This window comes from Salvelinus namaycush, chromosome 7, assembly GCF_016432855.1.
Source record: "Salvelinus namaycush isolate Seneca chromosome 7, SaNama_1.0, whole genome shotgun sequence".
Classification (NCBI taxonomy): Eukaryota; Metazoa; Chordata; class Actinopteri; order Salmoniformes; family Salmonidae; genus Salvelinus; species Salvelinus namaycush.
This window is the reverse complement of record NC_052313.1, coordinates 7,470,775-7,542,863: the sequence shown is the minus strand read 5'-3', so window position 1 is coordinate 7,542,863 and position 72,089 is coordinate 7,470,775. Positions and strand designations below refer to the sequence as shown.

Sequence of the window (72,089 nt, the reverse complement as noted above, 5' to 3'; positions counted from 1 at the left end):
ATCGAGCACACAGCTATGAACAAACACTAGCACTAGAATGGCCTTACTGAAGAGCTCAGTGACTTTCAACATCGCACCGTCAAAGGATGCCACCTTTCCAACAAGTCAGTTCGTCAAATTGCTGCCCTGCTAGAGCTTCCCCGGTCATCTGTAAGTGATGTTATTGTGAAGTGGAAACGTCTAGGAGCAACAACAGTTCAGCTGCGAAGTGGTAGGTCACACAAGCTCACAGAACGGGACTGCCGAGTGCTGAAGCACGTAGCGCGTAAAAATCGTCTGTTCTCGGTTGCAACACTCACTACCGAGTTCCAAACTGCCTCTGGAAGCAACGTCAGCACAATAACTGTTTGTCGGGAGCTTCATCAAATGGGTTTCCATGGCCGAGCAGCCTCACACAAGCCTAAGATCACCATGCGCAATGCCAAGCGTTGGCTGGAGTGGTGTAAAGCTCGCTGCCATTGGACTCTGGAGCAGTGGAAACGCGTTCTCTGGAATGATGAATCACGCTTCACCATCTGGCAGACCAATGGCGAAATCTAGGTTTGGCGGATGCCAGGAGAACGCTATCTGCCTGAATGCATAGTGCCAACTGTAAAGTTTGATGGAGGAGGAATAATGGTCTGGGGCTGTTTTTTCATGGTTCAGGCCCCTTAGTTCCAGTGGAGGGAAATCTTAACACAACAGCATACAATGACATTATAGACGATTCTGTGCTTCCAACTTTGTGGCAACAGTTTGGGGAAGGCACAAAAGTGAGGTCCATACAGAAATGGTTTGTCGAGATTGGTGTGGAACAACTTGACTGGCCTGCACAGATCCTTGACTTCAACCCCATCGAACACCGATTAGCCAGACCCAATCGCCCAACATCAGTGCCCGACCTCACTAAAGCTCGTGGCTGAATGGAAGCAAGTCCCCGCAGAAATTCTTAAACATCTAGTGGAAAGCCTTCCCAGAATAGTACAAACAAGAACCGGTTCTAACCAGTTCTCACAGCGTTCGTGTCGACGATAGGGGAGTGATAAGATCTTTAGAGTCTAAACAAACAGAACAAGAATTTAGCCTGGTTGCTAACGAGACAATAACAAATCACTCCTTTCTGCGGTGTATGAAGAGGTTACTGGACATCAGAGGAAATTACCAGTAAATAGCACTATTCAACTCAAGAATTTCATAGCATTTTAGGCTAACGAAACCATTTTACCCCCACACTACCTTACAAAGCTTGAAATCAAGATAAGCATTGTTCATCAAATAAGGGGAGAAGACCTGCACGAAGGCTATGGCTGAATTTCACAAGATCTAAGTTGGATTTAAAGTTTTTTGGAAGGTTTTAGTAACTTGGATTTAATTTAAGAAACCAGAGTTGAAAGCAAACATTCAGCCTTGTAGGTATGCTTTGGGATAATTGTCCTGTGCCACAGGCTTACCATTGCAACAGAACAACTCGCACATTGTCTTTCATTTTCTTTGCCACGTATATATTTCCCCTTTTGTATATTATATACTGAACAAAAACATAAACGCAACATGCAACAATTTCAAAGATTTGACTAAATTACAGTTTATATGAGGAAATCAGACAATTGAAAAAAATTCATTAGGCCCTAATCTATGGATTTCACGACTGGGAAACTCTGCGGTTGTGATGCCTGTGGCACCTACTGCCAAAATCTCTAAAATGACGTTGGAGGTGGCTTATGGTAGAGAAATTAACATTAAATTATCTGGCAACAGCTCTGGTGGACATTCCTGTAGTCAGCATGCCAATTGCACGCTCTCTCAACTTGAGACATCTGTGGCATTGTGTTGTGTGACAAAACTGCACATTTTAGAGTTGCCTTTTATTGTCCTCTGCACAAGGTGCACCTGTGTATCTTGATCATGCTGTTTAATCAGCTTCTTGATATGGCACACCTGCCAGGTGCATGGATTATCTTGTCAAAGTAGAAATGCTCACTAACTGGGATGTAAACAAATTTGTGAGATATAAGGTTTTTGTGCCAATGGAACATTTCTTGGATCAAGTATTTCAGTTTATGAAACATGGCACCAGCACTTTACATGTTGGGTTTATATTTTTGTTCAATATAGTAATTCCATAGAATTTATCATTTTTTCAAAACATGTTTTTGGCAGGATTATACGACCTTAAAGGACTATATATAGACTATACTACCTTACAGGATGATATAGTATACTGTACATAGACTGTCCTACCTCACAAGACCATACTACCTTAAGGACTATACACTATATATAGACTATACCACCTTAAAGGAGTATACTGCATTACAGGCCTATATACTATATATGGCCTATACTACATTATAGGAATATATACTATATATAGACTATACTACCTTCCAGGACTATATACTATATGTAGACTATACTAACTTGCAGGACTATTAATATACGTAGACTATACTATCTTACAGGACTATATACTATATATTTAGACTATACTACCTATTAGGACTATTAACTATATATAGACTGTACTACCTTACAGAACAATACCACCTTACAGGACTATATATTATACATACTACCTTACAGGACTATATATAAACTATACTTCATTACAGGTCTATACTACTTTACAGGACTATATACTATATATAGACCATACTACCTCCCATGATTATACTAATTACAGGACTATATAGAGACTATACTACCTCACAGGATGATATACTAAAGATAGACTATACTTCCTTACAGGACTATGTACTATATATAGACTTACAAACAGGACAATACTACCTTACAGGATTATATACTATTGTTGGAATCGGCTAAACTTTGATCATTGAGGTAGTAAATGGATGATAGGAAATGACTATGTTAGAAGTTAATGGTACTCTGAAGAAAGACAGAAGGCTTTGGAATGTGTTTGATGGAGGAGAGGAGAGCGATGTGTTGATATAGGGAAGACAGATGGATATACAGTATGTGGATCAGGAGGTGAGGGGTGAGGTCAGTTCCCCTTAAGGGAGTAATCAGGGTTAGTATTTGGTTACCTTCTTTCCTGTGGAGCCATAAACTGTAAGGAGGAGGAGTGTCTTAAGTAGGATGTATATAACTGTGATGTCTGAAATGTTTTGCTGTCTGATTACAGCTGTACAGAACCTTTGGGGAATGATTAAACTTGGTTAAAGCTTCTCTAGTGTCCGTGAGTTATTTACTCTGAAAAATAAGAACCTACCACTATATATAGATTATACTACCTTACAGACTTATACTACCTTCCAGGACCATGCCATCCTACAGGGCTATGTACTATATGTAGACAATACTGCCTTACAGGACTATACTACTTTACAGCACCATATTACCTTACAGGACTATATACGATATATAAACGATGCTACCTTACAGGACCATTCTACCTTACTGGACTCTATACTATATATAGACTATACTACCCTACAGGACTATATGCTATCTTACAGGACTGCACTGCCTTAAAGTTCTATATACTATATATAGACTATATATAGATTAAACTACCTTACATGACCATATATAGACTATATTACCATACAGGACTATAAAATAAACACAGACTATACTTACAGGACCACACTTTCTTACAGGACTATATACTATACAAATAATATACTACCAATCAGGACTATAATACATTACAGGACTATATACTATATATAGACTATACTACCTTACAGGATTATATACTATATACAGTTGAAGTCGGGAAGTTTACATACACCTTTGCCAAATACATTTAAACTCAGTTTTTCACAATTCCTGACATTTAATCCAAGTAAAAATTCCCTGTCTTAGGACAGGTAGGATAAACACTTTATTTTAAGAATGTGAAATGTCAGAATATTAGTAGAGAGAATGATTTATTTCAGCTTTTATTTATTTCATCACATTCCCAGTGGGTCAGAAGTTTACATACACTCAATTAGTATTTGGTAGCATTACCTTTAAATTGTAGCCTTACACAAACTTCCCACAACAAGTTGGGTGAATTTTGGCCCATTCCTCCTGACAGAGCTGGCGTAACTGAGTCAGGTTTGTAGGCCTTCTTGCTCGCACACGCTTTTTCAGTTCTCCCCACAAATTTTCTATAGGATTGAGGTCAGGGCTTTGTGATGGCTGCTCCAATACCTTGACTTTGTTGTCCTTAAGCCATTTTGCCACAACTTTGGAAGTATGCTTGGGGTCGTTGTCCATTTGGAAGACCCATTTGCGACCAAGCTTTAACTTCCCGACTGATGTCTTGAGATGTTGCTTCAATATATCCACATAATTTTTCTCCCTCATGATGCCACCTATTTTGTGAAGTGTACCAGTCCCTCCTGCAGCAAAGCACCCCCACAACATGATGCTGCCACCCCCGTGCTCCAAACATAATGATGGTCATTATAGACAAACAGTTCTATTTTTCTTTCATCAGACCAGAGGACATTTCTCCAAAAAGTACAATCTTTGTCCCCATGTGCAGTTGCAAACCGTAGTCTGGCTTTTTTTATGGCGGTTTTGGAGCAGTGGCTTCTTCCTTGCTGAGTGGCCTTTCAGGTTATGTCGACATCGGACTAGTTTTATTGTGGATATAGATAGTTTTGTACCTGTTTCCTCCAGCATCTTCACAAGGTCCTTTGCTGTTGTTCTGGGATTGATTTGCACTTTTCGCACCAAAGTACGTTCATCTCTAGGAGACAGAACGCGTCTCCTTCCTGAGCGGTATGACGGCTGCGTGGTCCCATGGTGTTTATACTTGTGTACTATTGTTTGTACAGATGAACGTGATACCTTCAGGCGTTTGGAAATTGCTCACAAGGATGAACCAGACTTGTAGAGGTCTACAATTTTGTTTCTGAGGTCTTGGCTGATTTCTTTTGATTTCCCCATGATGTCAAGCAAAGAGGCACTGAGTTTGAAGGTCGCCTTGAAATACATCCACAGATACACCTCCAATTGACTTAAATGATGTCAATTAGCCTATCAGAAGCTTCTAAAGTCATGACATAATTTTATGGAATTTTCCAAGCTGTTTAAAGGCACAGTCAACTTAGTGTATGTAAACTTCTGACTCACTGGAATTGTAATACAGTGAATTATAAGAGATATAATCTGTCTGTAAACAATTGTTGGAAAAATGACTTGTGTCATGCACAAAGTAGATGTCCTAACTGACTTGCCAAAACTATAGTTTGTTAACATGAAATTTGTGGAGTGGTTGAAAAGAGTTTTAATGACTCCAACCTAAGTGTATGTAAACTTCCGACTTCAACTGTATATACTACACTACCTGTCATGACGTTGCCCTGTTGGTGAGGTTTATGACCCCCATAAATACCTTTCCCCCTTTCCTCTCTCTCTACTCTACAGAGTGACTCTTGGAAAGCCCTTTGTTAACATAGAGAGAGTCTGGTAACATCAAAAGGTGGGAACCATATTTCGGTAATCCAACCAGCTGAAAATAGGCGTTGGTACTTAAAGAAATAGGATGTCAGATCAGTTGTCGTCAGACATTATTACTGATGATAGGATGACATAAACTGTATATTGGAAAGTCTACACATTCTAGTTATCAGATTCACATGGAATTGTTGTGCAATTTAAATGTTTAATTATGAAACTATTTGTGAAAAGATTAAATGTAATTTTAGCTTCTAAATGAGAGAATTGTTTCCATAAGGTAAACTCTGTTCACTCAGTGGCCCCGCCCAAGTGAACAGACATTGGTTGTGAACTATGAAACACGCCCTTCTCTCCCCTACTACATAAGCCCCTTTACGAAAATTTAACATTTGTGTTCCCGAGGACGTGAGGACTGCTGTCCATACGTTAAAATGGCGAATATCAACTACAGAACTAAGACAATAACCTAATGAAATTAGCATCGTGTTCCCGAGGACGTGATGACTGCTGTCCATACGTTAAAAGGGCTAATGTCAACTGCAGAACTAAGACAATAACCTAACGAAATTAGCATACGTTAAAAAGGGCGAATTTCAACGTGGAGGTGACGATCGACATGCTGGAGCGGTGAATTTTGACTATACCAGCCCAAATATAGCATGAGCGTATAGTATAGCAACTTGGTATGAACTTTGATCTCTTATTCACTAAAGAAGTGATACCTCCTAGCCGTTGAGTTAGCAGCAGCAGCTGTAAACGTGGGCTAGGAAAGGACGTACAAAGTTTTTGTTCTACAACACGACAACGGTACTACAACGTATCCACTCTACCACCATACATTCTTCAGAGGACAAGAGATCCCTGCTGGGCAACCCGGCCTTCCATCTACGACCAACCTGTTGAAGCGCAGCTCAGAGTAATTATTTCCTGCATTTTCCTTTTCCAAATGGGCAGTTATTTAGAATGCATAAGATTCTGTATTTACGATAACATAGCTGCTTCGGGCCCGATAGAGACCCAAACCTTTTGCTCCTGTCTTCCCGCACTTTCATTTCACCCAACCCCCTTTCTTTGTGTAAGCAGCCGTCATATCTGTTCCGTCCGCTAGGGACTATGAGGCTATGAGCCTTTATGACATCATTTGTAATCGGTGTATGATCCATCCTGTGTATATGTAATTCTGTGTGATTATTCAGGTATTTAGTAAATAAATAATTAAACCACATTTTTTTATTGCTGATTGAACTTGTTAGCCAGGGTTCATGAAGACTCTCCAAGAATTCTATGACTTTCAGATGAGACCGAATAAGGTGACGATTAATAATTGACTGCTATTGATTTAAAAGATTACCAGGTCTTTAAGAGTTTATTCGGAAGATAACAGCTCTATAAACATTATTTTGTGGTGCCCTGACTTTCTAGTTAATTACATTTACATGATTAGTTTAATCAGGTAATATTAATTACAGAGAAATTATTTTATAAAATAGCATGTCATATCACTTAATCTGGCATAGCAAAGACACGACATACCTTACAGGTCTATACTACCTTGAGGACTATATACTACCTTACAGGACTATATACTATATATTTGTGTTTGTATTTATTATTGATCCCCATTAGCTGCTGCCAAGGCAGCTACTCTTCCTGGGGTCCAGCAAAATGAAGGCAGTTTATACAATTTTATAAACATAACAATACATTCACAGATTTCACAACACACTGTGTGCCCTCAGGTCCCTACTCCACCCCTACCACATATCTACAGTACTTAATCAATGTCTATGTATAATGCATATCTTATCGTGTGTGTGTGTGTGTGTGTGTGTGTGTATATGCATGTGTCTGTGCCAATGTTTGTGTTGCTTCACAGTCCCCGCTGTTCCATAAGGTGTTTTTTAAATCAAATTTTACTGCTTGCTTCAGTTACTTGATGTGGAATAGAGTTCCATGTAGTCATGGCTCTATGTAGTACTGTGTGCCTCCCATATTCTGTTCTGGACTTGGGGACTGTGAAGAGACCTCTTGTGGCATATCTTGTGGGCTATGCATGGGTGTCCGAGCTGTGTGCCAGTAGTTTAGACAGACAGCTCGGTGCATTCAACATGTCATTAACTCTCATAAATAAAAGTAGTGATGAAGTGAATCTCTCCTTCACTTTGAGCCAAGAGAGATTGACATGCATATTATTAATATTAGCTCTCTGTGTACATCCAAGTACAAGCCGTGCTGCCCTGTTCTGAGCCAATTGCAATTTTCCTAAGTCCTTTTTTGTGGCACCTGACCACACAACTGAATAGTAGTCAAGGTGCGACAAAACTCGGGCCTGTAGGACCTGCCTTGTTGACAGTGTTGTTAAGAAGGCCGGTCATCGCTTTATTATGGACAGACTTCTCCCCATCTTAGCTACTACTGCATCAATATGTTTTGACCATGACAGTTTACAGTCTAGGGTTACTCCAAGCAGTTTAGTCTTCTCAACTTGCTCAATTTCCACATGATTTATTACAAGATTTAGTTGAGGTTTAGGGTTTAGTGAGTTTTGTTCCAAATACAGTGCTTTTAGTTATAGAAATATTTAGGGCAAACTTATTCCTTGTCACCCACTCTGAAACTAACTGCAGCTCTTTGTTGAGTGTTGCAGTCATTTCAGTTGCTGTAGTAGCTGACGTGTATAGTGTTGAGTCATCCGCATACATAGACACTCTGGCTTTACTCAAAGTTAGTGGCATGTTGTTAGTAAAGATTGAATAAAAGCAAGGGGCCTAAACAGCTACCATGGGGAATTCCTGATTCTACCTGGATTATGTTCGAGAGGCTTCCATTAAAGAACACCCTCTGTGTTCTGTTAGACAAGTAACTCTTTATCCACATTATAGCAGGGGGTGTAAAGCCATAACACATGTTTTTCCAGCAGCAGACTATGCTCGATAATGTCAAAAGCTGCACTGAAGTCTAACAAGACAGCCCCCAATCATTTTATCATCAATTTCTCTCAGCCAATCATCAGTCATTTGTGAAAGTGCTTGTTGAGTGTCCTTCCCTATAAGCGTGCTGAAAATCTGTTCTGTAGTTTACTGTGAAATAGCAATGCATCTGATCAAACACCATTTTTTTACTACCTTACAATACTATATACTACATATAGACTATATTACCTCACAGGACTATACTACCTTACAGAACTATATATAGACTATGCTACGTTGCATGACTACATACTATATATAGACTATACTACCTTACAGGACTATATACTATATATCAATCAATCAAATGTACTTATAAAGCCCTTTTTACATCAGCCGATGTCACAAAGTCCTGTACAGAAACCCACCCTAAAACCCCAAACAGCAAGCAATGCAGGTGTAGAAGACCGGAGGTTAGGAAAAACTCCCTAGAAAGGCCAAAACCTAGGAAGAAACCTAGAGAGGAACCAGGCTATGAGGGGTGGCCAGTCCTCTTCTGGCTGTGCCGGATGGAGATTATAACAGAACATGGCCAAGATGTTCAAATGTTCATAGATGACCAGCAGGGTCAGATAATAATAATCACAGTAGTTGTAGAGGGTGCAACAGGTCAGCACCTCAGGAGTAAATGTCAGTTGGCTTTTCATAGCCGATCATTCAGAGTTAGAGACAGCAGGTGCGGTAGAGAGAGAGTCCAAAACAGCAGGTCCGGGACAAGGTAGCACGTCCAGTGAACAGGTCAGGGTTCTATAGCCGCAGGCAGAACAGTTGAAACTGGAGCAGCAGCATGACCAGGTGGACTGGGGACAGCAAGGAGTCATCAGGCCAGGTAGTCCTGAGGCATGGTCCTAGGGCTCAGGTCCTCCAAGAGAAGAGAGAGAAAAAGAGAGCGAGAAAGGGAAAGAGAGAAAAAGAGAGAGAGAGAATTAGAGGGAGCATACTTAAATTCACACAGGACACCGGATAAGACCGGAGAAATACTCCAGATATAACAGACTGACCCTAGCCCCCCGACACATAATGTATTGCAGCATAAATACTGGAGGCTGAGACAGGAGGGGTCGGGAAACACTGTGGCCCTGTCCGACGATACCCCCAGACAGGGCCAACCAGGCAGGATATAACCCCACCCACTAGAGGGATATCTTCAACCACCAACCTACTACCCTGAGACAAGGCCGAGTATAGCCCATGAAGGTCTCCCCCACGGCACAAACCCGAGGGGGGTACCAACTCGGACAGGAAGATCACGTCAGTGACTCAGCCCCCGTAATAGGGTTAGAGACAGAGAATCCCAGTGGAGAGAGAGGAACAGGCCAGGCAGAAACAGCATGGGCCGTTCGTCACTCCAGTGCCTTTCCGTTCACCTTCACACCCCTGGGCCAGACTACCCTCAATCATAGGACCTACTCTACTGAAGAGATTCCTCAATAAAGACTTAACGGCCGAGACCAAGTCTGCGTCTCTCACATGGATAGGCAGACCATTCCATAAAAATGGAGCTCTATAGGAGAAAGCCCTGCCTCCAGCTGTTTGCTTAGAAATTCTAGGGACATTAAGGAGGCCTGCATCTTGTGACCATAGCGTACTTGTAGGTATGTATGGCAGGACCAAATCGGAAAGATAGGTAGGAGCAAGCCCATGCAATGCTTTGTAGGTTAACAGTAAAACCTTGAAATCAGCCCTAGCCTAAACAGGAAGCCAGTGTAGAGAGGCTAGCACTGGAGTAATATGATCAAATTTTTGGGGTTCTATTCAAGATTCTAGCAGCCGTGTTTAGCACTAACTGAAGTTTATTTAGTGCTTTATCCTGGTAGCCGGAAAGTAGAGCATTGCAGTATTGTAATCTAAAAGTGACAAAAGCATGGATACATTTTTCTGCATCATTTTTGGAAAGAAAGTTTCTGATTTTTGCAATGTTTTGAAGATGGAAAAATCTGTCCTTGAAATATTCTTGATATGTGTTACGTTCGTCTTGTGGTGATTGAACGGACCAAGGCGCAGCGGGTGATGAATACATACTGAATTTATTTAACAGACGAAACACTGACAAAACACTAGAACAAACTACAAAACAATAAACGAAGGCAACAGACCTGAAACAAACGAACTTACATATAGACGAAGAACGCACGAACAGGAACAGACTACCTAAAACGAACGAACAAACGAAACAGTCCCATGTGGTATACACAGACACAGGAACAATCACCCACAAACAAACAGTGAGAACAACCTACCTTAATATGGCTCTCAATCAGAGGAAACGTCACACACCTGCCTCTAATTGAGAACCATACCAGGCAAACCATTAACCCAACATAGAAAACACATAACATAGACTACCCACCCCAACTCACGCCCTGACCAATTAAACACATACCAAACAACAGAAAACAGGTCAGGAACGTGACAATATGTTCGTCAAAAGAGAGATCAGGGTCCAGAGTAACGCTGATGTCCTTCACAGTTTTATTTGAGATGACTGTACAACCATCAAGATTAATTGTCAGATCCAACAGAAGATCTCTTTGTTTCTTGGGACCTAGAATTAGCATCTCTGTTTTGTCCGAGTTTAAAAGTAGAACATTTGCCGCCATCCACTTCCTTATGTCTTAAACACAGGCTTCCAGTGAGGGCAATTTTGGGGCTTCCCCGTGTTTCATCGAAATGTACAGCTGTGTCGTCCGCATAGCATTGAAAGATAACATTATGTTTCCAAATGACATCACCAAGAGGTAAAATATTTAGTGAAAACAATAGTGGTCCTAAAACGGAACCTTGAGGAACACTGAAATGTACAGTTGATTTGTCAGAAGACCAACCATCCACAGTGACAAACTGATATCTTTCCAACAGATAAGATCTACACCAGGCCAGAACTTTTCAGTGTAGACCAATTTTGGTTTCTAATCTCTCCAAAAGAATGTGGTGATCGATGGTATCAAAAGCAGCACTAAGGTCTAGGAGCACGAGGACAGATGCAGAGCCTCGGTCTGACGCCATTAAAAGGTAATTTACCACCTTCACGAGTGCAGTCTCAGTGCTATGATGGGGTCTAAAACCAGACTGAAGCATTTCGTAAACATTGTTTGTCTTCAGGAAGGCAGTGAGTTGCTGCGCAACAGCTTTTCAATTTGTTTTGACAGGAATTTGAGATTCGATATGTATATACTTTCTGGGTCAAGGTTTGGCTTTTTCAAGAGAGGCTTTATTAATGTCACTTTTAGTGAGTTTGGTACACATCCGGTGGATAGGGAGCCTTATATTATGTTCAACATAGGAGGGCCAAGCACAGGAAGCAGCTCTTTCAGTAGTTTAGTTGGAGTAGGGTCCAGTATGCAGCTTGATTGTTTAAAGGCCATGACTATTTTCATCAATGTGTCAAGAGATATAGTATTAAAAACTTGAGTGTCTCCCTTGATCCTAGGTTCTGGCAGTGTTGTGCAGACACAGGAGAACTGAGCTTTGGAGAAATACACAGATTTAAGGGAGTCTGTAATTTGCTTTCTAATGATCATGATCTTTTCGTCAAAGAAGTTTGTGAATTTATCACTGCTGAAGTGAAAGCCATCCTCTCTTGGGGAATGCTGCTTTTTAGTTAGCTTTGCGACAGTATAAAAATTACATTTTGGATTGTTCTTATTCTCCTCAATTAAGTTGGAAAAATAGGATGATCGAGCAGCAGTGAGGGCTCTTCGATACTGCACGGTACTGTCTTTTCAAGTTAGTTGGAAGACTTCCAGTTTGGTGTAGCGCCAGTTCCGTTCCAATTTTCTGGAAGCTTGCTTCAGGGCTTGGGTATTTTCTGTATACCAGGGAGCTAGTTTCTTATGGCAAATGTTTTTTGTTTTTAGGGGTGCGACTGCATCTAGGGTATTACGCAAGGTTACATTGAGTTCCTTAGTTAGGTGGTTAACCGATTTTTGTACTCTGACGTTCTTGGGCAGGTGGAGGGAGTCTGGAAGGGCATCTAGGAATCTTTGGGTTGTCCGAGAATTTATAGCACGGCTTTTGATGATCCTTGGTTGGGGTCTGAGCAGATTATTTGTTGCGATTGCAAACATAATAAAATGGTGGTCCGATAGTCCAGGATTATGATGAAAAACATTAAGATCCACAATATTTATTCCACCAGACAAAACTAGGTCCACAGTATGACTGTGGCAGTGAGTAGGTCCGGAGACATGTTGAGATGACATGAGACATGTTGGACAAAACCCACTGAGTCGATAATGGCTCCGAAAGCTTTTTGGAGTGGGTCTGTGGACTTTTCCATGTGAATATTAAAGTCACCAAAAATTTGAATATTATCTGCCATGACTACAAGGTCCGATAGGAATTCAGGGAACTCAGTGAGGAACGCTGTATATGGCCCAGGAGGCCTGTAAACAGAATTTATACAAATTGATTGAGTAGGCTACATAGATTTCATGACTAGCTGCTCAAAAGACGAAATACATTTTTTTTTTGTAAATTTAAATTTGTAAATGTTAAATTCGTAAATGTTAGCAACACCTCCGCCTTTGCGGGATGCACAGGTGATATGGTCACTAGTGTAACCAGGAGGAGATGCCTCATTTAACACAGTAAATCAGGCTTAAGCCATGTTTCAGTCTGGCCAATCACATCAAGATTATGATCAGTGATTGACTATAACTGCCTTGGAAGTGAGGGATCTAACATTAAGTAGCCCTATTTTAAGATGTGAGATATCATATTCTCTTTCAAGAATGAAAGGAATAGAGGAGGTTTTTATTCCAGTGAGATTGCTAAAGTGAACACCGTCATGTTTAGTTTTGCCCAACCTAGATGGCACAGTCAACCTGAGACACAGACAAGGTCTCAATGGGGATAGCTGAGCTGACTACACTGACTACGGTAGTGGCAGACTCCAGTAAGCTGGCAGGGTGGCAAACAGACTATACAACCTTACAGCACTATATATAGACTATACTATCTTACAGGACTATCCAACCTTACATGACTATATACTATATATATAGAATATACTACCTTTACAGGGCTATACCACCTTACATGACTATATACTATATATATAGAATATACTACCTTTACAGGGCTATACCACCTTACATGACTATATACTATATATATAGAATATACTACCTTTACAGGGCTATACCACCTTACATGACTATATACTATATATATAGAATATACTACCTTTACAGGGCTATACCACCTTACAGGACTATATACAGACTATAATACCTTACAGGACTATATATACACTATACTACATTATAGGTATATACTAACTTTCAGGACTATATAATATACATAGACTATACTACCTTTACAGGGCTACACTACCTTACAGGACTATAAACTATATGTAGAATATACTACCTAACAGGACTATATATAAACTATACAACCCTACAGAACTATATACTATATATATAGACTACACTACTTTACAAGGCTATTTATAAACAGTACTACATTACAGGTCTACACTACCTTACAGGACTATATAATATACATATATATATCACTTGAATTCTAATCACCTGTTCACATTTCTGTAGGTCATTATCACACACTATTTAGTTCAGTTCGGCTGCATCCAGTTTATTTTCTGCATAGATTACCGATCATTTTTATTGCTTTTAAATCTTTTAATGAATGTTTATCTTATTAACACTTTATTTTAGCTAGCTATTTGTAGCTATCAAGTAAACACTTACCATCAAGAGTCGCTTCCCTCTTCCTCTGATTCCGGACGCACTAGAACAAGTTGGACAGGCTACCATCTACTCCAAACTGGACCTACGTAGTGCATACAAGCTGGTCCGTATCCGAAGTGGGGATGAGTGGAAGATGGAGTTCATCACCGCTAGGGGTCACTACCAATACCTGGTTATGCCCTATGGTCTCACCAATGCTCCCACAGTCTTCCAGTCCTTCATGAAGGAAGTTTTCCAGGACATGATCAACCAGTTCCTCATCGTGTACATTGACGATATCTTGATCTACTCTCACTCCCTTGCAGAACACGTATAGCATGTGCAACAGGTCCTCCAACGAGTACAGGACCACCATCTTTATTTCAAGGCCGAGAAGAGCGCCTTTCACGTTACTACGGTAACCTTCTTAGGGTTCGTGCTGACACCAGGAGGGGTCAACATGGACGAAGGCAAAGTCACGGCCGTGCTTAACTGGCCCAAACCTACCACTGTAAAGGAACTACAACATTTCCTAGGATTCTCTAACTACTACCGCCAGTTCATTCGAAACTGCAGCAGCACAACCGCTCCCCTCTCAGCTCTCACCAATCAAAAAACCCGTACCCTCCAATGGACCGACACCACCCTTACTGAGACCTTGAAACACCTCTGCACCCATCCTTAGGCAGCCAGATCCTACCCTTCCTTTTGTTCTGGAGGTGGATGCATCAGAGGTCAGCGTGGGAGTGGTTCTCTCCCAGCGGGTCGGGACACAAACCAAATTACACTCATGTGGCTGCTTTTCCAAGAAACTGTCACCCGCTGAGAGGAACTATGATGTCGGGAACCGAGAGCTCCTCACCATTAAGCTGGCAATCGAAGAGTGGCGCCAATAGTTAGAGGGAGGTCATCACCCATTCCTTGTCCTTACTGACCACCACAATTTGGAGTACTTAAGAAGTGCTAAGAGGCTCAACCCCAGACTTGCTCGCGGGGCACTCTTCTTCACCCTCTTCAACTTCACTGTCACCTTTCTGCCCGGCAAGAAAAATGTGAAGGCTGATTCCTTATTCCGTCTATTTGACACCCCTTCCTCTAACCCAGCACCCGAGCCCATCCTGCCTCCGTCTTGTGTCGTGGGAACCATACAGTGGGAAATCCAAGCAGCCGTCCTACACCACGACACAGCACCTCCCAACACCCCTGCAGGCAAGACCTACGTTCCTGTGTCCGTCAGACCCCAACTAATGCATTGGTGCCATACCTCGCTGAGTTCTGGCCATCCAGGATTCACCGGGACCACGGAGCTACTGACCCGCAAATTCTGGTGGCCATCCCGAACAGCAGACATCCAAGATTATATTCTTTCCTGTCCCGTCTGTGTTTGGGCAAAGAGCCTTCGCCAACTACCTACCGGTAAGCTCAAGCCTTTACCTACACCACACAGACCATGGTCCCACATTGCCATGGATTTCCTCACTGGCTTCACGACTATTTTAGTTGTAGTGGACCGGTTAACCAAGATGTGCCGACTCATCCCCCTTCCGCATTTACCTAATGCCATGGAAATGGCCGAGTGCATGTTCCAACAGGTGTGTTTCGTCTGTATGGGATCCCGGAAGACATAGTTTCGGAGACCCCAGTTTGTCTCCAGGGTGTGGCGAGCATTCTGCGACCGACTGGGGGTCTCCATCAGCTTATCGTCCGGATACCATCCCCAAAACCAACGGGCAGACGGAATGCCTGAATCAGGAAATAGGGAAGTACCTTCGCCAACACTGCATCCACCAACCACAAGAGTGGAGTTGTAATCTAGCCTGGGCCGAATACACACATAACTCCCTGGTGCATTCCTTACTCCATCTCACTCCTTTTCAGTGTGTCCTCGGATACCAACCCCCCGTGTTCCCATGGGAGACAGAACTGTGCCTGCCGTCGATGAGTGGTTTCAAAGAAGCAAGCAGGTTTTTCAAGCTTCCCTCTCCCCGAAACGGTTCACTGACCGGTGTCGCCGACCTACTCCACTCTTCCACCCTGGGTAATGTGTGTGGCTTTCTACCCGGGACATCCGGCTTCGTGACCCCTGCAAAAAGTTCAGTCCTCGGTTCATTGGTCCCTTCAAAATAACACACCGGCTGCGTGGTCCCATGGTGTTTATACTTGCGTACTATTGTTTTTACAGATGAACGCGGTACCTTCAGGCGTTTGAAATTGCTCCCAAGGATGAACCAGACTTGTGGAGGTCTACAGTTTTTTTTTTAGGTCTTGGCTGATTTCTTTTGATATTTCCATGACGTTAAGCAACGAGGCACTGAGTTTGAAGGTAGGCCTTGAAATACACCCGCAGATGTTTTCAGAAGCAAGGACATAATTTTATGTTAGTTGCCGGGCTAGGGTGAGCATCCAGCCAGGGCGGGTTGTGCCAGCTCTGCTCTCCAGACCTCCAGTGCGCCTCCTCGGCACCGTATATCCTGCGCCGGCTCTACGCACAGTGTCTCCGGTGCGCTCTCACAGACCAGTGCGTCCTGTGCCAACGCCCCGCAGTTGCCGGGCTAGGGTGAGCATCCAGCCAGGACGGGTTGTGCCAGCTCTGCTCTCCAGACCTCCAGTGCATCTCCACAGTCCAGTGATGATCCATGGCACAAAGCCTCCAGTGATGATCCATGGCACGAAGCCTCCAGCGGTGATCCATGGCACGAAGCCTCCAGCGATGATCCATGGCACGAAGCCTCCAGCGACGGTCTCCAGTCCGGAGCCTCCAGCGACGGTCTCCAGTCCGGAGCCTCCAGCGACGGTCTCCAGTCCGGAGCCTCCAGCGACGGTCCCCAGTCCGGGGCCCGCAACGAGGGTCCCCAATCCGGGGCCGGCAACGAGGGTCCCCAGTCCAGTCCGGGGCCGCAACGAGGGTCTCCAGTCCGGGGCCGGCAACGAGGGTCCCCAGTCCGGGGCCCGCGACGAGGGTCCCTAGTCCGGGGCCGGTGACGAGGGTCCCCAGTCCGGGGTCGGCGACGAGGGTCCCCACACCAGAGGCGCCACCAAAGTGGGGTGAGCCAGAGGTGGAGCGGGGTCTACGTCCAGCACCAGGGCCGCCACCGCGAATAGATGCCCACCCAGACCCTCCCCTATAGGTTCAGGTTTTGCGGCCGGAGTCCGCACCTTTGGGGGGGGGGGGGGGGGGGGTACTGTCACGCCCTGACCTTAGAGAGCCTTTTTATGTCTCTATTTGGTTTGGTCAGGGTGTGATTTGGGATGGGCATTCTATGTTCTGATTTCTATGTTTTTGTATTTCTATGTGTTGGCTGGGTATGGTTCTCAATCAGGGACAGCTGTCTATCGTTGTCTCTGATTGGGAATCATACTTAGGCAGCCTTTTTCCCTTTTGTCATTGTGGGTAGTTATCTTTGTTAGTGGCACTATAGCCCTGTAAGCTTCACGGTTGTTTATTCGTTTGTTGTTTTGTTGGCGACATTTACTACAATAAAAGGAAAATGTACGCTCACAACACTGCACTTTGGTCCACTTCTTTCGACAGCCGTGACAGCTTGCTTGGTGGTGCCCCTTGTGGTGTTGAAGACTCTGGGGCCTTTCAGAACAGGTGTATATATACTGAGTTCATGTGACACTTAAATAAAGTCCACCTGTGTGCAATCTAACTAATTATGTGACTTTTGAAGGTAATTGGTTGCACGAGATCTTATTTAGGGGCTTCATAGCGAAGGGGGTGAATACATATGCACGCACCTCTTTTCCGTTTATTTATTTTGGAATATTTTTTAAAAAGTCATTTTTTTCATTTCACTAATTTCTGTATATCCATTACATGAACTCCAAATAAAAATCTATTTAAATTACATTATTTTAATTCCAGGTTGTAAAGCAACAAAATTGAAAAAATGCCAAGGGGGATGGATACTTTTGCAAGGCACTGTATCTATATAAGGTCCCACAGTTGATAGTGCATGTCAAAGCAAAAACCAAGCCATGGGGTCGAAGGAATTGTCTGTCTGAGACAGGATTGTGTCAAGGCACAGATCTGAGGAAGCTTACCAAAAAATGTCTGCAGCATTGAAGGTCCCCAAGAACACGGTGGCCTCCATCATTCTTAAATGGAGGAAGTTTGGAACCACCAAGACTCTTCCTAGAGCTGGCCGCCCGGCCAAACTGAGTAATCGGGGGAGAAGGGTCTTGGTCAGGGAGATGACCAAGAACCCGATGGTTACTCTAACAGAGCTCCAGAGTTCCTCTGTGGAGATGAGAGAACCTTCCAGAAGGACAACCATTTCTGCAGCACTCCACCAATCAGGCCTTTATGGTAGAGTGGCCAGACGAAAGCCACACCTCAGTAAAAGGCACATGACAGCCCGCTTGGAGTTTGCAAAAAGACACCTAAAGACTCCCAGATCATGATAAACAAGATTCTCTGGTCTGATGAAACCAAGATTGAACTCTTTGGCCTGAATGCCAAGTGTCAAGTGTGAAGGAAACCTGGCACCATCCATACGGTGAAGCATGGTGGTGGCAGACTCATGCTGTGGGGATGTTTTTCCAGTGGCAGGGACTGGGAGACTAGCCAGGATCAAGGCGAAGAAAACCTGCTCCAGAGCGCTCAGGACCTCGACTGGGGCGAAGGTTCACCTTCCATAGGATAACGACCCAAAGCACACAGCCAAGACAACGCAGGAGTGGCTTTGGGACAAGTCTCAATGTCCTTGAGTGGCCCAGCCAGAGCCCCAACTTGAACCTGATCGAACATCTCTGGAGAGACCTGAAAATAGCTGTGCAGCAACGCTCCCCATCCAACCTGACAGAGCTTGAGAGGATCTGCAGAGAAGAATGGGAGAAACTCCCCAAATAAAGGTGTGCCAAGCTTGTAGCGTCATAGCCAAGAAGACTCGAGCCTGTAATCGCTGCAAATGCTGTTTCAACAAAGTACTGAATATTGGGTCTAAATACTTATGTAAATGTGATATTTCAGTTAAAAAATAATTATACATTTGCAAAAATGTCTACAAACTTGTTTTTGCTTTGTCATTATTGGGTATTTTAGATTAGATTGATGAGGGGGAAAAAAACGATGTATTACATTTTAGAATAAGGCTGTAACTGTAGGAGCGAAACTCATGCCAATGATTGTATTTCCAATATTCGGACTGACCACTTTGAAGTGTTGAGACAGAAAAACATATATAACGAATAAGACATATGTGAGCAAAATATCTGCTGAGCTCAGATAAATGGACAGAGCTAGATAAACATAGTTGACCATTAGACTACAGTAAAAACATAATGTCAGCAGAAAAGACATATGGAATTCATCACCAGACATGTAGAAATTGCATGTCAGCAGGAAAGGTACGTATATGAAGCTGAAAACCAAACACGTACAAACAGGATGTCAGCAGAAAATGTAACAAAGAAACCATGGTTGTACTGATCTAGGATCATCGGAAAATAACTAATACTGGAATCATATGTATGCAATAAATTTATGCTTTTTTGTATCACAACCAGGACCCCACCACCAGACTGGAAGATAATGGTGGCGCAAGGCCAAGGGGAGTTACTCATATACATACAAGGGAGTGACTATATAATATGTTATGTAAAGAAGGAAAACTAGACAGAGCTCTGTGATGGGAAGGGGGGTTGTTCCATGGAATTGCTTGGCTCTGTTACTTTGTAATGAAGTCTAATTGAATTTACAAGTTCCGGTATCTGTGAAATATTTTGAGTCAATATTCCACAATATAAACTAACAAAATGTGGAAAAAGTCAAAGGGTCTGAATACTTTCCGAAGGCACTGTATATAGACTATACTACCTTACAGGACATTTACTATACACTTTCTTTTTACAGTAACTGTATACATTTTACAGTAATATCTCTTTCATACACATACCAAAATCCCACTAATTTACCATGCCTGCATTTTTATACCAGCTTTTAGTTTTTCTAACCAGGTTTCCTGCTAACATTTTTATGCGAGTAAAGTACATGTTGGATAAAAAAATGTCAAGACAGGCTTGATGGAAACAACTAATTTGTCGGTAAACTTTCCAAATGTCGACAATACAAAATACTCTAGACAAGATGGGATCGTTGTTTGTCAAATTAATTATGCGGGAAAATGGCAGTGGAAACTCTTATGTGCAAATATTGATATAATAACCATCATATGAAAGTAAACGGAGTCACGTGATGACATGGTGTGTGGTCCTCCTCCTACGACTCAGAAAAACATGTAGTTTATTAGGCTACAGATGAAATAAGTTATGATGAACTTTACAGGGTGGTGAAAGTGTACGGTGATGAGCTTGATGTTCCTTTACAATAAATATCGAGGGTCTTATTCTGGTGACATGATGATCGATGCTTGGCTGCCGTTCGACAAACAAAACTGATCTGGCTCTTTTGTCAATAAGAATCTCATCATGTAGGCACTGTATCTGCGATAGAGCGTACATGCCAATACCTGAGTGGGTACATTCGTTATATAACTCAACACGTTTAGTGACAAAACCAGCAGTAGAGTTGAAAATGCAATGGATTTTTTTTTAACTTGTATGTTTTATTCTGTACATGGTAATTTAACTACAAAAGTAAATTGTATGTGCACTCCATCCTAACGCACAGACTTTTATCAGCAACAAGTCAATTTAATGGAAACATGTCTGGTGGGAAAATGTGCATATTTTTTTAACGTGCATTTTAGAATATTCACGTCTGTCGCCAGTTGAATGGAAACCTAGCTTATGAAAGGTGTAGAGAGCATGGAAAATAAAAACCACCTAAAGACCTAGTCATGGTTCCTGCATTTTCACAGACCCTGTAAACAAAATACAGGAATGAATCTGTGTGAATGTTTCTCTTTGCTTTTTTGCAGGTAAATGAATTAACACTTCATTGTTTAACCGCTCCCTAATTTGAAATGCAAACAGCCCCCATGGTTTAAAAACACTCTCCACCCCTCTGATTTTGCCAGTTACCCACTGATATGTATAACGGGGTATACCTGCAAGAAAGTGGTAAATAAATGCTTGGTGCGGTTAGCTCGGCCGCATCTTTCGTCTCATTTCAGGTCTCCGTGTCTTTCAGCCAGGGACATGTAGCACTCCTTCAGGCTGTCCACAAACACCTTCAGTTCATACTGTCTCCGTCTCCTTTTCATGGCCTTTGTGCTCCTGCATCTCTCCTTTCTCTCTCGTCCCTGCTGTTTCCCACCGTCCAACCTCTCCCCTCCCTCCGTGGTCCCTCTGTTCTCCTCCGTCCTCTCTTTCTCCTCCACCGTTTCTCCTCCTGGCTTCTTCTTCTTTCTCCTCTGATGCTGATGGGTTGTGTGCTGTTCTTGTGAACTCCTCTGGGCGTTGAGAAACCAGAACATTGACAACACAATAATAATATGGTCAATCAATATGAATGATCAGGAATAATACAGTGATTAGATGTAAGAAGAGAATCTCAACATGCATAAGAAAGACATTCTGTAAGTGTAGTTGGTTTAATGGTTGGTAACGTTAGTTCTACTAATGAATGGATCTCACCTGTTTTCTAGGACAGTAGCGGCCCAGTGAGCACAGGATTTCTCTCTTGAGCCTCTCTAGCTTAAAGAGCCTAATGAGTCTGGTATGTCTACACATCATGTTGTAAATAAACTGGCTCTCCTACAAAAACAATGTGACCAGAGCAATGATTTAGATGGAAGGAAGTCAAGAGTAGATTTTTCGAAGAAACGGTGGATTGTTCAGAATATTGTAAATACTCACGTTATCCTTCTCACATTCAGGCATTTCCTCTCTGCAGCTTTTATTAGACACTTTTAATTCAGTGATGTTGTTCTCCTAGGAGTGAGAGCAGAGATCTCAGTTTAACACAGTTTAAAATCCATAAACTCTATTGATATCTCAATGGCAACATGAAAACGCATTGTCCATCGTGTTACTTACAAGGTTCTGAAGGAGCAGGGAGATGACAGACTCGTAGTCCTCAGCGATCTCTCTCATAGTCCGGTTGCTGTCACAAGACAACACCAGAGGTAGCAGCATGAGAGAAAAGACAGAGGTGCCAAGAAGATGCTGTGTGTGTGTGTGTGGGTGTGAGAGAGAGAGAGACATACAGAGAGAGAGAGAGAGAGAGAGAGGGAGACAAAGAGAGAGAGAGACAGAGAGACAGAAAGGTGTACAAAAATCAGTCTTGTAGCATTATTCACACCAGTTAAAATAAGACGTTTTTGTCTTGATCTATTCATACTTTACCGATCCAGGTGAGTGCCATTGAGTTCTTTTTTTTTTTTTTTACAAGGGATCTCTGGTCTGGCAGTAGCCTAGCCTACTGTGGGACTACAGACGGATGGTCACATGTTTTCTGAATTCATGTTTTCTGAATTATAAAAAAAATATGCCAAAACACCTTTGTTTGCTTACACAAAAGCCTAGACTAGAGCATAATAATGCTAGGCTATTTTGTCAGGACTGCTTTCAACAATATCAGCGTTCTCTGGAAAATAATGAACTCTGTGGAATGTGTGTTCCACGACGAACTAGCGGAGTGGAACTGACCTTCCACAGTGTTAAAATTATTTTCCAGAGAATGTATAGAGCCATGAGTTGATTATCCCTTTTATACCATGGCTATAATTTAACACATTTGCCACAAAAAAATGTGTTCATTTGCCAGTTTACATTTTTCAACATCCACTGAAGTAGCTAGCAAGTTTACTAGATAGCTACAGTAGTTGCAGTTGGTAACCAAACAGACTTGCTAGTTAAGCTAACCAAACAGTCCTAGCTTGCTATTATGAAAATCGAATTCAACAATACTAATACTGTTTTCAAATCGACTTCTGCTTTCAAAATCTGCTCAAACAAAACATGTAAAAATTAACTAAAGCCATTGAATTATACCGTGCAAATATACCGTGATTTTATAGGAAATTATACAATCGGTTGGTCTAATCCTGAATGCTGATTGGTTAAAACCGCATTCCAGCCGGTGTCTATTCCACAAGTTACCACCGGCTAAATCTATGACGCTAAAATGCCTATTTACTCTGTTCCATCTGACTGCGCAATCCCCTGTCTCATCAGCCCATTTAGTTTTTAACAGTGGAGATTTGTATAAACCTTGTTGTCTGTCTCTCTGACATTTGCAATATTGTTTTAATATTCAAATTCGATCTCCAGCTGTTGCATAGTAATGAACGTGTCGGGAGTCAGGATGAGACAGACAGGCAGGCAGCTTTTCTCAGCCCGTCAAAATCATCAATCGGCATCATTTTTTTCGGAGGCTGCAGTCTTTCCAGCTTCAGTTTGAAGTGATTGTGTTAGCTGTGTTGTTGGCTAGCTCCTCTGAACAACACTGTCCTGACAAGAGAGCACATGTTCTATGCCAGGTGAAATCTCACATCATTAGCTCATTGTTATGGATGTATCCAAATAAATATCACTAGAAAACAGTTTAAACAAACGCAAATGCAGATACTTTGTTGTTATTCTGGCTGCACTGTTAGACATGACTGTAAATTAGCCATAGTTGGCTAGCTAGGCAGCAAAGGATAAGAACGTTGCCAGCCAGTCTGGCAATAGAGCATTTAGAACGAACAACTGGATTGTATCCATAGAAACAGATTAAATTGACAACAACTGGGTCGCGTCTCTGGCAACCGAACCAATAGAACGAACGACGAGCCGGCATGGGTAGTAACCCTAGATTTGTGTCAGGGACTATATCTTGTGGAAGGATGAAATAGTATGAATAAATTAATCAAAATAAAGTTTTTACTGAAAATATGTAAATCATTTACATTTGAGTAATTTAGCAGAAGCTCTTATCCATATGGCCAATATACCAAGGCCAAGGGCTGGTCTTATGCACGACGCAACGCAGAGCCTGGTATATTGGCCATATAGTATCATAAACCCCCGAGGTGCCTTATTGCTATTATAAAGTGGTAACCAACGTAATTAGAGCAGTAAAAATAAATGTTTTGTCATACCCGTGGTATATGTCAGCCAACCAGCATTGATTATATTATGGTGTTTATAATTCTGTACCTCATAACTGAACTTTGGCTAGATATGCAGTCGTCTATTGTTTCTAACCTACCATTTGTATGTAGGCTACTTGGTTCATATTCACAAAAAGGTGCCACTCCCACCACATTTACAAAAGTTGTCATAAATTGTAGTGATTCTCACTGAAACCCCTTCTGTACATTCTTAGCTATAAGGCTAAAATTCCCCGGGCTTGTTTCTCTATCAATCTCCCTGCATGGCTGGCAGACAGCAAGACATGACCTTTAAAGGCCCAGTGCAGTCAAAAAAGGGAATTACCTGTGTTTTATATATATATGTGTTTTATATGTGTTTTATATAAATATTCCTGTGTCCACATGAGGTTGGAACAATACTGTGAAATTGTGAAAATTATGATAATGCCCTTTTAGTGTAAGAGCTGTTTGAAAAGACCTGAAATGTCAGCCTGTTTGGTGGGATGGAGTTTTGGCCTGCCTGATGACATCACCAGGTGATCAATTACTTAATAGACCAATAAGAAAGAGTTCCAAATAGGGCTGGGCGATATGGCCTTACAATCATCAAAAAATTTTACACGGGCGATTCACAATATATAGATTTTGTTTCAATGTTTTCTCTAAATAAGCTTTTTTTGCACGATTAAAAAAGGTCAATACACTGCATGTAAAATTATACCTAACCTGACTATAAGCCTTCCACAACCATAAGGTAAAATAATTAAATTATCAAAATAGTTTAACCTGCTTTTTTGAATGAATCACTGATCTGGCTTTCAAGTCTGTCTATGAAAAATCTATGTTTGATAACAATTTAACCAGAACGATGCACAACGCACATCCACTAAAAACAATGACCAACTTCTTGTAGCAGGTGTTATAGAAAATGAACACAGGTCTCAAACAATCTCTCAATGTGCTAGTGAGTAGCCAGCTTATCTTTAAATATAAAGTCTAGTCAACTTGGATCTATTCTGAATAAAAATATAAAAATGCATTATGCAACAATTTAAAAGATTTTACTGAGTTACATTTCATATAAGGAAATCAGTCAATTGAAATAAATTCATTAGGCCTGATTCTATGAATTTCACATGACAGGGAATACAGATATGCATCTGTTGGTCACAGATACCTCAGAAAAAAAGGTAGTGGCGTGGATCAGAAAACCAGTCAGTATCTGGTGTGACCACCATTTGCCTCATGCAGCGCAACACATCTCCTTCATATAGTTGATCAGGCTGTTGATTGTGGCCTGTGGAATGTTGTCCCACTCCTCATCAATGGCTGTGTGAATTTGCTGGATATTGGCTGGAACTGGAACACGCTGTCATACACATCGATCCAGAGTACCCCAAACATGCTCAATGGGTGACATGTCTGGTGAGTATACAGGCCATGGAAGAAGTGCGACATGTTCAGCTTCCAGGAACTGTGTACAGATATTTGTGACATGGGGCCGTACATTATCATGCTGAAACATGAGATGATGGAGGAAGATGAATGGCACGACAATGGGCCTCAGGATCTCGTCCCGGTTTCTCTGACCATTTAAATTGCCATCGATGAAATGCAATTGTGTTCATTGTCTGTAGCTTACGCCTGCCCATACCATAACCCCACTGCCACCATGGGGCACTGTTTTCACAACGTTGACATCAGCAAACCGCTCACCCACACGACGCCATACACGTGGTCGATTGGCTATGTGGCCGATTGGACATACTGCCAAATTCTCTGAAGTGACTTTGGAGGTGGCTTATTGTAGAGAAATGAACATTAAATTCTCTGGCAACATCTCTGGTGGACATTCCTGCAGTCAGCATGCCAGTTGCACACTCCCTCAAAACTTGAAACTTGAATCTGTGGCATTGTGTTGTGTGACAAAACTGCACATTTTAGAGTGGCCTTTAATTTTCCCAAGATGCTTATTTCACAGAATGAGAACAAGTTGCAAATTCCTGACATAAGTGAGTCTTTGTATGCTCATTGCACATTTCTAAATCACAGACTAGACATCTGGCACATGACAGTCTGTGGCTAAAATGCTGCTAGCGGTACCGCAGTGCCGCGCGCGACAGAAACTGAGCCTTAATCTTCCACAATCATCTTCATTAATACTCTTGTTTTTGTACGGTCTGCCCTGTTCTACATTTTGGGAGTTGAGATATAAAAAGGGTATTGCTAGAAAGGTTGTGTTCTCATCTATTATAGTAACATTTTGTCTAAATATTTACACCTACCATATGACCGATTCTGTAGAACCAAACCTTAAATGCAAATAGCGAGTTCCAACTGCTTGTTGTCTGTCAGAGAGGAAGAAGCTATCTTTCGCTGTTGTTGTTGTGTGTGAGTGGGAAGGTGCACAGGGCACACAGTACAGAAGGAGGAGGGGCTTGGTGTCTGTGGAGTGGGAAGGTGCACAGGGCACACAGTACAGAAGGGGGAGGGGCTTGGTGTCTGTGGAGTGGGAAGGTGCACAGGGCACACAGTACAGAAGGAGGAGGGGCTTGGTGTCTGTGGAGTGGGAAGGTGCACAGGGCACACAGTACAGAAGGAGGAGGGGCTTGGTGTCTGTGGAGTGGGAAGGTGCACAGGGCACACAGTACAGAAGGAGGAGGGGCTTGGTGTCTGTGGAGTGGGAAGGTGCACAGGGCACACAGTACAGAAGGAGGAGGGGCTTGGTGTCTGTGTGAGTGGGAAGGTGCACAGGGCACACAGTACAGAAGGAGGAGGGGCTTGGTGTCTGTGGAGTGGGAAGGTGCACATGGCACACAGTAGAGAAGGAGGAGGGGCTTGGTGTCTGTGGAGTGGGAAGGTGCACATGGCACACAGTAGAGAAGGAGGAGGGGCTTGGTGTCTGTGGAGTGGGAAGGTGCACAGGGCACACAGTACAGAAGGAGGAGGGGCTTGGTGTCTGTGGAGTGGGAAGATGCACAGGGCACACAGTAGAGAAGGAGGAGGGGCTTGGTGTCTGTGGAGTGGGAAGGTGCACACAGTACAGAAGGAGGAGGGGCTTGGTGTCTGTGGAGTGGGAAGATGCACAGGGCACACAGCACAGAAGGAGGAGGGGCTTGGTTTCTGTGTGAGTGGGAAGGTGCACAGGGCACACAGTACAGAAGGAGGAGGGGCTTGGTGTCTGTGGAGTGGGAAGGTGCACAGTGCACACAGTACAGAAGGAGGAGGGGCTTGGTGTCTGTGGAGTGGGAAGGTGCACAGGGCACACAGTACAGAAGGAGGAGGGGCTTGGTGTCTGTGGAGTGGGAAGGTGCACAGTGCACACAGTACAGAAGGAGGAGGGGCTTGGTGTTTGTGGAGTGGGAAGGTGCACAGGGCACACAGTACAGGAGGAGGGGCTTGGTGTCTGTGGAGTGGGAAGGTGCACAGGGCACACAGTACAGAAGGAGGAGGGGCTTGGTGTCTGTGGAGTGGGAAGGTGCACACAGTACAGAAGGAGGAGGGGCTTGGTGTCTGTGGAGTGGGAAGGTGCACCGTGCACACAGCACAGGAGGAGGAGGGGCTTGGTGTCTGTGGAGTGGGAAGGTGCACATGGCACACAGTAGAGAAGGAGGAGGGGCTTGGTGTATGTGGAGTGGGAAGGTACACAGTGCACACAGTACAGAAGGAGGAGGGGCTTGGTGTCTGTGGAGTGGGAAGGTGCACATGGCACACAGTAGAGAAGGAGGAGGGGCTTGGTGTCTGTGGAGTGGGAAGGTGCACAGGGCACACAGTACAGAAGGAGGAGGGGCTTGGTGTCTGTGGAGTGGGAAGGTGCACAGGGCACACAGTACAGAAGGAGGAGGGGCTTGGTGTCTGTGGAGTGGGAAGGTGCACAGTGCACACAGTACAGAAGGAGGAGGGGCTTGGTGTCTGTGGAGTGGGAAGGTGTGCAGGGCACACAGTACAGAAGGAGGAGGGGCTTGGTGTCTGTGGAGTGGGAAGGTGCACAGGGCACACAGTACAGAAGGAGGAGGGGCTTGGTGTCTGTGGAGTGGGAAGGTGCACAGGGCACACAGTACAGAAGGAGCAAAGGAGACAAGACGAAGAACAACAAAAAACGCTAATAAAAAATAAAAAACCTGCGATAAAGGCATTTGGAACATCGTGCTAAAATATTAATTTGAATTAATTAGATATCGCCCAGCCCTAGTTCCAAACCGCTCTGCCAATAACAGCAATGGTTTTCAGTTTCCCACTTCTAGCTTGAGAAATTGCTCTTAGCTAAGAAGTAATTTTTGTTCTGTTTTGACCATTTTACAATTACAGTAAGGCACATTCTTGTTACCCAGAAATAATTTGATATTGAGATAAAAACAGCTGCATTGGACCTTTAACTGACTCCAATAGCTTTCACTCTCCATCCTGTGGATTACAGAAAGCACTGCAGTAGCCTTGTGGACTCGCTAACTAGGGGCGAGATAATGTCCCAATTATCTCCATCCTCCAAATGTGTGCACTTGTTCCCTTCACTTCTCTGATTTGAAAGGAAATGACTGGTATAAGAAATATGGTGGAAACTCCCACTATCCCATGCCTCCGATCCACCAGTGCTTCTCGATTTGTGGAAAGTAGGCTAGTGCACAAGGGTAGACCTACACTTCAGGCTAAAGGAGATATTTTTGGGAGGCACACAGTTTCCATCCGCTAGCACCTCCCCTGTCAGATAAGCATAGCAACGGGAAGTACGGGTGCTGAGGTGTTGCTCAGAAATAAATAAATAACAAATCCCCACCAAAATAGTGCACCAGGTCTATATTACTCCTGTATGAGCGGAGAAAAATACATTTTGGCTTGCCTGTTTTGCATTTGATTTCGGCATTAATACGCATCACATATCAGTTTGCAAACAATGTTAAAACAAATTGAGTTAATAAAACCGCATACAAACATGGTCTCTTTTTTGCAGCTCCAAAATGCAGGTGTTTCAGCTCAGTGCTTTCTGTGGTGGTGGGTCAGCAAGCGGAAAATGTGGAGCGTAGGGGTTGGTAATGTTTTCTAGCTGCGCCGTGATTGGCTCAGTGTTTTGCCACTTACGGGGACACTACGTTACCGCCAAGTTTAAGGGTAGAGCTCGAAAATTCAAGCTCATTGCGTGCTGCCATAAAGTTACATTAGAAGTGCCCATCCAAGAAGACTCAAGGTCATTGGCCACAGATAAAATTATGTCAAATCACATCTACTGTAGCTTTGATTGGACTACTTTCAAATTCTTAGCTAACAGTCATCATCATGAATCAAGTTGACAATCTACTGGCAAATCCTTTTTAATCCTTGTCATATGAAGACAAAAATAATGAAGAGAAATTTTAGATAAAACATATCGGTGCTCATTGGCCATTGGACATAAACATTACACAACAAGTTGGAAATCGCAAATTCAACAATGAGTGGATTGGAAGGAATAATTGGCTAACTGCAAGCATTGCAAAGCAATCACTAACCTGCTATTCAGTGGAGTGGCTGTGTGGTCCCAAGTCTGGGATTAAGGGTCTCTTTTCCAAGCATAATTATAATGATAAACGTTCAACATTGGCCATGCTGATTTGTGCCACGCTCAAAACAACTTAACTCGGAACTGCGAAATCTGACTTCATTGAGTTCAAGACAACTGGGAATTGGGGAAGTAATATGTTTTGAACGGTCATCCAACTCGGAATTGTACATCTGGAACTCGGGCTTCTTTCTAGAGCTATGACCTGAAGATCACTGATGTCATCATGATTCGACCTTGTTTTTTCCCGAGCTCCCAGTTGTCTTGAAAGCACCATAAATCCAAAGAAGGATGTGGCCCAGAAGTTAATTGACAGCATGCCAGGGCAGATTGCAGAGGTCTTGAAAAAGAAGGGTCAACACTGCAAATATTGACTCTTTGCATCAACTTCATGTAATTGTCAATAAAAGCCTTTGACACTTATGAAATGCTTGTAATTATACTTCAGTATTCCATAGTAACATTTGACAAAAATATCTAAAGACACTGAAGCAGCAAACTTTGTGGAAACTAATATTTGTGTCATTCTCAAAACTTTTGGCCACAATGTGATATATATATATATATATATATATATATATATATATGTATACAGTGGGGAGAACAAGTATTTGATAACCTGCAAAATCGGCAGTGTTTCCTACTTACAAAGCATGTAGAGGTCTGTAATTTTTATCATAGGTACACTTCAACTGTGAGAGACGGAATCTAAAAAAAAAAAAATTAATCCAGAAAATCACATTGTATGATTTTTTTTTGTATGTACAGTTGAAGTCGGAAGTTTACATTCACCTTAGCCAAATACATTTAAACTCAATTTTTCACAATTCCTTTAATCCTCGTAAAAATTCCCTGTTTTAGGCCAGTTAGGATCACCACTTTATTTTAAGAATGTGAAATGTCAGAATAATAGTAGAGAGAAATATTTCAGCTTTTTATTTTTTCATCACATTCCCAGTGGGTCAGAAGTTTACATACACTCAATTAGTATTTGGTAGCATTGCCTTTAAATTGTTACCTCCCTCATGATGCCATCTACTTTGTAAAGTGCACCAGTCTCTCCTGCAGCAAAGCACCCCCACAACATGATGCTGTCACCCCCGTGCTTCACGGTTGGGATGGTGTTCTTCGGCTTGCAAGCATCCCCCTTTTTCAAACATAATGATGGTCATTATGGCCAAACAGTTCTATTTTTGTTTCATCAGACCAGAGGACATTTCTTCCAAAAGTTCGATCTTTGTCCCCATGTGCAGTTGCAAACCGTAGTCTGGCTTTTTTTATGGCTGTTTTGGAGCAGTGGCTTCTTCCTTGCTGAGCAGCCGTTCAGGTTATGTCAATATAGGACTCGTTTTACTGTGGATATAGAAACTTTTGTACCTGTTTCCTCCAGCATCTTCACAAGGTCCTTTGCTGTTGTTCTGGGATTGATTTGCACTTTTCGCACCAAAGTACGTTCATCTCTAGAAGACAGAACGCGTCTCCTTCCTGAGCGGTATGACGGCTGTATGGTCCCATGGTGTTCATACTTGCATACTATTGCTTGTACAGATGAATGTGGCAGCTTCAGGCGTTTGGAACTTCCTCCCAAGGATGAAACATGTGCTCAGTGTGAACCTGCTTTCATCTGTGAAGAGCACAGGGCGCCAGTGGCGAATTTGGCAATCTTGGTGTTCTCTGGCAAATGCCAAACGTCCTGCACGGTGTTGGGCTGTAAGCACAACCCCCACCTATGGACGTCGGGCCCTCATACCACCCTCATGGAGTCTGTTTCTGACCGTTTGAGCAGACACATGCACATTTGTGGCCTGCTGGAGGTCATTTTGCAGGGCTCTGGCAGTGCTCCTCCTTGCACAAAGGCGGAGGTAGCGGTCCTGCTGCTGGGTTGTTGCCCTCCTACGGCCTCCTCCACGTCTCCTGATGTACTGGCCTGTCTCCTGGTAACGCCTCCATGCTCTGGACACTACGCTGACAGACACAGCAAACCTTCTTGCCACAGCTCGCATTGATGTGCCATCCTGGATGAGCTGCACTACCTGAGCCACTTGTGTGGGTTGTAGACTTCGTTTCATGCTACCACTAGAGTGAAAGCACCGCCAGCATTCCAAAGTGACCAAAACATCAGCCAGGAAGTATAGGAACTGAGAAGTGGTCTGTGGTCACCACCTGCAGAACCACTCCTTTATTGGGGGATGTCTTGCTAATTGCCTATAATTTCCACCTTTTGTCTATTCCTTTTGCACAACAGCATGTGAAATTTATTGTCAATCAGTGTTGCTTCCTAAGTGGACAGTTTGATTTCACAGAAGTGTGATTGACTTGGAGTTACATTGTGTTGTTTAAGTGTTCCCTTTATTTTTTTGAGCAGTGTATATACACACAGTACCAGTCAAAGGTTTGGACACCTATTCATTGCAGGGTCATTCTTTATTTTTACTATTTTATACATTGTAGAATAATAGTGAAGACATCAAAACTATGAAATAACACATGGAATCATGTAGTAAACAAAAAAGTGTTAAACAAATCTAAATATATTTTATATATATCTGAGATTCTTCAAAGTAGCCACCCTTTTTGAAGGGGTGTCCACATACTTTTGTATATTCTTTCATTAAAAAAAAAAAAGATATAGACTGATAGCTTTGATTTGACACCCACTTTACCATGCTTCTATGAACTTCACTTGTTGGTGTTCATGGGTCCTTTTACATGGAAATGTCCCTCACAAGCTAGATTTCTATCTCCAGAGACCACCAAAGAAAAAGATTGGATCTTTTTTTCCCCCACAGTATTAACTCTTTTCCTTTCCAGCACAAACTGAATAGATTCAATCAGAATGTCAAAGACCATGTTTACATACATGCCAATATCCTGTTATTATTCGGGATACTAAACATCATATCCCATTTACAATAACCCGAAAAAGCTTGTATACCGGTAATGAGAAACCCAGATAAGATGCATGGTATATACTGATCTTAGATGGGATACAGTAGCATGTAAATATCTTATCCCGTTTACTGTTGTTTTTACGGTCTGTGCAGGCTCAGTTTCGCGTATCATGGGTGTTGTGTGATGATGTTTTCATCTGACTGTCAAACAAATCACTTCAAAAAGTAGACTACCTGAGCAGTGTAATCCACCATAATAATTCCACAATAATTTATTTTGCTGATACGCCGTACTGGACCGTATAGCCTACTTGCTATTTTCACCCCTAATTTAGACAACTTTCTGCTTAATATTTCCGACATTTGGGAGGCCATTGTTTGTCAACTATAGTTAGATATATGCAGCCTCTCTTCTGTCATAACTTGTTGCCCCAGAAGACTAAATAAAGTAGTGCTCACCAGAAAAGGGGTGATAGAATGAATGCATTATTTTACTAGGCAAGTCAGTTAAGAACAAATTCCTATTTACAATGACAGCTACCGGGGAACTGCCTTGTTCAAGGGCAGACGAAAGATTTTTACCTTGTCAGCTCAGGGACTTGATCTGCCAACCTTTCTCTTACTGGCCCAACGCTCTAACCACTAGGCTACCTGACACCCCATTAGTAGTTCTAGTTAACACTAGTTATAGTTAACACATCTAGTTAACACTTTTAAATGTGTCTATTTCTTTTAGGGACGAGGGAGAAAAATGTATAAGTCACACAGTCCTTATTTTAAGTGTTTCTAAAATCCCCCATGCAAAAAATTAATGGTGGAAAAACGATTGGAAACATTTCCGTTTGACCGCTAGGTTTTATGGGTATTATGACTCATACTGTGGGACTCTATTGCCGTTTGACCGCTGTGGGGCTCTATTTGGGACCAAATATTAAACTTTTGATTACTTTAAAACACTAAGTGAATTTGTCCAAATACGTATGATATGACACCTTCAAATGGGGAAGGAGATACAGTGCTTTCATTTCTAAACGGTAAAACAGATACCTTCGAATAAAATGTGACATTCTGTACTAAACTATAGCTTCCTATAAAACACATTTGCTCTCAAATCCAAAATGCTGGAGTAGGCTATATCATCAAATTAAACGTTTTCGCTTCACTGTCCAAGTAAAAACAGATGGGAACGTATAAAATGTTTACATGGCGCGCGCATTACAGTACCATTCCTACTCCCGTCTCCCAATCCACGCGCGCCAAGCCCCAAACGCGATGTGAGTGCGTCGCTGACGCTGCGCGTGATATCACCGGAAACACCAATGCAGTCGACCTACCTGTAGCTTTGGTCCGCTCATACTCCAGCCAAGTGATAAACACGCGCGACAACACTTGACGAGAGAATCGACACTGGGAGTTTTACTTGTCAAACTCTCCTGAAATCCGCCCATTGGGACGTCCCACACTGGGGGGAGACTGGGGCAAAGTAAGGGGAGTCGATTGCAACACCTGCAACTTCTCCAATCAGAAACAAGCTAGAGTGAAGAAACCAGCATATTTGCATGAAAAATGAGTCAAATATCTCGCTATTTCCAAGTTTTTCTTATACTCTCCTGAGGCTAACGTCCAACAATTTAAAGTAGTATAATTTTGTATCACTATATGTTGGCTAAACCTTGACCTGATAGACATACGTCAATGATGTTGTCCCTTGGAAGGAACATGAGGTTTTGTCATGAGTTTCAGGCAATTTTGTATGTGTGGGTATGAGAGGGGGCATGCAGGTCTGTGTCTGTGACAGTGGAATGGCCTATTTAATTAATTAGTCATCCATCAGAGCTTGATGGCTGGGAACTGGTGCATCCTGGGAAACAGAACGTCAACGGGGTAACCATGACAACCATTGCTTGACTTGGGGCAGGAGCTCACAAGGGAGTTGCCTGGAAACCCAACATTGAATTGCACAGAATTCTACATCAGGCAGAAATGAGTTTGAATAAGGAAAGTTTCCTCGCACAACCTCTACAAGCCAGAATGTTGAATACAATAACATTTTACTGTACTTTACCAGTTGTTCATGCGGTTGGTCCTTTTGGCAGTAGACAATATATTCACAGGAAAGTATTACATCAACTTTTCAATGCGCTGGTAGTGCGTTCAAATTTATATCAACGACATAGCACCTAAATATTAACTGGTCCACCACCTAAAATGAGTACCAACATGTATTTCAGTCCAAGTGAAGCACTGATGACAACAGTCATCACATTCCAGGCTGAGGTTCCAGCATGATAACTCTTGTCCACATTTGTAGGAGTTGACATTGGCAAGGCAGATCTAATTTCATGCAATGCACCCGTTTCCTTATTAAAGTGTGCGGTATGTTGAATCTTAGGGGTGAGTCATGTAGCCTTGCTCCATTCCCTGAGCCAATAATAACAAGTTAAAGGACCTTTCTCTGGGAACTAGTACGTTACTGCCTTTCATCATAACTGTGTGTTTATCTATCACCCTGTTCAGTAAAAATCACTGCCCTTTTTCAGTAGGCGAAAGCAATATGGTGGAAAACTGACTTGGGGTCATGGTCAATTTCAATTGAAGGTAGTCAATTCAGGACTTTAATTTTAAAATGAATACGTTCTCAATCAGATGAAAACGAGAAGCTATTTATGTCAAAATTTCATTATTTCATCATCACTTCCTGAATGAACTGCCTTCAACCCCCTCAAACAGGGTTGGGGTCAATTCAGTCCATGGTATGGAAAGAAATTACATAAAAATAACAAACGGAGGGCTTGATAATCAATTGATTAGTTGAACGTGTTTGTGCTGGGCTGGAACAAAAATGTGCATCTCTTGGGAACAGAAACACTTTTCAGTCCCTGAATTGGTATGCCAATAATTTGTTGGTCACCCCTGCTACCAGATTCTCATGTCAGTGGTCATCCTCAAAAGGGAAGGAAGGCAATTGTTTGAGAGTAATCAGACATCGATCCACTTTCCCTGATGTGACAAGTCGGTGTGTAACTTAAAAGGGATTTGAAACAACTGTTGCCTTTGAGAGGATGTGGGTGTGGTGGACTACGCCTCAAATACAGCCGACAAGTTGGATAATTTCTGAGACTGAAGTCAGAATGAGGGAACCCTTGCCAGAGCTGCCGGTATGTGCATGGCAACACAACGATACATTTAGTCATTGACAGATATACCGCTCTTGTGAGTGAGATGCTTCACACATGATAAGTGTCTTAGTCCTACAGAGTAGAGGGGGATGAGGTGAGGATGTTGAGTCAAAAGCATGTCTCTAATCAGTTGGAAATGTGAGAGGTGTGTTTAAACTGTGTGTGTGAGGAGATTTCCTCATACTTCATCACCCCTCCACAGCTCCAGGAAGTCTAGAGCTAAAGTAAAGTTCCCTCCCTTCGTTTGAAACATGCCAGCATATATACACAAGCGCAGTGGTGGATTTAGGTATAGGCGACATGGGCAGACATGGGCAGCCGCCCTCTTGCCGAGGGCGGCACGGGACGCCCGCACAAAAAAAGAATAATGATAATAATACAAAAATACATTCGGAATGGTGACATTTGCGCGATCGGTTTTCTATCGCTCATTTGCATGTCACGTCCATGATATCATGTCACCGTGTGGGACTGTGGGTCAATTAACCTTGTCGGAGTGGGCGCCCTGATTCTAGTTTGTGAGCTAGGCAGGCTACTGCCTGGGAAGGTCTCCCACTCAGAAGTACGAGATGGGGAGGAGGACGGGGGTAGGTTGACCTCAGGTCTCCCCACTGGAAGCCAGAGGTAGGGGGAGCTGGGGAACCTATCAAATAGTTGTGCAATTTAGTTTGTGTGTTTCTTGTTTGAAATGCAATAGTGTACTAATCAGGGTCTCTTCTTTATAAGTGTGTTATTCTATTTGTGTATTTGTGTGATATAGGATTTGTGCCATTTAGTTTTATTTGTGTGTTTTTTGTTAGCAATAGGGTAATAGTGTAATAATTTGCTTATCTTTATATTTGTGTTTATATACTACAATTTGTTTCTATTTGTCTTTGTTACTTCTTTTTGATATTTACGAGTGGGGGTGCAAGCTAGAACCGCCACTGTACACACACACACACACACACACACACACACACACACACACACACACACACACACACACACACACACACACACACACACACACACACACACACACACACACACACTGGTTGCATTGATTTCATCATCAGATAGTTTACTGTAACATGGTATTCATTTAGATTGATATTGATCTGACTACCTATTTACCATGTCATTTCTGGTGTGTAGTGGACTGTGAAATACAGGTCTTTTTTAATCACATTGGTACTATTTTCACAAGTATGTGATGAAATTTCGAAACTACAAACTTGTATCACTTGTAACGCAGCTGGTCTTACATTCAAAACCTTTTATTGTGCGTTCATTTTGTTTGTTTGTAGACATCAGTTCACCACACAACCATTTCAACCAAAACACGATGATGAACATGATGAAATCTTCTCAATTTAGCTATTTTAAATAGCTAGCAGTTAATCAATTGGGCAAAAATATTTGGTATTACGTTACTGCATTGGTCAATGCAGTTTTAGTACTGCAGGTTAGGGTTAGGTTAGGGTTAGTAGCAGGTTAGGGTTAGGTTAGGATTCGGAGCTAGTTAGTTGAAATGTTACTGATAGTCGCGTCTACATGGGTGGACTATCCAAATAAAGTGTTTCCAAGTTTTGTACTAAGAGTTGTGAAAATGTACCACATACATGCAGCAAAGTGTAAAACAAATCTGTAAAGCGGACTGTCGCCTGAAGATAAGGAATTTCCATAGATTTCAGATTCAGAGTGTTTAATAGTCACATGTACAGGGTTGCAGGTGTGATTGCAGGGTACAGTGTTTAATAGTCACATGTACAGGGTTGGAGGTGTGATTGCAGGGTACAGTGTTTAGTAGTCACATGTACAGGGTTGGAGGTGTGATTGCAGGGTACAGTGTTTAGTAGTCACATGTACAGGGTTGCAGGTGTGATTGCAGGGTACAGTGTTTAGTAGTCACATGTACAGGGTTGCAGGTGTGATTGCAGGGTACAGTGTTTAGTAGTCACATGTACAGGGTTGCAGGTGTGAATGCAGGGTACAGTGAAAATCTTAGGCTTTGAGCTCCAACATGCAGGACTGAAAGTGAAATAGTGAAAGTGAAATAAAATAAAAAACAACAATATAAAGATAACTATATACAGTTGAAGTCGGAAGTTTACATAAACCTTAGCCAAATACATTTAAACTCAGTTTTTCACAATTCCTGACATTTAATCCGAGTAAAAGTTCTCTGTCTTAGGTCAGTTAGGATCACCACTTTATTTTAAGAATGTGAAATGTCAGAATAATAGTAGAGAGAATGATTGATTTCAGCTTTTATTTCTTTCATCACATTCCCAGTGGGTCAGAAGTTTACATGGTAGCATTGCCTTTAAATGGTTTAATTTGAGTCAAACGTTTCGGATAGCCTTTCACAAGCTTCCCACAATAAGTTGGGTGAATTTTGGCCCAATCCTCCTGACAGAGCTGGTGTAACGGAGTCAGGTTTGTAGGCCTCCTTCCTCGAACACAATTTTTCAGTTCTGCCCACAAATGTTCCATAGGATTGAGGTCAGGGCTTTGTGATGGCCACTCCAATACCTTGACTTTGTTGTCCATAAGCCATTTTGCCACAACTTTGGAAGCATGCTTGGGGTCATTGTCAATTTGGCTGACCCATTTGCTACCAAGCTTTAACTTCCTGACTGATGTGTTGAGATGTTGCTTCAATATATCGACAATTTTCCTCCCTCATGATGCCATCTATTTTGTGAAGTGCACCAGTCCCTTCTGCAGCAAAGCACCCCACAACATGATGCTGCCACCCCCCTGCTTCACGGTTGGGATGGTGTTCTTCGACTTGCAGGCCTCCCCCTTTTTCCTCCAAACATAACGATGGTCATTATGGCCAAACAGTTCTATTTTTGTTTCATCAGACCAGAGGACATTTCTCCAAAAAGTATGATCTTTATCCCCACGTGCAGTTGCAAACCGTAGTCTGGCTTTTTTATGGCGGTTTTGTAGCAGTGGCTTCTTCCTTGCTGAGCGGCCTTTCAGGTTATGTCGATATAGTACTCGTTTTACTGTGGATAAAGATACTTTTGTACCTGTTTCCTCCAGCATCTTCACAAGGTCCTTTGCTGTTGTTCTGGGATTGATTTGCACTTTTCGCACCAAAGTACGTTCATCTCTAGGAGACAGAACGCGTCTCCTTCCTGAGCGGTATGACGGCTGCGTGGTCCCATGGTGTTTATACCTGCGTACTATTGTTTGTACAGATGAACGTGGTACCTTCAGGCATTTGAAAATTGCTCCCAAGGATGAACCAGACTTGTGGAAGTCTACAATTTTTTTTCTGAGGTCTTGGCTGATTTCTTTTGATTTTCCCATGATGTCAAGCAAAGAGGCACTGAGTTTGAAGGTAGGCCTTGAAATACATCCACAGGTACACCTCCAATTGACTCAAATTATGTCAATTAGCCTATCAGAAGCTTCTAAAGCCATGACATAATTTTCTGGAATTTTCAAGCTGTTTAAAGGCACAGTCAACTTAGTGTATATAAACTTCTGACCCACTGGCATTGTGATGCAGTGAATTATAAGTGAAATAATCTGTCTGTAAACAATTGTTGGAAAAATTACTTGTGTCATGCACTAAGTAGATGTCCTAACCGACTTGCCAAAACTATAGTTTGTTAACAAGAAATTTGTGGAGTGGTTGAAAAACAAGTTTTAATGACTCCAACCTAAGTGTATGTACACTTCCGACTTCAACTGTATATCATAACAACTGTAGCAGTGATGAATTAATAAATGTCCATTGGGTTGGAGGCAGAGTTAAGACTGAGGGGGAGGGTAATTGAAGCGGGGAGAACAGAGCATGGCTTGGGCGGCTGGGGTCCCTGATTATCTTCTTGGCCTTCCTGTATGGCAGGCAGTGTGCACCAAATGGTGCGTTCGGCTGCACATAGCACCCTGAAGAGCCTTGTGGTCCGTGGCAGTGGAGTTCCCGTAACATGTTGTGTTGCAGCCCGACAGTATGCTCTCGATGGTGCTCCTGTAGAACACTGAGGGCCCTCGGGGACAGGACACATTAATTCAGCATCCTGAGGTTGAAGAGTTGCTGTCATGGGTTCTTCGCTACAGTGTCCATGTGGTTAGAACATTTCAGCTTCTCTGAGATGTGTATACCACAGCCTCGTTGATGAGGAAGGGGGCGTGTCCAGCCTGGTTCCTCCTGAAGTCGACAATCAGCTCCTTTGTTTTGCTAACGTTGAGGGAGAGGTTATTTACCTGGCAGCACGCCGTCAGAGTGCCTACCTCCTCCATGTAGGCTGTCTCATCGTTGTTGGTAATCAGTCCTACTACTGTCGTGTCGTCAGCGAACTTGATGATGCAGCTGAAACTGTATGAGGCCACGCAGTTGTGGGTATACAGGGAGTACAGGAGGGGACTGAGGACGCACCCTTGTGGACCGTGTTGAGGATCAGTGTCGAGGCGGTAATGTTGTCTACCTTCATCACCTGGTGGCGGCCCGTCAGGAAGTCCAGGACCCAGTTGCATAGGGAGGAGTTCAGACGCAGGGCTGTGAGCTTTGTGAAGATCTTATAGGGCACTATGGTATTGAAGGTCGTGCTGTAGTCGATTAACAGCATCCTCACCTATGCATTACTTTCGTCCAGGTGGGTAAGGCAGTGTTCAGTGTGATGGCAATTAAGAGTTTGTGCCACTTGTCCTATTCAATTTGATATTTATACTAGACCTGGGTAAGGTGAACGGGGTCAAATATGTAAAATACTTTCACGTTTGGGACTATTCCATTGGTTTCATCGTACTGAGCAAACTAAGTCAAGAGCAGCTCAAGGATTTGAAAGTATTTCACCGATGCAGTGAATTTTCAGGTTCAAATGCACCACCTACTGGCCATTTACACACACACACACACACACACACACACACACACACACACACACACACACACACACACACACACACACACACACACACACACACACACACACACACACACACACACACACACACACACACACACACACACACACACACACACACACACACTGTCTCTGCCCCATTACAGAGAATTATAGTGACAGTTGACCCCAGAGAGATTAGGTTACAGTGTTCCCATGAGAAGAAGCTTCACAGTGTAAACGTGCAGAGACACTACAGACATGATATCTCATAGCCTCGCCTCATTGAGATGTCCATCAGCCGTGCTGTGAAGCTTAATGGCCCCTCTGTGCAAGGTTGGGGTCAATACCATGTCAACTAGCATATCCATTCATCTCGCCTGTTGAGTCTCCAGCCATCTCACTATCTTGCACCCTATTCCCCATATAGTGCACTACTTTTAGCCAGAGCCACATAACGCTGCTATTTGATATTGGAGTTTGTTTTACTGCGTTGATTGGTGTCAGTGGCACCACTGTCATGTTCCTGTGATTATAGCAATGCCCAGCTAGTATATTTGGTTCCTTGGAAGTTGTGGGAATATAGGTTTTTGGTTTCACATTGATTCTGGGAATGAGGCCAGTAGTTTCCAGTCAGGTAAAATTGGGATTTTTTAAAAAAACTTTCTGAAAATTTCACTTGTTTTGGGAACGTAAATGTTTTAATCGCAGGGAGGTTCTGAGAACGTTTTACTATGGTTCCAGGGTGGTTCTGAGAACGTTTTACTATGGTTCCCTGAAAGTTTTCCTGGGAGGTTTTATTAACGTGCTGAGAACGGAAATGATAGGTTATTCAAAGGTAATTAAATAGCGTTCCGAGAACATGTTTCAATATGACTTTTTAATAAAACTGCTAGCTTAATTTGGGTTAACTGCTTTGAACTCCAAGCACAGATAGGACACATGGAAATTAATTTGCTTAGGTATTAATCATGCATGCACAATTTAAAAGAAAGTGTTAGTGAGATTCAAACCTATGATCTTTTGTTCTCTATCATGGAATCAGTCCACTGCACCACCAGGATGGAGCTACCATGCCATGTTTTTTTGTAACTCACGCAACGATGTTCGTTTGAGTCTATTCAAACAGACGCCTTTTCAAAGGAAACAGACACTTATTAAGATCCAAACAGTGGGTGCGGCCAACACACCTGAACACACTTAACAAAATGGAGGATAGAGAGTTTTGTTGATGCTGAGAACGGACTGTGTACGTTTTTAAATAACATCCGTTATTTTAATAGAACCACGAGGAAACCTGTAGGAAACGTTATGCTGAAGGACTGAAATTCCCAACATATGGTTCTCAGAACGTTATGTGCTAGCTGGGTGTTCTCCTTTCAATAAAAACTATATGAGGATGTCACTAACTGACCTGATGTTATTTCTCAAAGTGTAAATTCCTACAGTGTGTGTGTGTTTAAAATAGCTGACCCTTACGGCCAAGGGAGGAGACAGGAAGGCTGGCTTGCAAAAAGGTCTTCAAGTGCAGAGTAGTTTATTTACAAGTGCAGGAGTGCAGGTGCAGGAGTGCAGGTGCAGGATATCCATATGTACAGTGAAAGGATGACGAAAGACAAAAAATTACACGTAGGCTACAAAACCCCAAAAGAAAATTGACTTGCTTACAGATCTTAGCTGAATAAACTTTTCAAGACAATTTCACAGCTACATACTAATGCCAAGGTGGCATGGCATAGCCCAAAGAAGCATGTGCATTAGAGAGAGATTAAAGTAGATGTCACGCGTCAAAATTTTGATTGATGACCCTATGTGAACCTATGTGACCGCTATGTGAACCCTATGTCCTGATGACGTGTGCATGTCCCAAGGGCTGCCGGTCAGGCCAGCCTGGTGGTTAGGTGGGGGCTGGTTGGGTGAGTAAGGGTCCAGTTGTCAGGTCAACCGGTAATGATTTATGACCCAAGCCTGATTTATGACCCTATGTAATGATTTATGACCCTATGTCCTGTAGAAGGGTGCATGCCAATATTTGGGTTTCAGGTCAGGACATCGTGGTGGTTAGGGGGGTAGGGTTGGGGGGTTGAGTAAGTGACCAGGTGTCAGGTCAACCTGTTACTGTTTCTCACGGTTTGGGGTGGTTAATGCCCCTTATAAAGCGCCTGAACAATTCCTGTTTAAGACTGTACATGATAACCCCCCTGAATATTAAACAAAAATGACACCTATGCCAATTTTAGGGATGTTATGCTCGGCTTGTCATGAACCCAGTGACCAAAGCCTTGAAAAAGTTCTGTGTGAAGCTCCAGAATGTTTTAAAGGATTTTTGGGTACGAGTGAGGGCCATATTTCTTACATATTCCACCCGGAGGATTCTACGGTAAAGATATTCACAGACAGTGGACCCAAACCCCTTTATCATGCAAAACCTGGGATTTTTTCTCCTGCTCTGGGGATGAGAGAATGGCTAAAGATCAGGCTGGCGCTCTGCAAAATTGAACAGGCTCTGAGTGGTACACAGGTGCCGGGCTATGCGTTGGAAGAACAGGTCTGCGGACGCAGTGATCTGAAAGCTCTAAGAATCGCTTCAATGGACTATGCCCCTAATAACAAAGTGACAATTTTAGCCTGTGAAGTTTATGATGGTGCTAATGCTACAAAGTCTGTCAATTCTCCTGTAGCTTCCAGAGCATTCACGAGACAGCGTTCCAAGGACAAGGTATGAATCAATTATATATTATTATTTTTATTATTTATATATATATATATATATATATTTTATTTTTATTTTTATGCCTGAATATGTTAAAACAAGGCCTAATGCTGTTTTTTTTTATTTTATTTTTTTCAGGCTCACCATCTACCGAACCTGCAGATGCTGTAATACAGGTTGACCAAAGACATGTTCCCGAGTTCTCAGAGCTTCTTCAGAACAGCCCTCGTCAAAAAAGCCGAGGTATTTAATTAATGTATTGTTAATATATAGGCTTATATCTGAAATGTATTTTACATTTTTATCAAACATATTTTAGGGTTAATAACCTAGTTTTTTGTATGTATTATTTTTATTTCAGACTCCTCCCCGGCGTATACAGACATCCAAGAAGCTACACATCTAGACCCCGAGGAGGCGCCAAAGACACCAGTCAAGAAAACAGGGAAACCTGATGATTTCAAAGATTTAAATGAAATTTCTGAGGTAGACGATTTGATGTTCTGTGAAGCTGCCAACCTTCTTGAATCGGCCAATTCTGTGGGGGCAACAGCCGATTCTGAAATAGACCAAGCCCTTTTTTTCAAAGCTTTTACCCTGGGTTTAAAATCACGAAAGGCGCTACTACAGAGGCGCATGTGTATTCTACTAGAGCATCAATACAATCAGGATGTGTCATTCTGGCGTAGCGAGCTACCCCGTATGTTAAAAAACATTAGGGTTAAAACAAGCAAATACCGCCGTTAAAAAACACACATGTAAACACCCACACATCCTTAATTAGACAAATGGCGCCCCCTATAGACCTAAGCGAGACAATTGAAAGCCTCTTAGCCCTGATCCCTACAGAGCTCCAAGATATAATTAACCATATGAATGATTCGGGGGTAATTGACATAATGACTATAGATGAAAATCTATTATCACAGATTCCCGCCGAACTCATAGACCTTATTACCCGTATGAATGAGTCTGGGCCTTCCGATGAAAACATGTTATCACAGATTCCCGAAACAATCATATCTCTAATTACCCAGCTGAACGCGAACCCTAGGTTTAATTCGGCCCCACAGACACCTCTAAGACAGCCTTTAACACCCTTGTCCGAAGAGTCTGAAACCCAATACGATGTTTTTGAACAGTTGGACAAATGTCTAGCAAATCTGGAGGGGGAAGGTCTTGAGCGCAGTGTACAGAACGAGAGCCCTAGGTTTAATTCGGCACCCCAGACACCTATAAACCATCCTTTTACACCCTTGTCCGAAGAGTCTGAAACCCAATACGATGTTTTTGAACAGTTGGACAATTGTCTAGCAAATCTGGAGGGGGAAGGTCTTGATCCAAGTGTACATGTTTTGCGCCGAAATAAATTCAACAATATTGAGGTTCGACAGTTTTTCAATTTCGCATGGGGGGGTCAGATTCGGGAATATGCTGTGTTTTACGTAATGCTTATGGACACTTTGAATGAACTGTTAGATAGGGTTAGAGATTATAGCGAACCTAGGGATCTCTTACAGTTGGAAATTTGTGGAGACAGTCTGCAGAGCCGTGTATCGCTTATTTTACAGAATGGTGAAGCAGATCTTGAACAATTTGTTAAACTGCTAGAACGCCTTGTTCAGTCAAATTTAAACGTGCTAGCAGATAGGACCCTCGAACTTGTAGTACAATTAGTACGTCAACCACAAGGGGGCGGTGGTCAGAGAAGGAAGCTCGATAGCCTAATGCAGTCAGAAATCATAAGCAATAAAAGGGCCTACCTCATAATCGTTCCCAATCCTGGTAATAAGCTATGCTTTGCCCTAGGGCTGGCCCACTTACTCAGCCCAGGATGTACAGATCTAGCCGCGTTACAAAAAGCTCGAGAGCTACAAACTGCTGTGGGTCTCGGTATACAGGATGCTGTGGCTTTCTCAGACATAGTCAAATTTGAAAACTTTCTGAACATCAAGATTGTGGTTTTGTACCACAGTAGGGCTAATGACGCTCTCTTAAAGTTCCAAAATATACACGAACCACACCCTAAGACTATGTATTTTTATGTGCAAAATGAGCATTACTATGCCGTAACTAACATCACAGCCTTTTTAGGCGCCCCATATGTCTGTCCAGCCTGTCATACCGGCTACACACGCATGGGGGGGCACTCGTGCCGTTACAACTGTTCAGTATGTCTGGATAAACATTGCCCTATGCAGCCGCTAAACTTGACCCCCTGTGCGGATTGTCACCGCACATGTCGTTCGGCCTACTGTTACGAAAAACACAAAACTGAAACATGGCACCCCAAGGCATGTAAATCTGTAAGCAGTTGTGACATTAACAAGAAATGTCCAAAATGTCATTGCAATTACAACCTTAAAATAGATAGCCCTAAACCTCATGTTTGTGGAATTCTACACTGCCCAATCTGTAAAGGGCCTTTGAAAAGCAGAGACGCGGAAGTGGTTCAAGAAGTACCACATGAGTGTTACATTCAGCCCTTGGCTGAAGATGAACATACAGAGAAATATGTGTTTTATGATTTTGAGACAAATCAGCAATCAGGGGTTCATTTGCCTATTTTTGTGTCAACCATGACTTTCAAGGGTGAAAAGTGGTCGGCCGAGGGACCCAATTGTGCACAGCTCTTTCTAAAACATTTTAGAAAAGCCCAGTACAGAAACTTCACGTTTATAGCTCACAATGCTAGAGCCTATGACTCCTATCTGCTTCTGAACCCTTTGATACAGCAAGGCGTGGCCCCCAGTGTCATAGCTCAAGGGAGTAAAATATTATGCTTTGTTGACCCCGCCTTCAAACAGAGATACATTGACAGCTTAAGCTTCTTACCCATGAGATTGGCTCAAATGCCAGAGGCCTTGGGTTTTGAAAACTCTGTCAAAGGCTATTTCCCTCATTTCTTCACAGCGGAGGAGAATCTACATTATATAGGATCTTATCCATCCCCCGAAATGTACGGGTGTGATCAAATGTCTCCCAAAGAGCGTGAGAGATTCATGACATGGTACGAGACCGTAAGACATGGCACTTTTGATTTCCATAAAGAGATGGAATCATACTGTGACAATGACGTTGTTATACTTCGTGAAGGATGCCTCAGATTCAGAGAAGAGGTAATCAAAGATGCGGGCATTGACCCCTGGAGCTGTACAACTATTGCATCAGCGTGCATGAAAACCTATCGTACACACTATCTAACTCCTGCATCTATAGCTATCCCATCGCCAGACAACTACCGACGCCAATTCAAGGCCTACTCTAGTGGTTCCATTCAATGGTTGGAGTACTTGGCCCAGGATAAAGATATTTTTATCCAACATGCTTTGAATCGGGGGGAGAAGGCGTTTGGGCCTTACCATGTAGATGGATACACACAGATTGACGGGGTTGAGACAGTGTATGAGTACAACGGTTGTTTCTTCCACGGTTGTAAATTATGCTTTGTCCCCCAGGCCATGTGTGTCCTAACCCAAAAGACTTTTGGGGAAATGTACCAAGAGTTTCAAGACAAACTGAATTCTTTAAAGGCTACTTACGGGTTAAAAGTTGTGGTTTTGTGGGAGCACGAATGGACAGCCCTCAAAAAGGCGGATCCTAGTGTTAAGGCCTTCCTTACCCATTATGACCCTCCAGAGCCCCTGGAACCGCGACAGGCCTTGTTTGGAGGCCGGACCAATGCTTTGACATTGCGTTATGTAGCTCAACCCGACGAGACAATAGGCTATGTAGATTTTACATCCCTATATCCTCATGTAATGAGTTCCTCATTCTATCCTATAGGGCATCCTGAAATTATTCACAGCGACTTTGACGAACCCCAAAATTATTTTGGTTTAATCAAAGCGACTGTCTACCCTCCTAGGGGGCTGTTTATACCTGTGTTGCCGTACAAGGGTCCTAAAGGAAAACTTTTCTTCCCCCTTTGTCGCACATGCAGTGAAAACAACAACCAGGAAAACCCCTGTGATCACACAGATCAACAAAGAGCCCTGACCGGTGTATGGGTCACCGTAGAATTCTCTAAGGCTTTAGAGAAGAGGTATCGTGTGGCCAAAATCTTTGAAGTGTGGAACTTTTCCAGGAAATCAGACACACTTTTTAAAGAGTACATCAAGACCTTCTTGAGATGCAAGCAGATGGCTTCAGGCTATCCTGCATCGGTCACAGATCAAGAAAGTAAAGACAAATACATTCAAGACTACCATGACAGAGAAGGCATACTTCTTGACCCTGACAGAATAGAGGTCAACAAAACCAAAAGAAATGTGTCGAAATTGTACTTGAACTCCCTTTGGGGGAAATTAGCGCAGAGATGCAATATGCTAACAACTTCGATCATTAAAGACCCCGAAGAATTTTTGGAATTTGTTTTTTCGGACCAATACGAAATTTCACATTTTTCCTTCTTGAGTCAAGACATTGCATTGGTGCAATGGAGGCGCCACCAAAAGTGGGTTCTACCCCCTGGTAATGTAAATGTGTTTCTTGCAGCATTTACCACAGCCTATGGCCGACTTGAACTGTACACCCTCATGGAACAGCTTCAGAGGCGGGTTCTTTACCACGACACAGACTCTGTGGTCTATGTAAGCAAACCGGGGGATTGGAACCCCCCACTTAGCAACTATCTTGGGGGTTTAACTAGTGAACTCGAAGAGGGTGACCATATTACAGAATGGTCCTCATGTGGTCCAAAAAGCTATGCTTTTAGGACTAAAGCCAATCACGTGGTGTTGAAAGCCAAAGGCGTGACTCAAAACTACGAAAATGCCCCGCGTGTAAACTTGGAATCAATCACGCGCTTGGTCGAGGGGTTCGTAAAGGACAGGAATAGTGACTTGGAGATTTTGAGCTCCTACAACAAAATAGTGAGGGATAAAAAGGGGTTCCATCTAAGAAACGCACCACTCACTAAAAGATTCAGGGTAGTCTATGACAAGAGACAGCTATTGCCTGACGGTACCACATTGCCCTTTGGCTACTGACTTATGCTACAAGCCCCCAGTGTGTCTTAAAGCTTAAGATATTATGACTGCTGTCGAGGGTTTTGACCCCCGTCTACAATTGCCTTTTTCAGCATTAATTGCAGGCCCTTCAAACAGTGGTAAAACTTTTTTTGTAAAAAGTATTTTAGAGAATTCTGAACATGTGTTATCTCAAAAGCCTGACAATATTGTATGGTGTTATTCATGTTACCAACCTCTGTATGATGAATTATTGAAGACAATAAAAATCAAGTTTGTTGAAGGAATACCCGAATCTCTGTCTGATGATGAACTTCTCCCCCCACATAAATATAATCTGCTGGTTTTGGACGATATGCTATTTGCTGGTAGCGAACACCCCGAAATTGCACGAGCTTTTACCCAATATACTCATCATAGAAACCTGTCCGTGCTTTACTTGGTCCAGAATGTGTTTCACCAAGGTAAAAATAGTCGGACCATTAGCTTGAATGCCAACTACATGGTATTGTTTAAAAATCCTAGAGACAAACTGCAAATTAGCACTCTAGCTCAGCAGATGTACCCTGGACGGAAATCATACTTTATGGAGAGCTATGAGGACGCTACCAAAGAGCCATTTTCTTATTTAATCGTGGATTTAAAAGCAAATACTCCAGAACACCTTAGGCTACGTACAGGGCTGTTTCCGGGGGAGAGGCCTGCTGCATACCTTCCTAAAAAGTAAACGCTATGTCTCTGCGTTTAAAAAGAAACCTGCCCCTCTTGAGAAGGCTAGTTGGGTCTACAGCTAAAGAACGGAAGGCCATCTTGGGTCGCTGTTCTTCAGATCTCATATTAGCCCTATGTGAGATTGCTTTGAATCTTCTCAAAGGACGCATTCCACTCACCCTGAACCAATTGAAAAAATTAAAGAGACAAAAGACAGCGATCAAACTCTTTGCCAATAAAAGGGCCAGTCTTCAAAAGAAAAGACATAGTATACAACAGTCTGGGGGTTTTCTTCTACCTTTACTCAGTATAGCCGTGCCCTTCATCACCAGCCTTATTGCGGCCAGACGTGGGGGTTGAACACGTGGTGTGATGGCCACTAAAATGTACTTGGTGCCTCAACAAGAGTTGGATAGACTTAAAAAACAAATGCAGGGTCCTGAAGATATCAGACAAACAGCGGAAAATGATTTGGATACGGCCATGAAGGATGTTTTGAACCGAAAAGGATTGAACCCCTATGATAAGATTCAAAAATACACAAACCTAATGCAAAGGTATTTGACTCGGGTAAAGCAAGGGGAGAGAGAGACTAACCATTTAACCCTTTCCCTACCGGACCCTTTAACAGATGTCGAACCTAACGATAGCCATGCCCCTGTAAGGCCTGTACCGGCGATCTTACCTAGTGGAGATAATATGTCTGGTGAAGCTCAAATGCCATTTGAAGATAAAGTTATGCATGACCTACTGACACATGTGCCTTTACGTAACAGGAAGAATGTTAAATACATTATGAACAAGATAAAAGACTCAAAGGGGATAGCTGCTTGGAACGACTCTGGAGAGTTTATCCTTCAGGGCTCTGTGGTCAGGGGGTCACATATGCTGGACTTGCTTAAAAGTACCACGGCTGCCCACAAGGTTGCTGATGACCGAAGGCCTCCCGGCTGGCGTCAGTTTCTTAAGGCCCTGGCAATCCTCAACATCCCCCTCTCCGGTGTACCCAACCATAAGCTTCGTCAACAGATTCAAGCTTTAAAACAAAAGCCTTCAACGAGATACAGCACCCCTAAAGATGCCCCAACGACACCGTCCCCCTATGAAAGCGATGATGCTAACTCATTTACTCCCATGAACGTCTCAGGACCTTTTCCTAATCCCGATCTCTCGGGGTGGTTAGACTTTTGAAAATGACTTTTGAATGACTATGATTAAATTCAATAAATTTTTTATTTGAAAAATAAGCAAGTTAACATTTGTGGCATTCTTGAAACATATGACGTGAGCATACGCCTTGATTACGCGTTCTTAAAGGACACACATTTGAACACTTTTGATATTTTCTAACAAAACAAGATACAAGGTTATCATTACTTCTTAAATCATCCTTATAAAGAGACATAACATCTTCAAAAGAAACTCCCCGGGCTCTTTGGCACAGGTAAAATACACAGTGGTGACCGCATGTAGTGGAAAGGTTATCTTGCACTTGTTTGATGCTGTAGTAGATCTTTGTACCGTTTAGGGTCAAAAAATCTTTAATAGATTTAGGGAAATGTGAAAAACCGGGGGGAAAGCCATAGGAATCAAAAAAAGTTGAGATTTTTCGTCCACCTTCCTGTTCTAATGTCATAGCTAGCCAATGTTCACCAGGCATGTGTTTAGGATGGGTATTGACAATAAACATTGCAGGCCTCTCAGGCCATATCTCAATAGGTAATTCATCACAAGCCAACACTCCACAAAATTGTTTTCCAATCAAGCGGCTCATGAGCCCGTCCAACTCTTGGGTATTCATGTCTTTGCTCAAAGGTTCTTAATAATAATCCACTAAGACCTGTCTTCGGGCATTCACTTCCAAGATTGAATCAGAGCATGCGTAAACAATCATGCTAACTGTACAGGCTAAAGGTGTACGGAAACGCATTTCCAGCCTGAGGTTACCTTGGGACACCACAGACAGATTTCCTGAGGTGTCATCATCAGGGGATAAATTGAAAGCATACAACGTGTAACCCTCTGCAAAATCATTTCTGTCAATAGGTAAAGAGAGATCTTTTAGATGTCGCCCTGTAGCCAGGAATAGATTGTAAAATTCTCGCACAGATATGTTGTTATTAAATTGGGGTTGGAAAGCCTTCGCCGGAACCTGACGTCCGTCCTGACAGAGAGCTACATACTCTGCATTGAAGTGTTGAAAATTAAAGTTTTTTTTATCTAAACTCCCCGTATTAGAGGCGTGATCAACCAGACCTATAACCACATATCTAGGTAAAGGGCCTAGAAATAGGTTTTCTTGACTGCAGATTCTACTGCCCACAGGTATGCTAAAGGTTTTCATGGTAATTCTTTGGAGAGGGTAAAGGGCATTTCCTTTCATCAAAGCATGTGAGTGACCCAGGCGTACGGCCGGAGATACAGACACTTTTTTAATAAAAAGGGTGGCCCCCAACACTTTCAAACTAAAATCCCCGTCTTGGGGAGACATCAGGCAAAAATCATCCTTGGCCCTGGTTAATTTTAATCTTAAATCAACCGAATTTAAGAGTAACCGTTCTTGAAAGAAAATGTCAGAGTGTATAGGGCCTAGCAAATGAAACTCTCGAGATTCGGCGCAGTAGCGAGCTCGTGCCGCTAGTCCTTTGTTTGCACCGGTGGAAGGGTCTGTCGATTCCATAGAGGCTCCTGCAGTATCCTTGCTAAACAGCCCGGCGCTAAATTGTGTTTTGAGAGTGTCTTCGGAGTAGTTTAGTAAACACTCCATGATGGCTCTATAAGGGTATGTGGCGCTGCTTTGACTGATTAGGCGTTCACCCAAAGTCACATCAACTTGGGAGAAAATGGTGGCCAAGGGGTAATTAATGAGACTCACTTTGGCATCGCCTGCAATATTAGACCCATCTCTTTTGGTCACTTTTAGACGTAAATGCACCAAGGTGTTGTTGAGGTCCAGATAGTTGTCACCGTGGCCTGGTATGAAAAATTCGATAGGCCCGTTATCGGTAATAGCAGAGAGAGGGGCTATCTCCACATAACTGGATCTATCTATTGAATGCTGCGTTAACGGGGCCGTGAAAAGATCGAGTTCTGCCTTTATAGCTTCAGAGGACATTCGATGTAAAAGAGCCATGTCACTTATTCTTTTAGAAAATACTTCCTAGTATTCTTTTAGCCTGTTTTGGTTCAGACCTCCTCACTTTACCACGTCTTTGACTTACTGAGGTTCTTTTAACAGTTAACCGCCGCTTTTTAGGTGCCGGCCTGCGTCTTAAACCTGGGGGTCTCTTTTTTGGTCTTCGAGACAATATCATAAGCCCCGAGCCTTCTTGATGCTCCACATCTGGTGACGCCCTTCGGGTCATAGCATTGGCTACAACCTCACTTACTATATTTTTAGCCGCGGATTTTAAATGTGGTTTGGCTATGCTGAAGCCCCTCTTCATAAACGGTAAAACCATCCTAAAGAGGTTACGGAATATACCGCCTATCCCCGCACCATACATTGTCGGTGCTCCATGATATCCTGGTAGTCCATTACCAACTTGATCCACATAGTATGAAACATAACGGTTAGGGTCGAGCTGATGGTGCTCCATAACTCTTTTATTTGTATTATGTTTATAAATATAATACAGATATTATATATGTAGAGAGGTTTTGGTGGGTCTAAAGTGGAGTTTTACAATCGTTTTACCATAAGTAAATTCAATGTTTTCGTTCTGATCCGTTTTAAGCTCAACCAGAATGTTTTCAATATAGTTCTTGCTGACATGTACGTAGTGCGGCTTGTCATAATTGACAGTGACGATGTCCCCATCCTTTCCGTCTATATGAACTGTTCGCAGGAGGGGCACACAGGTGTCTCCGACCCTTTGATAGGTTATGATGTCGGTATACACAAATATGTTGTAAAATCCTGCATGTATATCCGCAGGGAATGGGAATAATTTATCGTTCACATACGTCCATTTATTGGGACCCATCCCCAACATGTAGGCTAAATTACCGCTGGTCTTTATACCTCCGTTAGCAGGCCCTGAGATTTGTATCCTTTTATGGATTGGATTGTAGAATAGGAATATTTCCATCTTGTTCAGGGTTAGGTGTTCATTCAACTCTGAGACGATCCTGTCGACGGTTCTATAGAAACCTTTTTTAAGCTTAATAAGTTTTGCAGGTTCCGATAACCTTTTGCAATAAAAATCACGGTCCTTAGCTTTGATATTATACCAACTATGGGGGTATGTAATCTCGCTGAGACCTACTTCCCAAGCCTCTGATAACTCTATAGGCTTTGGAAAATTGGTTGTATAATTCGAACTCTGATTATTACGATATATCTGTGCCGACGCATTACTGGGGAGAGTCAGGTAGAAGCCGCTGTGTTCCATGATGCCCAACTGTGTACACGCGACTGATGCGCTAGTTATCATGACTAGGGGTTTAAATTAATCCCCGTTGCCTCCACCACATCATGCTCCAATACCCAACTGTTGAACTTTTGAGGCCAGTTTTTCCAGCGGACCAGCAACCATTTTTTACCCTTTTCTCTCTTCTGATCTAGAATCTCCTCCACGTGAAAGACTTTGTCTTTACCCAACTGGACCTTCTGTAATTCCTTCTCATAAAAAGATCCCTCTATAAGATCCCCGTCATAATCTTTTAATTTGTAGACCGGGGGAATGCGGGGCAGACATTCTGTAACGGTAAACAACTCCGAGCTAAAGCCTTGTTCGTATTTTTTGTCGAAAACACCCCTCAACTTTGATATACGCACCAAGTCACCCACTAGGAATTTAAAAGTCATTTTTTTCTTACGGCGAAGTGGGAACAAACCATACATATTTTTAAAGACTTGAAAAGAGTTTTCCGAAGAGACCTCAGAGGGCTTCATACGTATACTCTTATGGTAGCTGTGGTTGTACCCGTTTACTAAATCCTGAACTATGTCTGTATATCTGTGGGTGTTGTGAGCTGTAAAATATCGCCACATCCGCTCTTTCAAAGTCCTATTAAAGCGTTCCACAACCGAAGCTTTCAAATCAGAGCCTGTAGCAAAATGTACTATATTATACTTATTCATTAGCTTCTGAAATGTTTTATTAAAAAATTCTTTTCCGCCATCCGTCTGCACTTTCTTGGGTGCGCCTCCTGCCTTCAAGATCGATTCAAAGGCCCTGGTCACCTCTGCCCCGCTCTTATTTTTTAACACCCTTACATAGGCTAATTTAGAGAAAATATCTATAACCGTTAGCATGTAGCGCTTTCCATCATTTTTATCGGCCAGGGACTGCATGTCACATAGATCCGCCTGAAATTGGGATAAGGGGTGCGTAGAAAAAACTATATTTCTTGGAAATTGTTTTCTTACAGGTTTATGTAGAGTGTAGGCATCTTGCTCGGATAACCATTCATTCACTTTAGCATCGCTTAACAGACTACCTGTTTCTTCGACTATAGCTCTCTGTAAACGCTCTTTACCCCCATAAGACCCGGGGTTAGCGGGATTATAATATATGTTTTTCAACAGCTGCTCAGCCATCCTTCTTGCCTCTCTGAGGTACAATAACGTTAATGAGCCACTTTCATATAACGACAATATTTCAGTTTGTGAATTTTTATTTTAAGAATGCAACAAGTATTACGTATACAGACAATTCAGGATTTGTTGCAAGATACAAGTCCCAGTTTTCTCAACAATCACAGCATGCAACACCCTGTATATATGGTTTAGATTTACAGTTTTGTGTCGCTGAATTTTTAAAACACACACGTCTGATATATAAGTATATAAACAACAAATATGATACACATTCACATTAAAGGGTGGTTCAAACAAATAATGTAAAATCTTAGCCAAAGTTATTTCTAGTTCTTCAGAATCCTCAACAAGCCTTGATACCATATGTGTCCATTGTAAACTCTCGCCCGTATGTCGGACCTGTTTCATGATTTGCTCCATTTTCAGCAAACGCTCTACATTAGCCCAGGTATTGTGTGTCGTGTAGAACGATCCCTTGTTCACTTTATTTTCAATAATCTGATGCATAACATATGTAAGGTCTCTCAAAAGAAAAAAGGTATTTATTCGCTCAAACATCGTAGACACATAGTTACCCATAGCTCTAAATAACAAAATGTCACTCGGTCTCTTGGGATTTATTGAGCCAGAAAAGCATCACATCAGCCACCACAGCTTCCCGGTATTTGTTGTCGTCCACCAGGGTGTGTCGGATTTCTTTGAGTTTCTCGTGGATGAAGATGGCCTCCTTCAGTTCATGTAGGAAGGCTTCGGTTACCCCGTAAACTCTAGGGATAGACGGCACAAGACCCATAGACTCCAGGGCGAGGACCAGCGCTGGTATAAAACGGCAGGACCACAGTCTTTTCACCAGCTCCTCAAAATGATTGAAAAAGTAGTATCTAGGCGGGTCGTAGAGGCAAGGATGACGACGCTGGCTGGGATGATTGCTCTCACAGCCGATGCATTTTTCTCGTATATATTCGCCAATAACCACGTCTAAAAGTGTAGCTACAGAGGCCTTGATGGTATCCACAAAAATAGTACTGGCCACCCCATCAAACACATCCTCAGGCTGTGTAAATGTCGGGGGTGTCACGGGTCTTGCCAGGGGTGCGTAGAGTGTAGGGCTTCGTGGCATAGAGTCCTTAGTGTCGGGCCCCCATGACGTAGATGCGTCCACGTAGATGGTCTGGAGATCCATGGTGTATGCTGAAATGAAGAACTGGCTGCTTTTTTCTTTTTATTGTAGAACAAGGCCATTGGGTATCTGGGGGGGCGTGGTTAAAGCATCCGCTTACTTAGTTTTCTTCTGACGCTGTATCTTCTTGAGGCTCTTTTGCATCGTAATCTTTACGATTCGTATATATTATGCACTTCTTTAAATGAACAAGGCTCTGCCGCTGTTGGCTCTGTACAAAGAGAGCATCCAACGGTTGCAACATTTTCAATTCCATTACATCCCAACTTTTAAAAGGAATAAGCAGACGCAGTCGGGTATCCCCAGTCAGGCCACCACCCCTAATGTTGTGGTTTCGGATTGCCTCGGTGCCGATATAGAACTCCACGCAGCCGCACGGTCGTCCATTCTGTCTTTGTATTTTCACCCTGTGAAATATTTGTCCTGAGGAGTCAGGGGTACCTTCCCAACGGGTCTCGTGGCCCGTGAACACACTATACCCCTTGGTGATAAGGCTCAGTTCAGGACACACAACCTTGCGAAAAACCGACCAGTCTTCAACACCATATTCCAAGCCTACAGTCTGGTCTGTATATTCTTCTCCTTCATCTACCGTATAGAGGGTCACTCTACAGGCCAGGTAATCAAACCGATACCCCCACTGCTGACCATTAGACATCAACACTTGATCTGTCAGAGCATTTGCTGGAGGTATTTGGGTTCTATACACATTTAAAAAACGTTTTTTTGGCGCATCATATATTGCGGGTTGATACTTTGCCCTTGCTCTATGGGCAACCCGAGGGCCTGCTTCAGTTGTTACAGTCATCACTTCTTTGTCACGATCCCAAAATCCATGGTTATTCTTAAGATCTTGTGCACTCTTAAACAGGAATTGTTCTGGGGCTTTATAAGGGGCATTAACCACCCCAAACCGTGAGAAACAGGTTGACCTGACACCTGGTCACTTACTCAACCCCCCAACCCTACCCCCCTAACCACCACGATGTCCTGACCTGAAACCCAAATATTGGCATGCACCCTTCTACATGACATAGGGTCATAAATCATTACATAGGGTCATAAATCAGGCTTGGGTCATAAATCATTACCGGTTGACCTGACAACTGGACCCTTACTCACCCAACCAGCCCCCACCTAACCACCAGGCTGGCCTGACCGGCAGCCCTTGGGACATGCACACGTCATCAGGACATAGGGTTCACATAGCGGTCACATAGGTTCACATAGGGTCATCAATCAAAATTTTGACGCGTGACATCTACTTTAATCTCTCTCATTAGGCCTGTAGCCCCTGTCGCTTCCACAGCCTGCTTAAATACAATAACGGCTATATTTATATTTTCTTAAACTTCATAACAGGAAAGTATCTCAATGATATAAAGAAACTAATAAATAATAACGTATTTGATTCCGTACACGGATGGATCGTATTTCCAGTAGTACAGTATATTTCCAATCCAAATTGCATCAACACTGAGCCTTTCATCCAAGGCAAAATATAGACATTTAATCTGCATCTTTACCATCTCAATTTAAATGTTTACTTTGTTTGTTTATCTTTTTAATGCCCTTTGAGATTATTTTCTGTCATGAAAAGTGCAAAACAAGTTAAATGTATTATTATTATTATTGACCTTCAGTATTGATATAAATCAATACAGAGACACAATAACAATCATAATGTAATATTAGTTAAATACAGTGGTAATAGAATGCTCTGGCAGAAAGGATGGAAAACTCTCTATGGCTCTGGACCCAGTTTCCCAAAAGCATTAAGGCTCAATGGTTCTAACGATGAATTTAGCCTTAATGTGGCTGCATCCCGCTACCGGGATCGATATGACAACAGCCAGTGAAAGTGCAGGGCGCCAAATTCAAACAACAGAAATCTCATAATTAAAATTCCTCAAACATACATGTGTTTTATATCATTTTAAAGGTAATCTTGTTGTTAACTTCTTCTGGCTGCAAGCCCGGAGCCGGGCACAATATGACAACAGCCACTTCAAGTGCAGGGCACGAAATTCAAAATATATTTTTTAGAAATATTTAACTTTCACACATTAACAAGTCCAATACAGCATATGAAAGATAAACATCTTGTGAATCCAGCCAACATGTCCGATTTTTAAAATGTTTTACAGCGAAAACACCACGTATATTTATGTTAGCTCACCACCAAATACAAAAAAGGACAGACATTTTTCACAGCACAGGTAGCATGCACAAAGCCAACCTAACTAACCAAGAACCAACCAAACTAACCAAGAAACAACTTCATCAGATGACAGTCTTATAACATGTTATTCAATAAATCTTTGTTTTGTTCGAAAAATGTGCATATTTGAGCTATAAATCAGTTTTACATTGCAGCTACCATCACAGCTACCGTCAGAAATGGCACTGAAGCAGCCAGAGTAATTACAGACACCAACGTCAAATACCTAAATACTCATCATAAAACATTTCTGAAAAATACATGGTGTACAGCAAATGAAAGACAGGCATCTTGTGATTCCAGCCAATATTTCCGATTTCTTAAGTGTTTTACAGCGAAAACACAATATAGCATTATATTAGCTTACCACAATAGCCAGAAACACAAGCCATTCCCCAGCAGCAAAAGTTAGCGATCGTAACAAACCAGCAAAAGATATATAATTTTTGACTAACCTTGATAAGCTTCATCAGATGACAGTCCTATAACATCAGGTTATACATACACTTATGTTTTGTTCGAAAATGTGCATATTTAGAGCTGAAATCAGTGGTTATACATTGTGCTAACGTAGCATCTTTTTCCCACAACGTCCGGATATTTTTCTGACACTTTTTCTGACACACATATTCTGACCAAATAACTATTCATAATCATAACTAAAAAATACATGTTGTATAGGAAATGATACATACACTAGTTCTTAATGCAATCGCCGTGTTAGAATTCTAAAAATAACTTCATTACGATATGCAGTTTACGTTATGGCGAGAGCGTGCCCAAAACCTGGCCGCAAACTACTAGTTCACATGTACGACAGATATATGAAATAACATCATAAAATGGGTCCTACTTTTGCTGATCTTCCATCAGAATGTTGTACAAGGGGTCCTTTGTCCAGAACAATCGTTGTTTGGTTTTAGAACGGCCTTTTTCCCTCTCGATTTAGCAAGCACACTTGCCAAGTGGCGCGAATCTCTCCATCGTCAACAAACTCAGAGAACGGAACACGGCAAAACTCCCGAAAAATTTTCAATAATCTGATTAAACTATATTGAAAAAACATACTTTACGATGATATTGTCACATGTATCAAATAAAATCAAAGCCGGAGATATTAGTCGTCCATAACGACAGCTTATCAGAAGGCAAATCCAGGTCCCTTCACGCGCTCTCCAGAAAACAGGAAACTGGTGACACGTCATGCCGAAAGCTATTATGCGACCCCAGATCAAGTTACACACTCCATTTCCTCTCTCACTGCCTGTCGACATCTAGTGGAGGACGTATGAAGTGCATCTAAACTAATAAATATCAAGGACTTTAATAGGCAGGCCCTAGAACAGTGCATCGATTTCAGATTTTCCACTTCCTGTCAGGAAGTTTGCTGCAAAAGGAGTTCTGTTTTACTCACAGATATAATTCAAACGGTTTTAGAAACTAGAGAGTGTTTTCTATCCAATAGTAATAATAATATGCATATTGTACGAGCAAGAATTGAATACGAGGCCGTTTGAAATGGGCACCTTTTATCCGGCTACTCAATACTGCCCCTGCAGCCCAAACAGGTTAATCCCACCAAAGTGTCCAATTTCAAATATGCTTTTAAGCGAAAGCACTACAAATGATTATGTTAGGTCACCATCAAACCACAATAAGCACAGCCATTTTTCCAGCGAAAGAAAACAGTCAGAAAAAGCAGAAATAGAGATAAAATTAATCACTAACCTTTGATTATCTTCATCAGATGACACTCATAGGACTTCATGTTACACAATACATGCATGTTTTGTTTGATAAAGTTCATATTTATAACAAGAAATCTGAGTTTACATTGGCGCGTTACATTCACTAGTTCCAAAAACATCAAGTGATTTTGCATAGCCACATCGTTTCAATAGAAATACTCATCATAAATGTAGATGATAATACAAGTTATACACATGGAATTATAGATATACCTCTCCTTAATGCAACCGCTGTGTCAGATTTCAAAAAAACTTTACGGAAAAAGCAAATCATGCAATAATTTGAGACGGAGCTCAGAACAATAGCCAAATTAGCCGCCATGTTGGGGTCAACAGAAACCAGACAATACATGATAAATGTTGCCTTACCTTTGATGAACTTCATCAGAATGCAGTCCTAGGAATCCCAGGTCCACAATAAATACTTGATTTGTTCGATAATGTCCGTTATTTATGTCCAATTAGCTACTTTGGTTAGCGCGTTTGGTAAACAATTCAAAAGTCACAAAGCGCGTCCACTATAACGTGACGAAATGTCCAAAAGTTCCATAACAGTCAGTAGAAACATGTCAAACGATGTACTGAATCAATCTTTAGAATGTTGTTAACATACATCTTGAATAACGTTCCAACCGGAGAATTAGATTGACTTTAGATGAGCGGTGGAACGGAGGTACTCCTCATGTGAATGCGCATGTGAAAGCATGGTCAGCTCGTGGCACTGATTACTCATTCCTGTCTCCTTCGGCCCCCCTTCACATTAGAGTCATCAGACAAAGTTATATTGACTGTTGACATCTAGTGGAAGCCGTAGGAAGTGAAAACTCATCAATATCTCGCTGTAGTTTCAATGAGAGCTTGGTTGAAAATCTGCCACCTCAGAAAGAATTCAAACAGGAAGTGGAACTTCTCAGGTTTTTGCCTGCCATATGAGTTCTGTTATACTCACAGACATAATTCAAACAGTTTTAGAAATTTCAGAATGTTTTCTATCCAATACGAATAATAATATGCATATATTAGCAACTGGGACTGAGGAGCAGGCAGTTTACTATGGGCACCTCTGTGCACCTTTCATCCAAGCTACTCAATACTGCCCCTGCAGCCATAAGAAGTTAAGATGCTTTTGGGAAACCGGGCTCCAGTCTACTCCAATGAAGTCACACCAGTAACCGCGCACCTCTGGACAAGGATTCCGCTTGGCAGAGCGGATCAGAACCAGGAGCTAACCGTGAGTATCAAATGTTTGTTAGACAGCTAAACAACGACAACAAATACTTGCCACCGGCTTTCTATATAAATGTAGGCTACGTAGGTAACTGCCACCTGTCTGTTTCCTACTGAGGTGTAGTGAGTTAATATTGATAAACGCTAAAACAAATGGACCATTAATTGTCTATGCAGAGGTTTAAATAGCATGTTACACAGTATCAATGAATCTAAGCCATATCAGGAACACAGGCAGATAAACAATAAATATACAATATATATTCAGGCAACAATGTTTTAGTCCAGCCCCCCCCCCCCCCCCCCCCCCCCCCCAAAAAAAAACAACAACAACATATAAATAGTATTTAGTCACTCTGTGTTTTCATAATTTTTCTTCAATTCACAAAAGACTGAATTTATCTCACCGGAGAAAGCATCTGAGTGAGCGAAACAGCGCCCCTGTATGTGTAGGCCATCTATTTGATGCAGTCTGGTCAAAAATAGTATGAAATTGTTGCCACCTGTAGAATTGAATGTAAGGGAAGCCAGCGAGCATTTGACCTCCTTTGATTAAAAAAGTATACAATAATAGCCAATCAGCGAGTGAGCTAAACTGAGTGAGCTCAACTGTGAATGGCCCTGGTGCACCAAAAAAAAGTGTCAAGGGAAGCCAGTTTGGATTTGGCTTCACTCCTATCATATTGCATCGAGATAAATATGTAAATGACAGAAACAACTTGAATTGTTGCATCTCGTTGTGTTGTTGTCCTCCGGCAGCTAATAAGATAGCTAAAATTGTCCTTTCCTAAATTAGCCATGGATGGGGATAGGGATTTGGACTTGTGGTTTGACTTAATTTTCCTTACTGGCCAATGTTTATAACGGCGATTCTGATCCAACCATAAATTCATACATTGTTGTGACCCTCGACTGAGAGGATGGAAGTTCAACATGTAGCTAAATGTAGAAGGCTAATGTTAACTAGTGTTGGGTTCTGAGAATATGAAATATACTTATACATGTCACTGAGGGAGTGCTGAGGTTTAAAAGGTCTACACCAGAAGTTAATGGTTATCTGTAGGAGAAAGGTATATAGTAAGCTTGGAATGTGTTGAGTGCAGGGAAGCGATCACATGTGGCAGGCATTGATAAGGGGAGAGAGCCATGGATTAGTGATGAAGGGGGTTCAAGGTCAGGTTAGGTCATGTTAAGGGAGAAATAAAAGTTTATGACCCATGTTATTTAGTATCCTGCCGAGCAGTAAAGATACAATGTTTGTACAGATGTGTAGGAGGAGACTCAGCCTAGGAGGAATGGTTACATATCAGTGCTTGTGTGAAAATGTTTTTGTATAAAGCAGCTGTATTGATCCAATGGGAAGAATAAACTTGGTTGAGCTTACACTTTTCGTGATTTCCGGTCATAACTTGTAGACTTGTTTACGTGCTGCTGTGCAGTTTGTAGCTAAACTTACTTTGCTACCTGCCAACTTTACGGTTTTAACTTTTTAATTACCGTTTTATATTTTTACTTTTTTCATTGAACGTTTTCACCCCGGACGCTTTATCTGGACGTGGTTCGTCAAGACCTCCACCAGCCAAAGCTAAGTATTAACATTAACACTATGCTATCTAATTGCAGTTGCTGTACTCATATACAGGAGAACTATCGCCTTATGGTGAGGATAGCTGTGCTGCAAGCCCAGCTTCAGATGCAATCGTTAGGCAAGGGTAATTTAAGTGTAGGAAAGGATGAAACCGCATCTGTGCCACCAGTAAGTACAGATAGTAGTATAAATCCCCGGGCACAGTCCCCGCAGCCGGACAACTTTCTCATGGCTTCTGGAGGGAAATGCTGTAGGAATGCTCAACCGGTGTCGCTCATTCAGCCGACAGAAACTTTCAACCGGTTCTCCCCATTAAGCAACGGGTCGGAGTCAGAGGCCGAGCCTTCTCGTCTCTCCTCCTTTTTATGGGGTCTGAGACGCCGAAGCCTCCCACCATTAGCTCTGAAAAATTGAAAAACCTAGTCACTGGTGATTTCATTACCCGTAGTATTAGACTTAAAACGAATCATCCAGTGATCATACACTGTTTACCAGGGGGCAGGGCTACCGACGTTAAGGCTAATCTGAAGATGGTGCTGGCTAAGGCTAAACCTGGCGAGTGTAGTGAGTATGGGGATATTGTTATCCACGTCAGCACCAACGATGTTAGGATGAAACAGTCAGAGGTCACCAAGCGCAACATAGCTTCAGCGTGTAAATCAGCTAGAAAGATGTGTCGGCATTGAGTAATTGTCTCTGGCCCCCTCCCAGTGATGAGCTCTACAGCAGAGTCTCACAACTCAATCGCTGGTTGAAAACTGTTTTCTGCCCCTCTGCCCCTCCCAAAATATAATTTGTAGATAATTGGCCCTCTTTCTGGGACTCACCCACAAACAGGACCAGGCCTGACCTGCTGAGAAGTGACAGACTCCATCCTAGCTGGAGGGGTGCTCTCATCTTATCTACCAACATAGACAGGGCTCTAACTCCCCTAGCTACACAATTAGATAGGGTGCAGGCCAGGCAGCAGGCTGTTAGCCAGCCTGCAGGCTGTTAGCCAGCCCGCCAGCTTAGTGGAGTCTGCCACTAGCACGGTCAGTGTAGTCAGCTCAGCTATCCCCATTGTCTGTGCCTCGATCTAGGTTGGGCAAAACTAAACATGGTGGTGTTCGCCTTAGCAATCTCACTGGAATAAAGACCTCCTCCATTCCTGTCATTATTGAAAGAGATTGTGATATCTCACATCTCAAAATAGGTGAGATATCTCACATCTCAAAATGTTAGATCCCTCACTTCAAAGGCAGTTATAGTCAATGAGCTAATCACGGATCATAATCTTGATGTGATTGGCCTGACTGAAACATGGCTTAAGCCTGATGAATTTACTGTGTTAAATGATGCCTATCCTCCTGGTTACACTAGTGACCATATCCCCCGTGCATCCCGCAAAGGCGGAGGTGTTGTTAACATTTACAATAGCAAATGTCAATTTACACAAAAAAACGGCTGCGTTTTTGTATTTTGAGCTTCTAGTCATGAAATCTATGCAGCCTACCCAATCACTTTTTACAGCTACTGTTTACAGGACTCCTGGGCCATATACAGCATTCCTCACTGAGTTCCCTGAATTCATATCGGAGCTTGTAGTCATGGCAGATAATATTCAACATTTTGGTGACTTTAATATTCACATGGAAAAGTCCACAGACCCACTCCAAAAGGCTTTTGGAGCCATCATCGACTCACTGGGTTTTGTCCAACATGTCTCCGGACCTACTCACTGACTGTCATACTCTGGACTTAGTTTTGTCCCGTGGAATAAATGTGGTGGAACTTAATGTTTTTCCTCATAATCCAGGACTATCGGACCATCATTTTATTACGTTTGCAATCACAACAAATAATCTGCTCAGACCCCAACCAAGGATCATCAAAAGCTGTGCTATAAATTCTCGGACAACCCAAAGATTCCTAGATGACCTTCCAGACTCCCTCCACCTACTCAAGGACGTCAGAGTACAAAAATCAGTTAACCACCTAACTGAGGAACTCAATGTAACCTTGCGTAATACCCTAGATGCAGTCGCACCCCTAAAAACGAAAAACATTTGCCATAAGAAACTAGCTCCCTGGTATACAGAAAATACCCAAGCCCTGAAGCAAGCTTCCAGAAAATTGGAACGGAAATGGAGCTACACTAAACTGAAAGTCTTCCGGCAAGCTTGGAAAGACAGTACCGTGCAGTATCGAAGAGCCCTCACTGCTGCTCGGTCATCCTATTTTTTCAACTTAATTGAGGAGAATAAGACAATCCAAAATGTATTTTTGATACTGTCGCAAAGCTAACTAAAAAGCAGCATTCCCCAAGTGAGGATGGCTTTCACTTCAGCAGTGATAAATTCATGAACTTCTTTGACGAAAAGATCATGATCATTAGAAAGCAAATTACGGATTCCTCTTTAAATCTGCGTATTTCTCCAAAGCTCAGTTCTCCTGTGTCTGCACAGCACTGCCAGGACCTAGGATCAAGGGAGACACTAAAGTTTTTTAATACTATATCTCTTGACACATTGATGAAAATAGTCATGGCCTGTAAACCTTCAAGCTGCACACTGGACCCTATTCCAACTAAACTACTGAGAGCTGCTTCCTGTGCTTGGCCCTCCTATGTTGAACATAATGAATGGCTCCCTATCCACCGGATGTGTACCAAACTCACTAAAAGTGGCAGTAATAAAGCCTCTCTTGAAAAAGACAAACCTTGATCCAGAAAATAAAAAATAATATTGGCCTATATCGTGTCTCTCATTCCTCTCACAAATTGTAGAAAATGTTCCTCACTGCCTTCCTGAAGACAAACAATGTTTACGAAATGCTTCAGTCTGGTTTTAGAGCCCATCATAGCACTGAGACTGCACTTGTGAAGGTGGTATATGACCTTTTAATGGTGTCAGACCGAGGCTCTGCATCTGTCCTCGTGCTCCTAGACCTTAGTGCTGCTTTTGATACCATCGATTACCACATTCTTTTGGAGAGATTGGAAACCCAAATTGGTCTACACTGAAAAGTTCTGGCCTGGTGTAGATCTTATCTGTCGGAAAGATATCAGTTTGTCTCTGTAGATGGTTTGTTCTCTGACAAATCAACTGTAAATTTCGCTGTTCCTCAAGGCTCCGTTTTAGGACCACTATTGTTTTCACTAAATATTTTACCTCTTGGTGATGTCATTCAGAAACATAATGTTAACTTTCACTGCAATGCGGACAATACACAGCTGTACATTTCGATGAAACATGGTGAAGCCCCAAAATTTCCCTCCCTGGAAGCTTGTGTTTAAGACAGAAGGAAGTGGATGGTGGCAAATGTTCTATTTTTAAACTCAGACAAAACAGAGATGCTAGTTTTAAAGGTCCCAAGAAACAAAGAGATCTTCTGTTGAATCTGACAATTAATCTTGATGGTTGTACAGTCGTCTCAAAAAAAACTTGTGAAGGACTTCAGCGTTACTCTGGACCCTGATCTCTTTCTTGACAAACATATTAAGACTGTTTCAAGGACAGCTTTTTTCCATCTACGTAACATTGCAAAAATCAGAAACTTTCTGTCCAAAAATGATGCAGAAAAATGTATCCATGCTTTTGTCACTTTTAGATTAGACTACTGAAATGCTCTACTTTCCGGCTACCTGGATAAAGCACTAAATAAAGTTCAGTTAGTGCTAAACACGGCTGCTAGAATCTTGACTGGAACCAGAAAATGTGATCATATTACTTCTGTGCTAGCCTCTCTACACTGGCTTCCTGTTAAGGCTAGGTCTGATTTCAAGGTTTTACTGCTAAGCTACAAAGCATTACATGGGCTTGCTCCTACCTATCTTTCCGATTTGGTCCTGCCATACATACCTATACATACGCTACGGTCACAAGATGCAGGCCTCCTTAATGTCCCTAGAATTTCTAAGCAAACAGCTGGAGGCAGGGCTTTCTCCTATAGAGCTCCATTTTTATGGAATGGTCTGCCTATCCATGTGAGAGATGCAGACTCGGTCTCCACCGCTAAGTCTTGATTGAAGACTCATCTCTTTAGTAGGTCCTATGATTGAGTGTAGTCTGGCCCAGGAGTGTGAAGGTGAACGGAAAGGCAGTGGAGCAACGAACCGCCCTTGCTGTCTGTGCCTGGCCGGTTCCCCTCTCTCCACTGGGATTCTCTGCCTCAAACCCTATTACGGGGGCTGAGTCACTGGCTTACTGGTCTTCTTCCATGCTGTCCGTAGGAGGGGTACATCACTTGAGTGGGTTGAGTCACTGACGGGATCTTCCTGTCTGGGTTGGCGCCCTCCCTCAGGTTCGTGCCGTGGGGGAGATCTTCGTGGGCTATACTCGGCCTTGTCTCAGGATAGTAAGTTGGTGGTTGAAGATATCCCTCTAGTGGTGTGGGGGCTGTGCTTTGGCAAAGTGGTTGGGGTTATATCCTGCTATTTGGCCCTGTCCAGGGGTATCGTCGGGCAGGGCCACAGTGTCTCCCGACCCCTCCTGTCTCAGCCTCCAGTATTTATGCTGCAATAGTTTATGTGTCGGGGGGGATAGGGTCAGTCTTATATCTGGAGTATTTCTCTTGTCTTATCCGGTGTCCTGTGTGAATTTAAGTCTGCTCTCTCTAATTCTCTCTCTCTCTTTTTCTCTCTCTGTTTCTCTTTCTCTCTCTTTCTCTCGGAAGACCTGAGCCCTAGGACCATGCCTCAGGACTACCTGGCCTGATGACTCCTTGCTGTCCCCAGTCCACCTGGTTGTGCTGCTGCTCCAGTTTCAACTGTTCTGCCTGCGGCTATGGAACCATTGCCTGTTCACCGGATGTGCTACCTTGTCCCAGACCTGCTGTTTTAAACTTTCTAGAGACAGCAGGTGCGGTCGAGATACTCTGAATGATCGGCTATGAAAAGCCAACTGACATCTAATCTTGAGCTGCTGACCTGTTGCACCCTCTACAACCACTGTGATTACTATTATCTGACCCTGCTGGTCATCTATGAACATTTGAACATCTTGGCCATGTTCTCTTATAATCTCCACCCGGCGGCACAGCCAGAAGAGGACTGGCCACCCCTCAGAGCTCGGTTCCTCTCTGGGTTTTTTCCTAGGTTCCGGCCTTTCTGGTGAGTTTTTCCTAACCTCTGGTCTTCTACACCGGTATTGCTTGTTGTTTGGGGCTTGAGGCTGGGTTTCTGTACAGCACTTTGTGACATCAGCTGATGTAAGAAAGGCTTTATAAATACATTTGATTGATTGATGGATCATAGTGTCCGGTGAGTTTTTTACTCTGAGAATTAGAACCTAACACTAGCTAACTTTGACTATGAAAGGAAGTTAAGCTAGCGAGCAATCATTTTAGCCAGGTAGCCTAGGACAACAAAACATTTAAGTGTGTACTCTATGACAGAGTCATGGACCATTTTGTCAACATGAGAGAGGAGGATGGCATTGGTTTTTCTCTACAAGTAGGGTGAGTCAATATGTTTTTTCTACATGCACACACACAGACAGAGAAATCAGAACCCTGGACAGACACCAAATTTAGCTTACGTTGATTGGACTAAATCGTTTTTGGTATCTTTTAGTTGTTACTGTATTAGACAAAGCAGAGGTGATTTGATGATGTTGAAATGTTTAAGTTGAAATGGTGCTGGAATAGTGGAGCCAGCTCCTGTTTTCTTTGTGACTTGTGGTAACTCTCTGTGGTTCTAAATCAATAGTTGTTTAGTAGTCCGAAAATGTCGAAAACATTAACTTCTTGGCCATGCTGTAGGTTATGTAACTGTTTTTTACATGCAATATGCGTTGTGGACTTCACCGGACAGATGTTGCTCTCCGGTTTTGTGATGAAACAAAAGGTGTGGTTGAATTTGTTCTGCCACTGTGTCTTCTTATTGTCTCGGCCTTAGGACTATATATCACAGTTGCAAGGCTTATGAACTACCAGGTTATAGAGAACACAAAGCAAATATCACAACACATAGGTTGTAATAGGGCTTTTCCCCCCCTGGCCTGGCTTCCCCAGTGATTTTACCCAGGCACCGGTGCTGCAACCTTGTCTGTGACCATAGCTCCATACTACAAATGTAGTTTGAGGAGATAACGAGATAACTTTGGTTAAAACCTCTAACGAGTCACAAACCCGGATCCGGGATCCCCCCCATCAAAAAAGCTGACTAGCATAGCCTAGCCTAAAGCCACAGGGATATCATATAATAAAATGTTCATGAAATCACAAGTCCAAGACACCAAATGAAAGATACACATCTTGTGAATCCAGCCATCATTTCTGATTTTTAAAATGTTTTACAGGGAAGACACAATATGTATTTCTATTAGCTAACCACCATAGCAAAAGACACGACTTTTTTTTCCCACCATTTTTTTCCTGCATAGGTAGCTATCACAAATTCGACCAAATAAAGATATAAATAGTCACTAACCAAGAAACAACTTCATCAGATGACAGTCTGATAACATATTTATTGTATAGCATATGTTTTGTTCGAAAAATGTGCATATTTCAGGTATAAATCATAGTTTTACATTGCAGCCACCATCACAACTCTCACCAAAGCAACTAGAATAACTACAGAGAGCAACGTGAATTACCTAAATACTCATCATAAAACATTTATGAAAAATACACAGCGTACAGCAAATGAAAGACACAGATCTTGTGAATCCAGCCAATATTTCAGATTCTTTAAGTGTTTTACAGCGAAAACACAATTTAGCATTATATTAGCTTACTACAATAGCCAACCACACACCAGCATTGATTCATGCACGTTAGCGATAGCGAATAAACCAGCAAAAGATATTACATTTTTCACTAACCTTCTCAAAACTTCATCAGATGACAGTCCTATAGCATCATATTACACAATACATATATTGTTTGTTCGAAAATGTGCATATTTAGCGGCACAAATCGTGGTTATACAATGAGAATAGTAGCCAAGCTGCCAACAAAATGTCGGGAGAAATCTTGGGAGAGGCACCTAATCTAATCAATAACTAATCATAAACTTGACTAAAAAATACAGGTTGGACAGCAAATGAAAGATACATTAGTTCTTAATGCAACCGCTGTGTTAGATTTTTAAAATTAACGTTACTACGACATACAGCGTGCGTTAAAGCGAGACCGCACCGAAATTAATGGCGGAATAGTAGTGTAACATTTTTCAACAGAACAACGAATTAACATCATAAATAGTTCTTACTTTTTGATGAGCTTCCATCAGAATCTTGTGCAAGTTGTCCTTTGTCCAGAATCATCGTTGCTCGGTTGTAGATTGTCGTCTTCAACTTAGGAATTAGCAGCAAACATTAGCTATGTGGCCCAGACGTGCCCAACTCACTATAACGCACAAAGAAAATTCCGAAAATCGCAATATACTGATATAAACTGATATAACTCGGTTTAAAATAACTACATTATGATGTTTTTAACACCTATATCGAATAAAATCAGAGCCGGATATATCTAAGGCCTATAACGAGAGCTTTTCAGAATGCCATCCTGAGGTCTGTCTTGCGCCATGACGAACGTTGAAAAGAGTGCACCCCACGTTCCAAGAGCCTTTATATGGCCTCAGATCTGCCTAGCAACCCCATTCCAATTCTCACTGCTTACTGACATCTAGGGGAAATCGTATGCAGTGCATGTCGACTCATAGATTACATGCAAATTAATAAACTGACCCTGGAACAGAGTGCCCGATTTCAGATTTCTCACTTCCTGACAGGAAGTTAGCTGCAACTTGAGTTCTGTTTTACTCACAGATATAATTCAAACGGTTTTAGAAACTAGAGAGTGTTTTCTATCCAATAGTAATAATAATATGCATATTGTACGAGCAAGAATTGAGTACGAGGCAGTTTAATTTGGGAACGAATTTTTACAAAGTGAAAACAGCGCCCCCATATTGACAAGAAGTTTTAACTCTTGAGTTCAACTCGAGATAACTGGTACCACGAATGTGGCTCACCTTTTAGCCAGGTACATTTATATGTCAACGAATCCTTCAGATCTAACCTGCTCCAGAGGAGACTAACTAAGGGCTAAGCACATTTTATTCGGAATGAAGTATCTGAGCCACGAGTTGTGGACCAATGAAATCAGATTCCCTCCCTCTAGGAAAGATTGTTTCATCCTCCAATTCATTTCAGGAAGGCAACTGATGAAATATTTTATTAAACAAATGTTTTTGTTTGTTCAAAAATACCTATTACGTTACACATTTTGTAATGACAATGCATTTCAAACTTCACGCACATTTTACGTTTGTATGACTTAATACAATTATTTTACCGATAGGAGTGGGGAAGAAATGTGCTCGTGCATTGATAACTACACCAAAGTACTACAATAAAGATGGCACTTCTAAAAGTATTTTTCACACATTAGCCTGCTGAATTTGCAAGATAACTTTTCATTCGTTTTGATTTCGGCACCAATGAAAATGTGGCACTGACTTGACAGTGGATTAATGTTTCAGCATTGTCTCAATGAAGAGTTCAACGTTCGACTAGCCATGTGCGCCATGCACGCGCATTTACAAGCCTGCTACAGTTAGCGGCAGGCGGATGAGTAATATCCACCGTTGTAGTACGGATGAAGCCTGAGCTGGAATGGGAAGCTAACTGAAGCTGGCTAGATTTAGAAAACTCTGAGCAGATCTAGCTTGCATCATAGGATACCCCTCTGAAGACTCATGTTAGTTCCCTGATCTTGTGACTAGGCTTTAGCTCAGCAGGCAAATGTTTTTGTTGAGCTGTGCAGATGATTCGGGATCAATACCTGTTAGAAAGACAGACAGAGAGACAGAAAAAGAGAACTATCATCAAAAAGCTACCTCAATTAAATGTCTCTACGTTGACCATGAGCGAGAACATGACCCTGTGAACTACTGCTAACCTAATACTACACATTCTGGAACACTGCACTGAACGACATTGGCCCACTGGAGTTGGGACTCGCGAGTCCTGTGTGTGTGTGTGTGTATGTGTGCAAGGTTATCATTGTAGGTCAATCTCCATGAATGATCAGCTTGATTTAAAGTGTGATCCTTTACATTTACTATATCCCACGTTTTAACCAAGCCCCAAGTGTACTATTAATGAATAAAAAAAAATATTTATTTATTTAACCTTTATTTAACTAGGCAAGTCCTCTTTAATTTCCTCTTTTAACATCGTGCACTTTAACTTTCTGCATTTTACACAATAATACTTTTCCTATTTCTATCCATTGTTTGTAGTTCTGGAAGAGATGCTTCTCTCAAGGCCTGAAGATGGCGCTCTTTCTACATGTGAGCCTCTCAACCTGGATGCCGGTGTGTGTGTGTGTGTGTGTGTGTGTGTGTGTGTGTGTGTGTGTGTGTGTGTGTGTGTGTGTGTGTGTGTGTGTGTGTGTGTGTGTGTGTGTGTGTGTTTGTTAGCTACAGACCGGGCGAGCTGCCTAGCCTGCCTCTCTAGCGCTCTTGCCTCCCGTTGCTGTGCATCGCTCCAGTCTATTGCTTTGTAGTCTAACACCGCTTCGCCGCCTCCTCCTCTCCCCGCCTATGCCTCTCCCTCTCCCGGCCAGCATCCAGTGAATGGTCAGTCCACCCCCTGACCACCTGCAGGGAACGGTGAGAGAGTAGCTCCGTTCTGAGCACACTGCGGACTGCTGAAAGCTGCCAAAGGAAGAAGTGGATATAAGTGTC

At 42.4% G+C, this 72,089-nt stretch overlaps 1 protein-coding gene across 1 annotated transcript; it reads right to left on the bottom strand.

Moving 5' to 3' along the window:
• Nucleotides 1–21,127: 21,127 nt before the first annotated feature.
• Nucleotides 21,128–55,623, bottom strand: LOC120050446. The gene is made up of 5 exons (XM_038997034.1): nt 55,528–55,623; nt 22,010–22,138; nt 21,830–21,904; nt 21,608–21,727; nt 21,128–21,423 (listed from the first exon to the last, which is right to left on the bottom strand). Exons 1-5 carry the CDS (start codon nt 55,621–55,623, stop codon nt 21,136–21,138), a joined length of 708 nt encoding a protein of 235 aa, XP_038852962.1. The 3' UTR covers nt 21,128–21,135.
• Between the last annotated feature and the right edge of the window lie 16,466 nt (nt 55,624–72,089).

Coding starts and splice junctions, on each gene's coding strand:
- LOC120050446 (XM_038997034.1), bottom strand. CDS start 55,623: ATGGATCTCCAGACCATCTACGTGGACGCATCTACGTCATGGGGGCCC. Junction 22,139..55,527: donor CTACACTCTACGCACCCCTG/GCAAGACCCGTG, acceptor ACACACACACAG/CATCTTCTTGGCACCTCTGT. Junction 21,424..21,607: donor GCTACTGTCCTAGAAAACAG/GTGAGATCCATT, acceptor CTCAACGCCCAG/AGGAGTTCACAAGAACAGCA.